The sequence below is a fragment of the Vicia villosa genome, linkage group LG3 (genome assembly GCF_029867415.1).
Source record: "Vicia villosa cultivar HV-30 ecotype Madison, WI linkage group LG3, Vvil1.0, whole genome shotgun sequence".
Taxonomy (NCBI): domain Eukaryota; kingdom Viridiplantae; phylum Streptophyta; class Magnoliopsida; order Fabales; family Fabaceae; genus Vicia; species Vicia villosa.
Genome location: NC_081182.1, coordinates 20946802 through 21018890, shown reverse-complemented (window position 1 = coordinate 21018890; position 72089 = coordinate 20946802). Strand labels below are relative to the sequence as shown.

The 72089-nt window shown below is 33.1% G+C and overlaps 7 protein-coding genes across 8 annotated transcripts; 5 read left to right on the top strand and 2 right to left on the bottom strand.

Moving 5' to 3' along the window:
• Positions 1-9517: 9517 nt before the first annotated feature.
• On the top strand, positions 9518-14068 carry LOC131655090 (cyclin-A2-1-like). Its single transcript, XM_058924992.1, has 12 exons — positions 9518-9646; positions 10003-10343; positions 10868-11120; positions 11519-11652; positions 11912-12004; positions 12277-12410; positions 12768-12843; positions 12918-12994; positions 13091-13124; positions 13261-13410; positions 13491-13625; positions 13714-14068. Exons 2-12 carry the CDS (start codon positions 10068-10070, stop codon positions 13762-13764), a joined length of 1413 nt encoding a protein of 470 aa, XP_058780975.1. The 5' UTR covers positions 9518-9646; positions 10003-10067; the 3' UTR covers positions 13765-14068.
• A 13771-nt stretch (positions 14069-27839) lies between these two features.
• Positions 27840-29948, bottom strand: LOC131655089 (DEAD-box ATP-dependent RNA helicase 10-like). 2 transcript variants are annotated; one of them, XM_058924990.1, is made up of 8 exons: positions 29812-29948; positions 29560-29727; positions 29241-29373; positions 29081-29150; positions 28910-28978; positions 28547-28621; positions 28293-28412; positions 27840-28122 (listed from the first exon to the last, which is right to left on the bottom strand). In XM_058924990.1, the coding sequence occupies exons 2-8, from the start codon at positions 29693-29695 to the stop codon at positions 28069-28071; spliced, it is 657 nt and encodes a 218-aa protein (XP_058780973.1). In that variant the 5' UTR covers positions 29696-29727; positions 29812-29948; the 3' UTR covers positions 27840-28068. The 2 variants fall into 2 exon arrangements, with proteins under 2 accessions (XP_058780973.1, XP_058780974.1); XM_058924991.1 differs by having other exon boundaries at positions 29560-29713; positions 29812-29920.
• A 6700-nt stretch (positions 29949-36648) lies between these two features.
• Positions 36649-39247, top strand: LOC131657689 (uncharacterized). The gene is made up of 4 exons (XM_058927058.1): positions 36649-36851; positions 36976-37152; positions 37495-37904; positions 38658-39247. Exons 1-4 carry the CDS (start codon positions 36649-36651, stop codon positions 39245-39247), a joined length of 1380 nt encoding a protein of 459 aa, XP_058783041.1.
• A 1445-nt stretch (positions 39248-40692) lies between these two features.
• Positions 40693-41886, top strand: LOC131657688 (uncharacterized). Its single transcript, XM_058927057.1, has one exon. It carries the CDS (start codon positions 40693-40695, stop codon positions 41884-41886), a length of 1194 nt encoding a protein of 397 aa, XP_058783040.1.
• A 5032-nt stretch (positions 41887-46918) lies between these two features.
• On the top strand, positions 46919-47575 carry LOC131657687 (uncharacterized). Its single transcript, XM_058927056.1, has 2 exons — positions 46919-47015; positions 47082-47575. The coding sequence occupies exons 1-2, from the start codon at positions 46919-46921 to the stop codon at positions 47573-47575; spliced, it is 591 nt and encodes a 196-aa protein (XP_058783039.1).
• Positions 47576-47706: 131 nt separating this feature from the next.
• LOC131657686 (uncharacterized) lies at positions 47707-48340 on the top strand. The gene is made up of 2 exons (XM_058927055.1): positions 47707-47776; positions 47883-48340. Exons 1-2 carry the CDS (start codon positions 47707-47709, stop codon positions 48338-48340), a joined length of 528 nt encoding a protein of 175 aa, XP_058783038.1.
• Positions 48341-59841: 11501 nt separating this feature from the next.
• LOC131657685 (FBD-associated F-box protein At4g13985-like) lies at positions 59842-65133 on the bottom strand. Its single transcript, XM_058927054.1, has 7 exons — positions 65082-65133; positions 61820-61828; positions 61655-61722; positions 60582-61340; positions 60338-60475; positions 60137-60257; positions 59842-59945 (listed from the first exon to the last, which is right to left on the bottom strand). Exons 1-7 carry the CDS (start codon positions 65131-65133, stop codon positions 59842-59844), a joined length of 1251 nt encoding a protein of 416 aa, XP_058783037.1.
• Between the last annotated feature and the right edge of the window lie 6956 nt (positions 65134-72089).

The window sequence follows — 72089 nt, the reverse complement described above, 5'->3', positions numbered from 1 at the left end:
TTAGTGAGATGCTCTCAAGGATCTATGATTTCTCGCTCTTCAAACGAGTTCTCTTTCAAATCTGTAAGTACATAATTTTTATGTCAAGGGTTACTGGATCAACGGGTTGAAATCCTAACCAAATATGTTATGAGTCGGTCCTCTTGCAGTAGTCCCCCAATATTTGATGTGGTGGAGCGGTCATCTCTACTTTCTCTTCTTTTACTTCTTCGGTAACTTTAAGTGTTTGTCATCTCGCTTTGCAAAGTGTGCTTGTTGTTAATACAATTTTGGGGTCGACGATATCAATGTCTAGTCGGTACCTTGCATAAGCAAACAAGAAATACCTTAGTAGCACCGCACCAAATAAAATAAAGTAAAAGTAGAAACAAGAATAAACTAAAATAAATAACAAAATTAAAAATTAAAAAATAAAATCAAAATTAAAAATGAAAACTAAAAATTAAAATTAAAAATGTCGCACAAAATTGCCTTGTTGAAATAAAAAATTTTCGGCAACAGCGCCAAAATTTGCTGACTTCTCGACAAGTGTACCGATGGTGTAGAAGTAATAATAAAAATATCATCTCCACGAGGATTATAGTTTAACATGAGATTTATGTGGGTAATTGAGTGATTAATTGGGGGATACATGTTGTTGTGGTAAAATGACAATAAAAAAGTTTTAGAAGTATTCCGGGTTTTATCGTATCCACATGGATCAGTGTGAGGGAAAAAATGTCGTTCAATAGTCACTAAGTTTGATTTGAATGGTTTTAAAAATGGAAAATGCAAAAATTAAAACATATGAACAAATGAATAAATACATTTTTTTTGGAGATGAGAGAACTTGTCTGGATTGTATTTTTTCTACCGGTCAATTACTTAAACACATTGACTAGTTGTATGCAACCTAAATCACTCGTTAATATCATCATGTATCCCTTAAATCAGTGTCTATGTCTGGAGCACCAGCGAGATTTCTACCGCATTATCTCATCGATGATGTCTCACGCAACTAAAAAACACGGAGCATTAAGAATTGATACCCATGCAAACATTAGATCTAAATCTATTTCTTGAGTATATAACCTAATAGATAATCATCCAAGAACAAGATTTAAAGAGTATATGTATATAGCAACTCAAATCCCAGCACAAAGTTGAGGTTCATACTCAAATTCACAACAATTTAGCATTCATTAAACTCTCCCCAACTTAGACTTGTTTGTCCTCAAATAAGAATCAATCATCCTAAAGAAACAAAAACAACCGCCAAGAATCATGATCAACAAATATTTAAAAATGAAAATAAATGTATGGCTAAAATATCAAAAGTACTTGAAAAGCAATGCTTACCACTAAATGACAATGATACCTTGACTACGAAACAAAGTATAAGCACAAAACACATGTCAACAAATTCTAAAGCAATACATATGTTCAAGAATGAATCTCACCTAATGCACAACTTCATCAATGGACGAAAAACAAACATGAGGGGTTGAACTCAAACCCAAAAATCTTGCCAACATCAATTCAAATTATGCATTCATCTAGAAAATCATATCAAAAGTACAAAAGTAAAAATCACAAGAGTTTTCAAGAGTTGCAATTTGGCTTGGTTAGCAAAGAATGATTTTTCAAGACAATTGAAACCAAAAAGTTGCCTAAAAATGAGAATGATCACTTCTCAAATTCTCAGGCATTCATAATTTCTTTCACTCTTTATTTCCTCATTCATCATTTGTTACAACCCTTGACACAACTTATTCTCATAGAAAAACTTCAATGTTTTCTTTTCCTTTTTCAAGGATTTTTCTTTTCTTTTTTTCTTTCTTTCTTTTTCAAATTTTCCCTTTCTTTCTCAATCGCATAACAACCAACCTTTTCTCCCCAACTTGAATACAACTAAACTTTGAAATGTGAATGCTCCCAAGCTTATTAAGGTAAGGTTAAAAATTAAAATAATAAATCATGGTTGAGGATTCAAGAAAAAAGTATTTGAAGGTTCTTGGCATCGTTTCTCAACAATTCCAAATATTGTTCAGCATTTCTTTACAATATTTTGAAAGGTTCCTTCCTTTTTTTAAATGTATTTGAAGTATAAGGAAGCATTATAGCTCACCATAATTGACATTTAAAATTCACATTGCATGATGTTAGACAAATACGTACACAAAGATTCATTAGGAGCACTGAATACAATATCATCAACATAAATATGAACAAGAAGAATGACATGCATGGATTTTTTAATGAAAAGAGTTGTATCAACCTTCCCTTTTTCAAAATTATTTTCAATTAAAGATTTGCTCGAGCGATCATACCAAATACAAGGAGCTTGATTTAAACCATATAAAAGTTTTTTTCAATTTGAAGACTTGATTAGGAGAAGCAAAAAATTTAAAACCAAAAGGTTGATACCCATAAACTTCCTCTTGTATGTAACTGTTTAGGAACATGCTTTTAACATCCATTTGAAACAGTTTAGGATTTATGATGTAATAGAAAACAAGAAGAATACAAATGGCTTCTAATATAGATACAAGAGCACAAGTTTGATCAAAATTTATGATCTCCTGTTAATTGTATCATTTCATAACAAATCTCGCCTGTTTATTAAAATATTATTGTTTTCATCGAACTTGTTACAAAAGACCCATTTATTTCTAATTAATATATTAGTCCTAGTTTTAGGTACAAGTTCTCAAACATTAATATTTCTTTTGAATTGATTTAACTCTTCTTGCATAGAAAGTGACCAATGTTCATCAATCATAGCTTCATTGATATCTTTTGACTCAATTTGGAAAAAAAAAACATGTAATGGCATACATGGTTAGAGAATCCTGAGTGATTACCCCTTTTTAAATATGTCCTAGGAAATTTTCAATTGGATGGTCTTTTAAAGCACTTCATTCTTTTGGTAGATCTTAGTGAGATTATAGTGTTTCTTCACTTGTATTTTTGCCTTCTAAGATATTCTTCCCTAGAATACCCACACAATCAAAGACTTGCCTCTACTGATATTTTAGGGTTAGTTTCACTAGAGTTAAAGTGTATGGTTTTTTCAATAGTCATGGTCATTTTGTTACAATATGAAAGTCTTTACTAAAAGTGAACTAATCAAGAAATAAACCTTCACCACCTTTAGCATCAAATTTATCAATGGTGGGGCACCTCTGTCTCGGCCACCATCTTCCTGTCATGTTGACATCTACATCAGCAGCTGTTGTCTGAACATTGTCACCAACCGCAACATCTGACTCATCAGCAACATCTCTTGCCCATCCATCAGCTTTAACTTGTCTACGTTAGATATTACGGGATGCGCAAGCCTGCTCAGCCATCCACCTCCTGTGAGAACCGATCGGGGCTACTCTCCCTGCTTGGATATGCAAGTCGTCGGCGTCATATGCCCCCATACGAGCACTCACTGCAGCTCTGTCACAGTGCCTATAAGCAATTGTCCCATCTTATCCTCTGATTCTCAGTGCAAATAAAAAACAACGAAATATGAACTACTAGATTTTTAAAAAAAAAATTGAAAATCAATATGATTTTCCTTGATTTTTCAAAATATCTAATTAACCATCTCAAAAAGTTCTTCTAATGTTTTTTTTCGAAAAGTTCGATATGCCTGTATGCACTTTTACCAGATTTTTTGAAAATTCTGATAAAAATGCATGCAATTTCACCAGTTTTTTAAAATCTCCGATAAAACACATGTATTTTTATCAGAGTTTTCAAAAAATATGATAAAAATATATACTTTTTCATAAAAATTCGGTATGAATTTGAAATTGTCAATAAAATTGTGTACTTATTAAAAAAAAATCAATAGATGGTTCGAAAAATCTAATAAAATGTTGTGTTTTTCAAAAAACTTGAAATGTCGCATATAGTAAAATGAAATTTATTTAACAAAATTAATATGATAAAATAAAAAATATTTAAAAATATTAGATATAACTATGGGGCTTGTAAAAATCTCTGAGATTTGACACAGAACTGATAGCTTGAAGTAGATTTTCAATGCATGATCTTGTTATTAAGTTTTTTTTTTTTTTTTTTTTTATATTATTTCTGTAAAACCAAATAGCATTGAGAGACTTCACAATGGCAGCCATAACCACAATTTTTCCCAAACAAAATGTGTGTATATAAATATTTTAATTGGTTTATGCTCGTAAATCGTAAATCAATCGACGTCTAAAATACAAAAAGAGAAAGTACTTTATCACATGATAATGACAACGGCAACATCATATTCTCCGAAAAATCTTATAGATTTCGTTTAAATATTAAATCACTATAAAAGGACATCGAATTTAAAAGGTGACAAAATATATTACTAACATAAATTGTCATTGAATTATTATCAATAAAAACAAAATTCCATTCAAATTATACCAATTCAATTGATCATAATTCATCCCATCAATATTATATTATTTATTATTATTAATGAATCTTCTTAAAATTAAGTTCGATGGTAAGTTAATAGTGCTTTCCATTTTAGTAGAAATTATGCAATGCTAATTGTAAAGAAAATAAAAAAAAGTACAAAATAAAATTTATGTTTGGTTTTAGTTTGTAATTAGAATTGATTTTAAAGATATTTACTATACTACAATTTATTGTTAACTTATTTTTGTTTAAATATAAATAATTTTTACCTTCCACTCTTTTTATGTATCGAATGTAAAAGGAGGGTATAGACCCTGCACTAACAATATATTATCATGTGAAAAATATAGAGGAGAAAATAAAAGGGACATGAACTTAACTCATCAAAAAGAAATTGAGAAGGTTCAGAATAATTTCCAGTGGGGCAGCACGGTAAGAGAAAAATTAATTGGGTTAGGTGGGATTCGTTATGTTTATCAAAAGCGAATGACAAATTGGGGTTCAAGAGCTTTAAGGAGTTTAATGCGACTCTTCTATTTAAATGATCTTGGCAGATTTTACAAGGTTCTAATGTATTTTGGGTGAAGGTCTTGACTGCGAGATACGGTAATTTGAGTCACTTAATTTTATATGCTGGTTCTAGGCAGAAGGCCAATTCCAAGTCCAAATGGTGGGTGGAGCTGTTGAACATCGAATCAAAATTTCCTTCTGCTGTCTTGACAGGTAATTGTGAGTTTTGTCTGGGCGACAAAAGGTTAATCCACTTCTGAAGCGCGAAATGGTTGTCGAAGGGGGAAGTTTGATGGTTTTATATCATGATTTATTTGCTGTCAGTATGGAGAAGGGAGGGAATGTAGAGAGCATGGGTGCGTGGAGCAGTTCTGGATCGGGTGGGGTAACTTCGGGATCTTTACTTCCGAGCCGACACTGCTGCAGGATTTACTGTCGTTACGGTATTTGCTTCAGAATGTTGTGCCCTCTCCTTGTGACCCAGATTCCATTATTTGGCTGCAGGATAAACATGTAGGATACATAACTAGGAGCGCCTATTTGGAGCTATTCGTGTTACGTCAATTTTCCACAGTCTCAGTTTCGATCAAGGATAGCTTGTTGGATGTTTGGCAATCAAAATTTCCTTTTAGAACTAAGGCGTTCGGGTGGAGATGTATTATTGATAGATTACCTTCTAAAGTATCGTTGGTTTATAGAGGTGTTAACTTGGATTTAAGTTGTGTGTTGTGTACAGAGGAAGATGAAGATTTGTACCATTTGTTCCTTGGTTGTGGATTCATAAGACTAATATGGCTGGAGGTTTGTAGTTGGTTAGGAATGAATTGTATTTTAGGTACTAATATCTCAGATAGTTTGGCTTGCTGGAAACAGGAATGTAGTAAGGTGGGGGTTTTGAAAGACAAAGCTAGTGGTATTTGGTTAATAGTAGTTTGGTGTATTTGGAGATATAGAAACAATATAGTTTTCAATGGTATTAAACCGTTTTGTTCGGATTTAGGGTGGAATATTAAGTTGAAGGTCTGGAATTCGTTTTGCTTAAGTAATATTTCTTTATCCAAATGTAACTTTTATGATTTTTGTAAAAATCTGGTGGGAAATTTAAGATAAGTTTCAATTGGTGAAAAATTTTCTTTCTGAGCATTGTTCTCGTCTTTTGTAAGTGATTTCGCTTTTATTGAATCTTACTTACAAAAAAAACTCTTAAAAAAGAAATAAAAAAAAACTATAAATTCGTGAGACTTATTCAGTACTTTAGGAATCCATCCTTGGCATAGGGTGGGATAGAATTTCACCACATCTCATTTTGGATATATGAATTTGCATTTGATATACGATCTCATTTGAATGTCATTTTTTCTAACTTAAATTAAATATTATTAGGGTTAAATATATGTTACTCTCTAACATATAACCGAAATTCGGGTTACCTTCTTAATTTTTTTTGAATGATCCATAGTAATTTTTGAGTACCCCTAAACGTATAAAAACTAGGGAGTAAAAAAAATAATCTACATGGGTAATTTGTGCCAATAGAGAACAAAAGACATAAAATTTCCAGATTTCACGGAATAATCCAAAACAATTTTTTTAAAAGGGGTAACCCAAATATCGCCTATATGGAGATATAATTCTTAACTGTACTAGTTTACATTCATTTAGTTTTTTTCTTCTCAAAAGTTGTTGATTTATAAATTATCAACAACTTGTTTACAAATAAATGCTGCTGTCAGGCATTGAACCCTGGAACAACAATTTTCTTAACCCAACTAGCAAGTGCCAATTGAGCTACTCCACCCACCCCTTTAAACTATCTTATTCACATTTTTCACTCTAAAAATATTTTTAAAGAAAAATGTTAACGAGTGCCCCTGAGACATTGATTAATTATTTTAAAAAATAAAGGAAATATTTTAGATTCAATATATTGAATATATACATTATCTTTTAGAAAATTTAATTATTTATGATTTTATTATACTAAATACACATATTTTAGAAAAAAATATTTTTTAATTTATTAAACAATACTCAACTTATTTTTTAATTTCTTAACTAGTGCTCGAGAGCATTATCTAACATTTCCCTTTTAAAAATATTAATAATTTTTATTGTTATTAAAAAAAATAGTTATAAATGAAATGAAATTTCACTTATATCACTTAAGTAGGAATGTTAATGAGTCTGTCGTTATTATAGTAACTGTTCATATATCCGCAATTTAAAAAAATTCTCTTTATTTGAATTTATATCCGTACATGTATTTTATGGGTAGGGGTGGAAATAGGCTGGGCCGAGGTAGATTTTGCCAAGCTTAAGCCTGACCTGTCAAAAAAATTGAAGCCTAAGCCTGACCTGTAGTCTGTCGTAGGCTTATTTTTTAGGCCCGAACCTTGCCTTTTCGAAGGTCTTGTTAGCGTGTTAGCCTACATAAAAGCCTATTTGTTTTAGACATATGTAAATAAGCAATTAAAATAAAGTTTAAATAGATTAACTAACTAAAAGAACTTATGAAAATGATGTTTATCAGGTGTTTTCATCTTATTTTCACAAATTCTTCAAGATAACCAAGTTTTATCAATGTATTTTAATTCAAAGTACAAAACATAACATAATTAAAATAAAAAAGTATTTATATTTATTTAAATAGGCCGTCCTGATAGGCTTAAAAAGATTTTTTTAGGGCCTGACACCTAGCCTTTTAAACTAAACAGACTTATTAAAAAGCCTAGGGCTTTTCTATTTAAAAATAATCTATGACCTGGCCTGAACCTATATAGGCTAGCCTGTAGGCCCCTATTATCGGTCTGACATATTTTCACCCCTACTTATAGGCACCTAAGTACCCTTATCGTACCTATTATATACAGTTTTTATAAAATTAAATTTATCAATTAAAAATATCATGTCATTTTAAATTTTTAATAAAATTCACAAGATTTAAATATTTTATTGTTGAATTATGAAATAACTAAATATTTTTATAAAAATATGCAATACTTTTATTGTGATGTATATTTTAAAGAGATAGACATACATTTTATATGATAATATAAATTAAAATATAATAAATATACATTATACGGTACGGAGATGCATGTATCTGTATATATATTCTTTTATTTTAATGAATAATTATACGTGTTTATTTTTTAATTTTTCGTAAATGCCTATTGAATATAGATACTATTGTCCAGGGGCGGAGCCAAGGCCCAGCTAGCCCGGGCAAGCGCCCGGGCTCAATCCTTATTTTTTTTGTACTTCCCCCAATTTAATAGTCGATTTTTAAACAAAATCATGGGCAAAATTAGGGGCAAATTAGTAAAAATAGGATGTGAAAATTAAAACAGATGAATAATCAATGGTGTAAAGTTTTTGCCCAGGCTGTATAAAATTCCTGGCTCCGCCACTGCTATTGTCTAATTGCTATCCCCACACTTAAGTGTTGCCACATTATCAATATAACTGTGACATAAAAAAGACACTCAAATACGATTATAGACTGAAATCCTCAATATTTAAATGGAGGAACCAAATAACAAATTTTTAAATATAAACCAATTAATTTTTATCAGCACAAAACTACACATACGAGTTGAAAATGAAATGTCAACACACAAAAATTATATAAATATTGATTTATCGAGCCATTTAGGAAAAACAAAATAAAAGAGCAATGAAGCTAATTATCATTTCTGTATTTCTTTTGCTTCTCATGTCACAATCTAAAATGTTTTTCGATCACTCAATTCAAAATCTAAAAATGTTTCTTTGCCACACAATTCAAAATTTAATCATGTTTTTTTTTTCCACTCATGTCAGAATAGAAAATGTTTTCTTTCCCATAAAAAAACATATTTTTTCTGCGTATAAGCGAATATAACTCGTTTTGGTGAAACATTTAATTTAAATATACTATACCATATAATAATATTTGAATGTTACCATTCACATTTCTTGGCATTTTTTAAATAAATAAATTTCAAGAAACATAAATTTCTAAATTATTTTTTCAAATTGACATTAAATTTTTTTAATGCGTCATAATCATTGACGCATGCAGTGTTATCATGCCAATTCTATTAACATATATTATAAATATTTATTTATAAAAAAATAAATATTTTTGTGTGCACCTAATTTTATACAAAGTTTCACAAAAATATTTACTTTATATAATATTAACTCATTTATAATTTTCTAAAATTAAAATTAATTTTGCCTATTGCGCACACAAAAATATTTATTTTATATTCATGATTTGAAATTCAAATAACGCAAATCAAATCGTGGAATAATTCTATACGAATATATTAATTAGTTTTTGAATAACGCGCGAAAACCTTATTTTATAAAAAAATAACAGAAATTTGACAAAAAAACAATTACGATTATTTTTTATTAATTAATGGTATAATTTGATCAAATAAATCAAAAACAATATTTATGAAAAAAAAATTTCTTGAAAAGATTTGGTGTTGAAGTGTTGTATTAATTGAGAGATTAGAAAAAAAAAATTGAAGATTGAAAATAACGTTTTTGTAATGTAGTAGTAGTAATGTTTTTTTTTCAAGTTTTGAACTGTGGCTCCGTCCCGCTCAGTAGCGTGTGACGCTCCTCCTCCTCTTCTTCTTATATCACTATCAACCCTCTCTCTCTCTCTCTCTCTCTCTCTCTCTCTCTCTCTCTCTCTCTCTCCAAACTCTCACATCACACTTTCTTGCTCAATTTACTGCTCTACTGAGTAATTTTCATACTCTATCTAATCTTTTGATTTTCGTTTATAGATCTGAGATTGACCTACATTATGTACAAAATTCATTTTGTTTTTCTGTTTTTTATATGCATGAAATGAATATGTTTCTTGATTCTTATTGAAATTGAAATTTCTGATTTTGTTTTATTATTTTTTATTTTTATTTTTATTTTCATTGATTATGATTGATTTCACAGCAACCTTGTTCTTTATCTAGGTTATTTTATTTTCCGCACAATGTTGAAACTTGAAATTTGAAACACAATGTTACATTAAAGTATTGTTTTGTTGTTGGTCTATTTGTGTGTGACTTATGTTGTTTTTTTTGTTTGTTTGCAAAACAGATGTAGGGTTGTATGATTTACATTTGAAATAGATTTGGGTTGCTCTTCTTTGAGGTGCGCGCAATATGAGTAGAGTGAGTAGCAGTACATTGCGTGCCAAAGGCGAAGAGTGTCCACCCAGAATTACTAGATCGAGGGCGAGAGTTTTGGAATCTTGTTCTAAGAATGAAGGGAAGAATGTTAAGAGAGCAGTGAGTTCCAAAAGAGGTGTTTCTTCTGAGAATAAGACTTGTGTGGTTGTTCCTGATCTTCCTCCGCGGAAGAGAAGGGCAGGGCTTACAGATGTTACTAACATCGGTGCAAAACCACGTGATAAGCGTGTTAAACAGTCCCAATTTGAGGTAAAAATTCTCACTTTGTTGTCAAATGTATGTTTCAGATTATATCAATATCATATGATTGATTCTAGGAGTTGGTGTGAAGTAGTAAGGATTTGTTTGTGAATTGTTCTCATTTGAACATTTTCACTTTAAGGCTTTAAGACCTATGTTGGGTATGAGAATGACTCATATGCACGCACACCTGGTCAAACTCTATGATCAAATCTCGTGTGCGTTTGCATTATTCACATATGTTTTCATTTGAACTAGGACTGCTGTTCTTACAACTTGCAATGTAATATTAGAGACAATGCTTTCGATTTTATGTAAACAGTAAAATCTCGTCTTAGGTGGTAGAAAGATATTCCCAACAACATGCAAACTATATTGAGGCGAGTAGATTAGATGAAAGATAGGCCAATAGTAAGAGGTAGATGGAACTATAGATAATGATTTACAATAGAACATTATCACATCGTTACCTAGTGGAAGATTTTGTTGTTGCTATTGTCATTGTTAATGCCGGTTTACTATCCATTTTGCAGGCCAAAGGAGTTTACCAGAAGAAAAACACAAAGCTAGATTCAGATGTCTCCGTTGAAGTTTCATCAGTACAAGGGGGTGCTAAAGTAATGGTGGAGTCAAACGACACTATTGCTGCAGTAAGTTTGGATGAAGAGCCAACTGGACATTGTATGTCCAACAACATTAGAGAACATGTCATGACAGACACTGCACTGTCGATGCAAGAATCTGTGGACTCTGGCGAACTTCAAACCTCTTCAAGTCCAAACAAAGGTTTTTTTTCTTTCAGTAATCTCATATTTTACTACTAGTATGAAACAGGATTTAGGTATATAATACCATATACCGAATTACTAATTGTACAAATTAAATTTATGCAACTCCCTATTTCCCGATTGAACACCCAAAGCACCAAATACTGGCTTTAACATAGAAGTTTTTAAGCAAAATTATTATTTGACAAACTCGGCTACTTGCTCAAATTTATGTTTCTTAGCTATATATTCATGACAAGTGAACCATGTTTCTAATGATTTGTTCTCTTAGAATGCAATATACTGTTATTGCTAAACAAGCAACTTTTAAGCAACTCATTATTTCACTAGAGATAAAATATCTTTGAAGTTGTGATTCTTTAACTACTGTCATGTTGTCATGATTGGATCGTGCAGATATAAGTATGATTTGTGAGAAGCCAGGAGCCTCAGATTGCCTGACTGTTGTGGACATTGATAAAGAGTTAAAGGATTCTCAAGTTTGGAGTGATTATGCCCCTGATATATACTGCAAAGCTCGAGTAACCGAGGTTTGTGAGTAATGCCTATTAAAATATCTCATGTTGACAATAAGGATCTTTCAGTTTCGGATTATATCTTCCGATTGTAAGCAAGTATTTTATGATAGCCAGGAGCATATTTTATTTAGCAACATTTACATTATTATAATGTCAGTTTTGCTGCGTAAAAAACACTCCAAATCAATAATGCTTCTGTATTAAGAATAAAGCAGAATAATTAGGTTTGCTTCTAAAGGATTGATAATAAGTTTTGGTGAAATCTCTTCAGCTTGAGAAGAGGTCATCTACCAATTACATGGAGAAATTGCAGCAAGACATTTCTCCAACCATGCGCGGAATTCTGATTGATTGGCTTGTGGAGGTTAGTATCGTGGCATTGGCATCATCTACTTTCCTATATTTGAGGACATTTTTACTTGTTGTTCCAATAATCTTGTCAACGAGTGCTCCACGTTTCAATCAAAACAAAATTGAATGATAGGATATATACTATGTGATGGGAATCTACAACTCCTTATCATGATTCTGCTATAGTTTCATTTGAAATAGAGAATCTCTAATTACAGTTTGGTGAAGTTTTCCATCAAGCTTTGGTTGTGGCTTTGTTAAAGGTTTCCTAATCATTTTTTTCAGGTTTCGGAGGAATACAAGTTGGTTCCAGATACTCTATACCTTACTGTTAACCTCATTGATCGGTTTCTCTCGACATGTTTGATTCAGAAACACAAGCTCCAATTGCTTGGCGTTACTTGTATGTTCATTGCATCGTAAGTACCATTCTTTGTAATTGTCCTGGTTAATATAAGTTCCCTTAGCTCAAAGTTAAACTTCTTGATGCTTCTGTTTCTTGTGAATTAGGAATTTTAAGGCTTTCAAAATGATATAAGCAGATACTGTCAACCACCTTTCCATCCTCAGTGATTATATTATTTTCAAAATGCTACTTTGGTCTTCAATTTGATATAATTGTTGATAATTTTAGAGATTTCCTATGATGCGGTTTTTTTCTTAACAATCTAGTAATCATGTCTATTAAATTGATTGTCTACTATCTTAGCTATCATGTCTATTTTATTTCAATATCATTTGGTCTAACTTGTGTTTTTTTTCTCCATGGCTTAAAGAAAGTACGAAGAGATTTGTGCTCCTCGAGTGGAAGAATTTTGCTTCATCACAGATAATACATACACAAAAGCAGAGGTACGTATTTAAAACATCTAAAGGATACATGATGAACGATATATAAAACTCACCTAATAAGTGCCTTTTGACAGGTAGTGAAAATGGAGAAGGAAGTTCTTAACCTTCTGCGTTTTCAATTATCCGTTCCCACAACCAAAACATTTCTCAGGTATGTAATGTATTGTTTACTTATTTATCTATTCACATTTTATTGTCTAAACCTTAAGACTTCATCGAACTATATTGATCTTTTTTTGTCTTTCAGGAGATTCATTCAAGCAGCACAATCTTCTTACAAGGTACTATAGTTGGTATACACTATCTACAATTTAACTTTAGTGTATATAGTTTTTCCTTAGCAATAGCCAAAAGATATTCAAAAAAACAATTTGGTAACAGTAAAATCAATGTGTTAAACTTTAACTTGTTATACAGGATCCTCGTGTTGAACTGGAATTCCTGGCAAATTATTTAGCAGAGCTTACTCTTGTGGAATACAGCTTCTTACAGTTTCTACCATCTCTTGTGGCTGCTTCTGCTGTATTCCTTGCGAGATGGACCCTCAACCACTCAGAACATCCGTGGGTATGAACCGTTGACTACAAATTTACCATTGCTAAAATCTAAATGAAAATTTAAAGAGTCTCATGAATCTATATATGCAGACTCTAACTCTGGAGCATTATACAAACTGTAAAGCTTCAGAGCTAAAAACCGTTGTTCTTGCAATGAAAGATCTGCAGTTAAATACCAAAGGTTGTCCCCTCAATGCTATTCGCGAGAAATATAAACAAGAGAAGGTTAGTATGCATGTCCTATCCTTAGCTATAGTGAGAAAAGAGGTATGGACATGATTACATTACATTTGACTTTTGTTTCATGCGACAGTTCAACTGTGTGGCGAATCTATCTCCCAAACCGGTGCTGTCATTGTTCTAGATTCAACTGTAATTATGCATTTCTGAAGACTCAAGCATGACTTGGAAATTTCCATACAGTGAGGGTGATGTTATCATCAATTTTGATATATTTTACCCTTTACTCTTTTGTTACGTAGTTGTAACATGTAGAATGATATCGATTTTTGGTTTTGTCTAGATCCCTTTGTAACATGTTGAAGTTGAATACTAACATGAATTGAAATACTAAAATACTTCATTTTGAAGTTGCCACTATGTTAGTATGCAACAAAGCCATATGTTTTACTGGAACAAAATTAAATTGTGTTAGATGATATCAATCTTTGGTTCGTCTATATCTCCTTTTAACATGTTGAAGTTGTAATATGAGTTGAAGTACTATGGTGAAGTAAAATACTTCATTTTAAGGTTGCCATCAGTATGCAACAAAGCCATTTTGAATTAATGTCTTGAAAGATGATTTGACATGACTGACCTCATTGTGTATCCAATCCAAATTGTCGTCCAAAACCTTCTCTTGGACCATGTTGAATGGCTCTTCCCCTTTCAACACGACATAGTCTTGGACGCCCAAAGGGATATCAACTTGAGAGTCTGCCACTAACTTGTTTGATCTTGAATCTTGATACAACAATATGTAAGCATGTTAGTAAAGGGATAACTAAGTTGGTCGGAAAATTTAGACAGGTAGTAATATGTCTTGAGGTCATCATCCCAATGATATAGCCCATGTTTGTCATAGTTGTCATATTAAACTCTTGAGTTTGACTAGGTGAAATGCAAATAAGATTTGACACACCAATCATTGAAACACATCATAAAGAAGACCCTCTGTGACACTCTCGAACATCAAACATCCTTGATACAAAATAATTTGGCCAACAAACCCGAATCTTATTTTGAAGAATATGTTAGTAGGTTTAATGTTTAGATTTCTAACCGATATTTGCAAATCAGTATATCAAAATATCTTTGAATTTTGACATGACATCAGAGCATGTCACGATCCAAAATCTAGTCCTAGTTCTTTAGTCTTGTTTTTCTACCTTGTCTGAATTTCTTGGTCTTTTTTTTTTTTTTTCCTTTTGGTTAATCATTTTCCAATCTAGATTTCCATCTCGTATTCTCAAAGTCATTCAATTCAATGTCAAAAGAAAAACACGATGTTTTTCATGGTTCGCCTAAATGGAAAAAACCTATTCAGTTTGGAATTTCAATTTTCTTTATATGTCAAAGGAAAAGATTTGTGGGGTCATGTTGATGACACAACCCCTGCCCCTAACAAAGACAAAGATAAGGTTGAACATGCTAAATGGATAGTCAAAGACGCTCAAATTATGTCTTGGATCATAGGTTCGGTTGATCCCAACATTGTTCTGAACCTTCGCCCTTACAAGACTGCAGCAACAATGTGGACTTATTTGGAGAAAATCTACAGCCAGAAGCAATGCAATCCGGAGAGGTCAAAACGATCTACTATCCCAGTGGCATCTACTATTACGTGAAAGAACAATGCCTTCTTACACAATCTATCATTGAAAAACAAAAGTCATCTACTGTCCCAGTGGCATACATTGCACAAGAGAGGTCAAAAAACCATGATATGAGCAATATTCAATATTTTTGTTGCAAGTGCTCTGGACATTATGCCTCTAATTGTCCAAGAAAATTATGCAATTATTGCAAAAAGGATGGATTCATTATTAAAGAGTGTCCAACTAGGCCACTGAAGCGAAATGCAATAGCCTTCACAACCTCCGTTGATTCGTCTACTGCTGTTCAACAAAATGCACCTACTACTATCCAGCAAAATGTTCCTACTACTGTTTAACAAAATGTGTCTGTTGCTGTCCAATCTTTGACCTCTGAAATGGTCCAGCAAATGATCATTTCAACGTTCTCTGCTTTCGGATTCTTGGGTAAATCATCTCCACCTTGGTATTTTGATTCAGGGGCTTCCAACCACATGAACAACAACTCCTATTTTCTTAATAATATCACCAAATATATTGAAAATCTCGAGCTACATACGGCTGATGGAAATCAATTACCTATTATAGCAATTGGTGATATTTCTTCAAACTCTAACTAATGTTTTTGTTTCTCTCGGTCTCACCAGTAATCTCATTTCCGTTGATCAATTAGTTGACAATGATTGTTAATTAAATTTCTCAAAATCTGGTTGTCTTGTGCAGGATCAACACTCAGGGAAAATAATTGCGAATGGGCCTAAAGTTGGACGTCTCTTTCCACTCAATTTATCTTTGTTTTCAAGTATTTCTGCACCTTCTGTTTTGTGCAATTCTACAACCATTGATTATCAAGTGTGGCATAAGCCTCTTAGACATCCAAATTTCAATGTACTTCATGACATGTTAAAATCTGGTTTTCTTGGAAATAACGACACTCCATCTCTTGATGTTATTCATTTTGACTGCATTCCTTGTAAGCTTGGCAAAAGTAAAATTCTTCCTTTTCCAACACATCAACCGAATATAACACAACCTTTTGATATTATCCATAGTGATGTTTAGGGAGTAGTCCTGATTATATCTCATGCGAATTACAAATATTTTGTAACTTTTATTGATGATTATAGTTGTTTTATACGGGTCCATTTTTTACGCTCCAAAGATGAAGTTTCTTCCACTTTTAATTTTTTTAATGCTTATGTTCAGACCCAATTTTCAGCCAAAATAAAAATACTTCACTCTGACAATGAGGGAGAATACACCTTAAAATATTTTAAAAAATGTTTGCAATCTAATGAGATTATATCTCAGAGGTCGTGTCCTTCAACTACCCAATAAAATGGAGTAGTTGAAAGAAAAAACCGTCATTTGCTTGATGTTGTCCGCACACTTCTTCTTGAATCTCATGTGCCACCACAATTTTGGTGTGAAGCTCTCTCCACAGTAGTTCATATTATAAATAGTTTACCATCTCCATTAATAAATAATGAATCTTCCTTCAGTCGAGTATTTGGTAACCCACCAGATTACTCCACTCTTCGTGTCTTCGGTTGTGTATGCTATGTCCATCTTCCTCCATAAGAACGTACTAAATTCACATTAAAATCTGTTGAATGTGCTTTTCTTGGATATTCATCTCGTCTAAAAGGATTTCTATGCTATGATCCTAATATTTGTTGTATTCGGGTCTCTATAAATGTCATTTTCCTTGAATTTTTTTTTGTAGCACATCATGACCCATCCTTCTACATTTTTTGTTTTCCCATTGCTTTCTAACTCTTCTGCAGGTCTGCCACCTTCTAAGCTTCTATTAACCTATCAAAGACAACGTGTTGTCACCCAAAGTTAGCCAGCTGACTCCAATGGCCCCCTTCAAGATAATTCCCTGACTGTTGATCAAATATAGGAGCCAGAACTAGATCTTGTACGACACAGTACGCGCATTCGTAAGCCCTTTGAAAAGGATAGTTTCTCCACTCCTTTATCATTGGCAGCAACATTATCTTGTGTTCATATTCTCTCTTCTTATAAACAGGCAATAGAACATGGTTGTTGGCAGATCTGCAGAAGAGATGGAACATTATCTGTTGGCAGACCTGCAAACCTGCAGAAGAGATGGAACATTATCTGTTGGCAGACCTGCAGACCTGCCTGTTTATAATGTTCCATTGGCAGGTCTGTAAGTCTTCTTATAAACAAATTTGTGTTTTCTATAAAGTTGCGTTCAGATGGATGAATTTATCGTTATAAGTCTCGTCTAGCAGTGCTTGGAAATAAGCAAGAATATGGGTTAGACTATGACAATACTTTTGCTCCGGTCGCCAAGATGACTACCGTTTGTACTATTCTTTGTCTTGCTACATCGAAATCTTTGCCACCACATCAAATGGATGTGAAAAATGCATTCCTAAATGGTGATCTTAAGGAAGAATTTTACATCAAACTTCCCAATGGTATGCCCACTTCTTCCTTAAATACAATTTGCAAACTAAAACGATTGTTATATGGTCTAAAACAGGAACCAGGAATATGATTTGAAAAGTTCTGATCTACTCTACTTGGTTTTTCATTCATTCAAAGCCAATATGATCCATCACTTTTCCTACATAGGACTCCTAAAGGATTTGTGGTTCTCCTGGTTTATGTGGATGATATTGTGGTAACTTGCTCCGATCAAGATGATATCTCTAAAATCAAGCACATGTTGCATTCATCTTTTCACATGAAGGAATTTGGTTGTCTTACTTACTTCTTGGGTTTAGAGTTTCATTATCAACCTGAGGGGATTTTTTTAAATCAATAAAAGTATATTAAAGATCTAGTCCACCTGGATGAACTCACAAACGTAAACCCGGTTGACACCTCCATGGAAGTTAATGTTAAATATCGACGAGGTGAATGTGACCTTCTTGATGATCCAACTCTTTCTAAAAACCTGGTCGGTAGTCTTATCTATGCAACTATCATTCGTTCAGATGTTTCTTTTGCCATGCATACTGTTAGTATGTCCATGCAAGCACCGCGACACTTCCATCTTTCAGCAGTGCATCGAATAATTAGATTCCTCATTGGAACCTCAAAACTTGGTTTATTTTTCCTATTTATTTTTCCTATTATTTTTCCTATCTTTTTGGGTCAGCCCATCGTGTAACACCCGGTATTTAATTAATTATTTAATTAAATACTTTCAAATTATTTCAAATTTAATTATTGAATTTGTGGAGTGTTTAGAATTGTTGACATGGGTTTTTATGATTAATTAGTTGATTAATTAATTGATTAAGTTGTAGAAATAGTATTAAAGAAATACTAGATTTACTATATGGACTTAATTAAGTGATGGTGGTAGTAAAAGGTGGGGTGTGAATGTTAGGCCCAATAGGTTTAATGAAATTAGGTTAAGATAAGAATTAGGTTAATTAGAAGAGAAAAAGTTTTGGGAAATTGGTCATGCGAAGTTGTAGAGAAGAGAGAAAATAGGAGAGAAATTCATTCCCGTTTTTCTTGCAGCAGTCTCACTAAATCGAAGATCCCTGATTCGTTAACCGTTGGATCGTCGCCAAATTTTGTGGGTAGGTTCGCAACACCTATAGCTAACTTTTGACCGTTGGGATCTTTAAAATAAGGTCTGAGTTGTGAGATATGATCATCGCACTGTAGCTGCATATTTGGGAAATTTTCAGCTTTTGATTCTGATTAAAAGAGGCAATGGTTGGGAGCTAAGGCTAGATGGCTTCGATCGGTAGAATTGTAGAACGGACTCCGAATACAAGGTAAGGGGTGGGGTTCTAACTCTATAACCGGACTCATGATGAATGATATGTGGGGGTTAAATTCGTAGGAAATTATTCCTGATTATTTGTTGTGATTCTGTCGTGTTGATTCGATGAAATTAGTTGTTGTTGTGGTGATAATTGTTGTTGTTTTATGCGAAGTTGAAGGATGTTTCCGTGACGATGTATACCTCTATTTATTAGTATAGCGACGATATAGGCTTATGCCTTGTGACGATGATGTTGTTTGTTGTGTGTGTTTGTTGCATTCATATACATATGCATTTTTGGCGACGGCCTGGATTGGCAAATTAGTGACGAAGGCTTATGCCTTGATGCCTCTGTTTAACTGGCAATTGGCGATGGGGGCTGAAGCCCTGGGTACCACATGCATGTGCAGTTGTAGAGTCTCATTGTATGTGGCATGAGTGTGATTTAATTGTGATGTGATGTGACTTGAGTTGTTGTTAAATTGTGATAATATGGAGTTGTAATTATAAATTGTTATACTAATGACGTGTTGTGACAGGTATTGTCTGGAAGATGAGAAATAGTTGTTATAACTATTAATATGTTGTTGTTATTTATTTTTGTTAATTATAACTGTTCAGGTTAATTGTTATTATAAATGTAGTCTGAAAGCTGTAACGTGATAATTTCGTATGATTAAATTCTAATATATTGTTTATCATGCGTTTGTTTATATTGGTAGATATCTCACCCTTTCTGAATGATGTTTCCCTACCATGGGAAATTGACAGGTACTCAAGATAGCGGTGGAAGTTTGAAGTGATTTTATGAATTCTTTAGTTGCTGTTATTCGAGTTGGTGTCTTGCTCTGATACGTAGCACTCGGGGGGATAAAGAGATTGTTTTATTTATTATTTTGTTTGCTGAATTTTTAAGTGAACTATGTTTTAAATTGTAACTTAAAGTTACCGTGCAATGATGCTACGACTTGAATTGAATATTTATGAAGTTTGTTGATTCCGCTGCAAGTTAATTATTGAATTTAAACAAAGTGATTTTTAGTAATGATTTGATTATCGTTTTAAATTTTTGTGCTATGTATCTATGAGGGAAGGCAAATAAGCCGTAACTGTTTTTGAAATGACGAATATGTGATACCTCAAATGAACTTGTTTGAAATTTATACTCTTATTTTATTATATTTTTCGGGTAGAATTTGGGGTGTTACATTAGTGGTATCAGAGCAGGTCGGTCCGTCCGGCCAGAGTCGTCTAATTATTGTTTATCCTTTTGTATGCGACAAGTGTGTACAACACTGTCGGTACTTGTTGCTTTCTGGTTGTTGCATGAATTAGTTTGAGCGAAGTGGGGGAGAAGCTTTGCTTCTCGGATGTGGTTCATTTGCAAGTTCGGAAAGAAGATTGTTGTCTGGGTGTTTCAAAAACTGAATTTCGGCGAAAGAATGTGTCTCTCGAGTTATAAAAAGTTTGGAAGTGAGGAGATATGTTAAGAGTTGTTTGAAATATGTTTAAGTTGAAGAAAAATGAGTTTTGGAGTGGAAATTCCGTAAGCAAAACGCAGGAAATTGCTGAATGTTTTGTGAAACTTCAAAAATTCATAACTTGAGTTCTGGACATCCGATTTGAGTCCCGTTTGAAGCGTTGGAAAGCTAACGAGATAAAATTTATTTTAAAAATGGTTTCAGAAGCTGTAATAGACTTATTTATAACAGGATGATGTTGGAAAGAGATGGAATTTGCGGTTACGCTTGTCCTTGGAACTGGACTTGTTTGTTGGTGCCGCACACGACGTCAGCGTCAAAGTTGAGTGAATTTAAGGAGTAATTAATAGGTTTGTTGAAAATAAATTTTAAGAATTAGTGTACCATTTGAGAAGTTTTGGAGATACCGTAAAGAGTGTCGCCGCATGGCGTTGATGTTCGCACTTTCGAATGGCGTTGGAATAGTTAACAAGTTAGTAACGGTTATGTTGAAGAAGTACCAGAATGGTCGACATATGTGTAGTCGATTTGAGATGTGTCAATGGGTTGTTATGTTGGATGGTTGGACGTGGAAGTGAAGTTGATGATGGTTGTATCGGATAAATTTTCGAGGACGAAAATATTCTAAGTGGGGGAGAGTTGTAACACCCGGTATTTAATTAATTATTTAATTAAATACTTTCAAATTATTTCAAATTTAATTATTGAATTTGTGGAGTGTTTAGAATTGTTGACATGGGTTTTTATGATTAATTAGTTGATTAATTAATTGATTAAGTTGTAGAAATAGTATTAAAGAAATACTAGATTTACTATATGGACTTAATTAAGTGATGGTGGTAGTAAAAGGTGGGGTGTGAATGTTAGGCCCAATAGGTTTAATGAAATTAGGTTAAGATAAGAATTAGGTTAATTAGAAGAGAAAAAGTTTTGGGAAATTGGTCATGCGAAGTTGTAGAGAAGAGAGAAAATAGGAGAGAAATTCATTCCCGTTTTTCTTGCAGCAGTCTCACTAAATCGAAGATCCCTGATTCGTTAACCGTTGGATCGTCGCCAAATTTTGTGGGTAGGTTCGCAACACCTATAGCTAACTTTTGACCGTTGGGATCTTTAAAATAAGGTCTGAGTTGTGAGATATGATCATCGCACTGTAGCTGCATATTTGGGAAATTTTCAGCTTTTGATTCTGATTAAAAGAGGCAATGGTTGGGAGCTAAGGCTAGATGGCTTCGATCGGTAGAATTGTAGAACGGACTCCGAATACAAGGTAAGGGGTGGGGTTCTAACTCTATAACCGGACTCATGATGAATGATATGTGGGGGTTAAATTCGTAGGAAATTATTCCTGATTATTTGTTGTGATTCTGTCGTGTTGATTCGATGAAATTAGTTGTTGTTGTGGTGATAATTGTTGTTGTTTTATGCGAAGTTGAAGGATGTTTCCGTGACGATGTATACCTCTATTTATTAGTATAGCGACGATATAGGCTTATGCCTTGTGACGATGATGTTGTTTGTTGTGTGTGTTTGTTGCATTCATATACATATGCATTTTTGGCGACGGCCTGGATTGGCAAATTAGTGACGAAGGCTTATGCCTTGATGCCTCTGTTTAACTGGCAATTGGCGATGGGGGCTGAAGCCCTGGGTACCACATGCATGTGCAGTTGTAGAGTCTCATTGTATGTGGCATGAGTGTGATTTAATTGTGATGTGATGTGACTTGAGTTGTTGTTAAATTGTGATAATATGGAGTTGTAATTATAAATTGTTATACTAATGACGTGTTGTGACAGGTATTGTCTGGAAGATGAGAAATAGTTGTTATAACTATTAATATGTTGTTGTTATTTATTTTTGTTAATTATAACTGTTCAGGTTAATTGTTATTATAAATGTAGTCTGAAAGCTGTAACGTGATAATTTCGTATGATTAAATTCTAATATATTGTTTATCATGCGTTTGTTTATATTGGTAGATATCTCACCCTTTCTGAATGATGTTTCCCTACCATGGGAAATTGACAGGTACTCAAGATAGCGGTGGAAGTTTGAAGTGATTTTATGAATTCTTTAGTTGCTGTTATTCGAGTTGGTGTCTTGCTCTGATACGTAGCACTCGGGGGGATAAAGAGATTGTTTTATTTATTATTTTGTTTGCTGAATTTTTAAGTGAACTATGTTTTAAATTGTAACTTAAAGTTACCGTGCAATGATGCTACGACTTGAATTGAATATTTATGAAGTTTGTTGATTCCGCTGCAAGTTAATTATTGAATTTAAACAAAGTGATTTTTAGTAATGATTTGATTATCGTTTTAAATTTTTGTGCTATGTATCTATGAGGGAAGGCAAATAAGCCGTAACTGTTTTTGAAATGACGAATATGTGATACCTCAAATGAACTTGTTTGAAATTTATACTCTTATTTTATTATATTTTTCGGGTAGAATTTGGGGTGTTACATTAGTGGTATCAGAGCAGGTCGGTCCGTCCGGCCAGAGTCGTCTAATTATTGTTTATCCTTTTGTATGCGACAAGTGTGTACAACACTGTCGGTACTTGTTGCTTTCTGGTTGTTGCATGAATTAGTTTGAGCGAAGTGGGGGAGAAGCTTTGCTTCTCGGATGTGGTTCATTTGCAAGTTCGGAAAGAAGATTGTTGTCTGGGTGTTTCAAAAACTGAATTTCGGCGAAAGAATGTGTCTCTCGAGTTATAAAAAGTTTGGAAGTGAGGAGATATGTTAAGAGTTGTTTGAAATATGTTTAAGTTGAAGAAAAATGAGTTTTGGAGTGGAAATTCCGTAAGCAAAACGCAGGAAATTGCTGAATGTTTTGTGAAACTTCAAAAATTCATAACTTGAGTTCTGGACATCCGATTTGAGTCCCGTTTGAAGCGTTGGAAAGCTAACGAGATAAAATTTATTTTAAAAATGGTTTCAGAAGCTGTAATAGACTTATTTATAACAGGATGATGTTGGAAAGAGATGGAATTTGCGGTTACGCTTGTCCTTGGAACTGGACTTGTTTGTTGGTGCCGCACACGACGTCAGCGTCAAAGTTGAGTGAATTTAAGGAGTAATTAATAGGTTTGTTGAAAATAAATTTTAAGAATTAGTGTACCATTTGAGAAGTTTTGGAGATACCGTAAAGAGTGTCGCCGCATGGCGTTGATGTTCGCACTTTCGAATGGCGTTGGAATAGTTAACAAGTTAGTAACGGTTATGTTGAAGAAGTACCAGAATGGTCGACATATGTGTAGTCGATTTGAGATGTGTCAATGGGTTGTTATGTTGGATGGTTGGACGTGGAAGTGAAGTTGATGATGGTTGTATCGGATAAATTTTCGAGGACGAAAATATTCTAAGTGGGGGAGAGTTGTAACACCCGGTATTTAATTAATTATTTAATTAAATACTTTCAAATTATTTCAAATTTAATTATTGAATTTGTGGAGTGTTTAGAATTGTTGACATGGGTTTTTATGATTAATTAGTTGATTAATTAATTGATTAAGTTGTAGAAATAGTATTAAAGAAATACTAGATTTACTATATGGACTTAATTAAGTGATGGTGGTAGTAAAAGGTGGGGTGTGAATGTTAGGCCCAATAGGTTTAATGAAATTAGGTTAAGATAAGAATTAGGTTAATTAGAAGAGAAAAAGTTTTGGGAAATTGGTCATGCGAAGTTGTAGAGAAGAGAGAAAATAGGAGAGAAATTCATTCCCGTTTTTCTTGCAGCAGTCTCACTAAATCGAAGATCCCTGATTCGTTAACCGTTGGATCGTCGCCAAATTTTGTGGGTAGGTTCGCAACACCTATAGCTAACTTTTGACCGTTGGGATCTTTAAAATAAGGTCTGAGTTGTGAGATATGATCATCGCACTGTAGCTGCATATTTGGGAAATTTTCAGCTTTTGATTCTGATTAAAAGAGGCAATGGTTGGGAGCTAAGGCTAGATGGCTTCGATCGGTAGAATTGTAGAACGGACTCCGAATACAAGGTAAGGGGTGGGGTTCTAACTCTATAACCGGACTCATGATGAATGATATGTGGGGGTTAAATTCGTAGGAAATTATTCCTGATTATTTGTTGTGATTCTGTCGTGTTGATTCGATGAAATTAGTTGTTGTTGTGGTGATAATTGTTGTTGTTTTATGCGAAGTTGAAGGATGTTTCCGTGACGATGTATACCTCTATTTATTAGTATAGCGACGATATAGGCTTATGCCTTGTGACGATGATGTTGTTTGTTGTGTGTGTTTGTTGCATTCATATACATATGCATTTTTGGCGACGGCCTGGATTGGCAAATTAGTGACGAAGGCTTATGCCTTGATGCCTCTGTTTAACTGGCAATTGGCGATGGGGGCTGAAGCCCTGGGTACCACATGCATGTGCAGTTGTAGAGTCTCATTGTATGTGGCATGAGTGTGATTTAATTGTGATGTGATGTGACTTGAGTTGTTGTTAAATTGTGATAATATGGAGTTGTAATTATAAATTGTTATACTAATGACGTGTTGTGACAGGTATTGTCTGGAAGATGAGAAATAGTTGTTATAACTATTAATATGTTGTTGTTATTTATTTTTGTTAATTATAACTGTTCAGGTTAATTGTTATTATAAATGTAGTCTGAAAGCTGTAACGTGATAATTTCGTATGATTAAATTCTAATATATTGTTTATCATGCGTTTGTTTATATTGGTAGATATCTCACCCTTTCTGAATGATGTTTCCCTACCATGGGAAATTGACAGGTACTCAAGATAGCGGTGGAAGTTTGAAGTGATTTTATGAATTCTTTAGTTGCTGTTATTCGAGTTGGTGTCTTGCTCTGATACGTAGCACTCGGGGGGATAAAGAGATTGTTTTATTTATTATTTTGTTTGCTGAATTTTTAAGTGAACTATGTTTTAAATTGTAACTTAAAGTTACCGTGCAATGATGCTACGACTTGAATTGAATATTTATGAAGTTTGTTGATTCCGCTGCAAGTTAATTATTGAATTTAAACAAAGTGATTTTTAGTAATGATTTGATTATCGTTTTAAATTTTTGTGCTATGTATCTATGAGGGAAGGCAAATAAGCCGTAACTGTTTTTGAAATGACGAATATGTGATACCTCAAATGAACTTGTTTGAAATTTATACTCTTATTTTATTATATTTTTCGGGTAGAATTTGGGGTGTTACATTAGTGGTATCAGAGCAGGTCGGTCCGTCCGGCCAGAGTCGTCTAATTATTGTTTATCCTTTTGTATGCGACAAGTGTGTACAACACTGTCGGTACTTGTTGCTTTCTGGTTGTTGCATGAATTAGTTTGAGCGAAGTGGGGGAGAAGCTTTGCTTCTCGGATGTGGTTCATTTGCAAGTTCGGAAAGAAGATTGTTGTCTGGGTGTTTCAAAAACTGAATTTCGGCGAAAGAATGTGTCTCTCGAGTTATAAAAAGTTTGGAAGTGAGGAGATATGTTAAGAGTTGTTTGAAATATGTTTAAGTTGAAGAAAAATGAGTTTTGGAGTGGAAATTCCGTAAGCAAAACGCAGGAAATTGCTGAATGTTTTGTGAAACTTCAAAAATTCATAACTTGAGTTCTGGACATCCGATTTGAGTCCCGTTTGAAGCGTTGGAAAGCTAACGAGATAAAATTCTGGACATCACTTATATACGTTTATGATGACTCTCTACTTATGATGTGTTGTATTTAGGGGTGGGAATAGGCTAGGCTTTATAAGGCCTGAGCCTGGCCTACGATAAACTTACAAGGCCTGAGCCTGGCCTATGACCTACTATAGGCTCGTTTTTCAGCCTGGCCTGGCCTTTTTAAAAGCCTGGCCTGACTTGAAAGCCTATTTAAAAGTCTATTTCTTATTAATGTTTTCAATTAATTCATATTACTTAAGAAGCCTTATAGGTCGCATATATATGATCATTTAGACGGACCTATTTAGCATTTTTTTTCTAATATATATGCATATATAGACCAATCTATTTAATACATTTTCTAATATATATGCATATAAAGGTCAACCTATTTAGACTAATTTTAATATATATGAAAATATAGGCCGGCCTACAAGGCTTTATAGGCTTTTTTAATAGCCTAGGCATGACCTATTTTATTAAATAGGCTTTTAAAAAAGCCCAAGCCTGACCTTTTTATCAAATAGGCCTGGCCTCGCCTTAAGTAGGTTAGGCTATAGGCCCCTGTAGGCCGGCCTTGCCTATTCCCACCCCTAACTTGTATTTATCCATTACATTTTTTTTATAAAATTAAAACTATAATATTGAAATACGGACCGGGCTAACCCATTAGGCCGCACGGGCCTTTGAAAAATGGGTCAGACTCATTTTACAGGGCCCATTTAGCAATCGGGCCGGGCCAAACCATTTAAACACATTGGTCCACCATACCGAAACGGGCTGGGTCGGGCCGTCCTATTTGACAGCTCTAACTCTAGCCCAGCATAAAACATTTGTATCAAGTCTTCGTTATAATCAGTATTGACTTATAAAAATTGATTGATTTTTTTATGTTCCATGAGATTAATAATCTTCCGAATGTGTAATGTACCGGCAACAACGGGGCCATATACATGTTGCTTCACAACAATCTTATTCCTAAAATATTTTTCAAAATCTTCGAACACAAGTAGTATGAAGAAGAGAAAGGACACTTACATGACTAGATGAAGATGTGCCAACAACATTGTTGCCTTTGTTAGATTTGAAAGGCATGGTTTTCGAAATAGACATATGCACACAAGGTTTTAGATACTTTTAATTCGTCATTTAAAACCAAATTGAACCCTAAATAAATTTATTTTTGTTCCAAACAGCACCGCAAATCAATTTTAGAGGTGTTTGACTTGTTCTGGGGTCTATGGACGGAGGAGATGACGTCTTTAGGTCAGGTCTCAATTTGGTATTTTGTGGTTTGCGTTGTTTAAAAATTGCAGAATAATGCTAGTTTTAGACCGCTCGACAGTTTATGTGAGAATCTCAAGGATTATTAGTTTAAATATTCTTAGACAGTAAGATCTCGAGGATTATTAGTTTAAACATTCTTAGATTTCACTGTCTGTAGTTTAGTTTTAGTGCACCGCCTGTGTCCTTGGCATAAGCCTAGCCTAGTTCTGGTTGTTTTATTTTTTAATATAAAACATTTATATTGACAGTATACTTAACAATTGTTGAATATGTAACATTTTCTTGCCAATTTTCAATGTCTTAGAGAGCTCCTTTTGAACACTAGTATTGATTTTAAAGTGAAAACTATGAATTTTAGAAACCCTTATTACCAGCTTTGGAGTTTCACCCAAAACTTTCAATTAATTTTCTATCGGTCTATGTCTCCAAAGTCGATAATTGAGGTTCAAAGTGAACTTGCTTTAAATCCAAGGTAAAAATTGTCATTAAGAAGGTAAGAAAACCACTGCAATAACGTTAACCTTTCAAGGAAAGGAGTATAGTTTTCCTTATCCATAAACATATATTTGTAAATATTATGGTTGTGCCTTCACATGATTCCTTAAACAAACCCTTTGAAGCTTCTCGACCTGAAATAGCAAGAGTGCAACTTCTAATAAAACAGATATTATGGTTGTGCCTTCACAGGATTCCTTAAACAAACCCTTTGAAGCCTCTTGACCTGAAATAGCAAGAGTGCAACTTCTATTAAAACAGAAACATTAAAATTGAATAAATTACACAATCAAGCATCTGCAGTGTATAAACATTGCATATAAATTCAATATCATTTGCAACTATATCTAATGATCTCAATAAATGAAATGAAAAAGGCATCATTTGAATATTTACCTGCTTTGTCATTGTGGCAGAAAAAAGGAATATCCTCCGGTCGCGAGGGATCATTTCTAAAATCTCATTAAGTGAGTCCACAAAATCCTCATTCAAAAGCCTGTCTGCGTCATCTAAGACCTGCTCAAAAAGGAAGAGAAATCAAACAAATTCAAATACACATAGGAATAAATATACTTGAAGTATAGTAATTCCAACCTTTGGATGTAAGAAATAAAAGTAATGCTTAAAACAAAATAATGAATAAATCATACCAAGTATTTTAATTTACAAAGAGAAAAATCTTTGGCGCGATTTAGGTGATTCAAGACACGGTTAGGAGTCCCAACCTTCAAGAGCAAGAAATCAATATAAATAAATGATAAACAAAATATAGGAGTCTGATAAGATATAGGTGTTAAGATGTTCCCAAATTTCATAGTTAATCTTCCATAAGATGAACGAGATAGAATGAAATAAAACCATGCCTACAACATTAGCAATCACCCTAACGTTGTTGGGGTACAAGAAACAAATGAAATCAAACCATGGCTACAACATTAGCAATCACCCTAACGTTGTTGGCGTACAAGAAACAAATGAAATCAAAGCATGCCTACAACATTAGTAACACTTACAATAATATGAGGCATCTTTGCTAGCTTGATGATTTGGGGTAGCAAGTCAGAGTCAGCGCCTCCAACAAGCTATGGAAAAAAGACAAGATAACAAATTAGCAATCAAACCAATTGTCTAGTATGCATGCATGTGATAAGAGAATCATGTGAGAAAAAGATATTAGAAATCACCGCAACACATTTGACACCAATTCCAGAACCTAAAGCTTCAAACTGTTGAGAAATTTGTATAGCAAGGTCCCTATATTTGAAGAGAAGAATTATACTAGTTAAATATGAATAGGAATCAAAATTATATGAATATGAATTATGAGTTATCAAAGTATGTAACCTTGTGGGAGACAATACACAAGCAAAAAAATGGTTTGGCTGTGGTGCTTGTAAGAGTGCATGCAATATAGGGAGAGCAAAAGCCCCAGTCTTACCAGAACCCGGTTCAGCAACTCCAATCACATCTTTTCCTCCTGAGAAAATGTAATAATTTTGAAACCATAATATTGATAATAATAATAATAATAATAATAATAATAATAATAATAATAATAATAATAATAATAATAATAATAATAATAATAATAATAATAATAATAATAATATTATAAGTAAAGTTTGAGGTTCAAAATTAGATTATGATTAAGATGGCATCGAACCTTGTAGTGCAAGGGGAATTGCTTGAATTTGAAATTTTAGCGGTGCCTTCCAACCCAATTTGTGACAAGCTTCCACCAATTGCTCAGGTAAGCCCAAATCTGTGAACGATTTGATTTCGTTGTTCTCTTCCTCCATTCTCAGTCAGTTTCTAACCTATGAATAAATTTCTACATCAAAAAATGTTGTTAAACTCAAACCTGAAAAAATACTTACGGGCACGGTAAAACACAGAAAAAGCAACGAGAACTGACTTGAAGAGCGTCGAAGGAGAAAGTGTATCAGGAGAAGCGACTGGTGAAACTTAGAGAGGAATAATGAAAACCTATTGCTTTCTCATATATATACCAAAAAGGTTAAATGGGCCTGCTATATGTACTTAATATAAATCCATAGTTAATATAAATTTAAGTATGTCATGTTGAGACAACTTGGTAGCAACCTAATAAACCTAATGACAACGTGTCAGTCGAATATAACACTAATGCTGACTTGTCAACTTTTAAAATTTTTAATTTTTAATATTAATTAAAATTATTATTATTTATAACTTTTTTTTAAAATTATATTTGATATTATATTTAATTAATTAATTAATTAATTCTGACCGTCACAATATTGAACTATTGCATATAATATTTTGAAATTGTTAAATTATTTTTTTTATAATACTGAAGTATTGTATATAATATTTTGAAATTGTTAAATTATTTTTTTATTTTATAGTATTAGAACTCAATAATTAAATACACGACTCCTTGAAACTTAATATGTAACACTTTTATATTCTATTTATTTTAAAATTAAAAAATGTATTTCAAAATTATTAAATAATTTTAATCTTTTCAAATTTAACATGGGATATTTGATTTGGTCAATTATCTACTTAATAAAATTATAAAAATCTAAGATTGTAATGATGTCGACAAAACCCTGACTTTTATATCTTCATTTTTATAACTTTAGTTTCTTATCTTCATTTTTATGTTACTCTTCAAATTTGTATGCTCGTTTTTATTTTCTATTTCTTACTTTATTCATGTGTATTGATTGTTAATTTTATTTTCGTCGCAGGGTAAAAGATTATTCATTTGTTAATGACACCTCATTTAAGTATTTTGATGTTTGTAACTCTAATATTTACATTCATTCAAAAATGTAACATATCAATATTTTGAGGTTTCAAGATTATATTTTGATGTTATACTTAAATATCTATCTTTCAACATTCATCCACAAATTTAAACATATTTAAACATATCATTATTTTTTATATCGATTTATGAATACAATTTCATATGCACATTCAAGAACAGTGCTTCCAACAAAAGTATGATTTTCTCTTGCTATTATATCTCTATTCTCTATAATTATATTTTATAATAGTTTTTTTTAGAGGTTTCATGCCTCATAGCTATCTTAATGAATTAATATTGTTATAAAGATAATTTCAACTCGGTTATATATGTAAGCAAACCTCATAGTTATCTTAATAAATTACTATTGTTATAAAGATAATTACAGGTCGCTCATATATAAAAGCTGAATATATCAATAATATGATTTAATTTTTAATATTGGTGTAATATTATCCATATAAAATATATTACCTTACACTCCACAATCATTAATTTTTCTATAAGATTGTATTATGTTATCAATAGTATTTAACTTTCAATATATTTTAGCATATTATAATTATGTTTCACGTAGAAATTTATATCATTTACTAATGATATCTCAATTATATTAGTTTTAATTTCACATTTAAATATATTTTACTTTTTAATTATAATTTCATACAAATTTATCATTTCTATAGTTTTTAATTCTATGTGTAAAATTTTACATATAATATAAATATAATTACAAATACTACATAAATTATTCAAATAATATTTTTTTATAAAATTATGAAATATTAAAATTACAAAATATAACACAAATTAAAATATAACTTTTATTAATAAGACCTTTGATTTGCTTTTGAAATTCTATTTCCTTTACAACATATATAATTTAAAATAATAAATTTTAACATAGTAATTTATTATTGAAAAGAAATAAAAAATATAACCTATAAAAAAACCCCTACAATGTTAAAAAAATTTTTTTTTTAAATAATTTTATGTTTAATTGATGCAAATAATAACATAGGGATACCAAAGAACCAAGGCATTGAAATAAAAAAATTATATTTGATTTGAATAATCTTCGTACAAGAGAGTAACCGACAATTAATTATATATGATTTTAAATTTTACTTAAAGATTAAAAAATATAAAAATAAATTTTAAATATAATTAAGGTCATCTATTTTTATAATTAAAAAATAATATTAAGTAAAAAAATTTCCCCTTCTGCATAACATATTTAAATTTTATAAAGATATGTGATTTTAGAAAAATATATTTTATACAAATTAAATTTTTCATAGAATTTTAATTTAATATATTTATTTTTATTTAATAACAAGTAATTAGGACTATTAACAACAATTAAATTGTATGTTACATTTTACCATTATAATAATAAAATTTTAATTATAATTGCTGCATTCATTGCTTAATTTAGAAATATAAATTTATATTAAAACTTATTTATTTGATTATTATAAAATATTGATATTACTTACTAATAATATATCACTTTTAATTTTAAAAATTTTATTTTTAGATTTGATATTATATTTTAATCACAAATTAATTAATTTTTATCAATATATCAATTTAATATATTTAATAAAGACAATTTATTAAAATCTAAAATACTTAACTCTAGAAAATACTAATATTTATATATTTTAACTTTCTTTTTTTAAAACATAGTGACATTTATTTAATTAGAATCATAAACACTAAATAAAATAGTTAAATAATATATTTTATATAAATAATTTACATATCCTTATTAGAAACTCAACATATTAAAATTAAAAAAAATACATAACTCTGGAAAAATATTAACATTCCTATATTTTAATTTATTTTTAATTTTAATATTAGTGTATTTCTAATAATAATAATAATATCTTCTGATGTAAATTAATCTAAATATATAACAATTTATTTTTTATTCCATCTCTTTAACTCCATTAAAGGTCTCATAAACTTGAATGTACTTCATCTTTTGAGGGCCCACGCGTGGTTTTCCGTCAGGAAACGCGGATAACAAGTCGCTGCCGAGCACGAGGCTTTAGTATGTTTGATTATGTCTTGCGTTTGGACTAGAATGCATTGGGCAAAGAGTGGATTGGGCCAATTGGGGCAGTCCGGAACAGTGATATTTAATGTTTCAACACATTGAATGCATGTCTTCCAAGAAAATATTTCTATATATAATTTATAAATTTAAGCCCTTGGATACATCTTAGTCTTTCCCTTTTTTTAAAATACGAAAAATCAATTTTTTTCAAGAAATACAAAAAATCGAGTTTTTTAGAAAACAGTAAAATTAGATTTTAATTATTTTTTTTGGAAATACAAAAAATTCAATTTTTTTTAGAAATATGAAAAAAAAAACCATTTTTCATAAATACGAAAAAATAATGAGTTTTTTGGGAATACAAAAAATTGAGTGTTTTAAAAAATTAGAAAATATATTTTATCGGAAAAATAACATTTTTTTTTGAAAATACAAAAATCGAGTGTTTTAAAAAATCGAAAAATGAATTTTAATGGATATTTTTGAAAGTTAATTAGTTATTAAATTCCTAATAATATGACTCAAAATAAGCAATATTATAACAAACTTCAATTTAAAAGTATTTTTTAACATTTTATATATTGTGATATACGTCAATTCAATGATATCCACTATTACTCATAAACATTGATTTATGAAACACACTGAAGAACCAAATACTCCAAAAAATAATGTCTTACTAAAGGGACGTGGTAGGTTTATTGTTTAAAATTTCTAAAATTACTTATTTTATTTTTTGGCAAGGGTTACTAATTCATATATTCATTTTTCTTTTTTTACAGGGAATAACAATATTAAAAAGTTATCACCTGGGAAGTTCCTTTTAAAAAACGGTAGAGTAACACGCAGTGGATTAAATAGTAATACACTTCTTGAAAATACTCTTACATCTACACATGCATCTAGGGGTGACAAACGGGCATGCCCGCCCCGTTTAGACACGTCCCGCAAAAGTCTGCGAAAAAATGGTGCGGGCGGGACGGGCATATTGGAGAGTGCGGATCTAAAATCTTGCCCCGCCCCGCAAAAAAGTAAAGGCGGGGCGGAGAAAGCCCGCGGGCATTGAACCTTTTAGGTCTAAAAATAGTAAAATAGTATGAAAAAACTTATGCCCACAAAAGCCCGCAAAAAACGGGGCGGGGCGGACACATTAAAGGGAGCGGGCCTAAAACTTCCTCCCGTCCCGCGAAAAAGTGCGGGTAATACGAGCTTTCCCCGCGGGCCGGGTCCGTTTTGCCACCCCTACATACATCAGTCACGCAATTATCAGGTGATTAAGTTAGTTATTTATATATATATATAGTTAGTTATTTTATATATATATATATATATATATATATATATATATATATATATATATATATATATATATATATATATATATATATATATATATATATATATATATATATATATATATATATATATAGAGGGGTGATCCAGAGCACGGGCTCGCATGGCGGGAGCCCAGGACCCATAATTTTAGGGGCACCAAAATTTTTTTATCCCTATATATTTTAATAGAGAATTTTCAATTATAAAAATATTTGTTAAAATTTATTTTTTTGAAAAATACTAGTTAACAAATATATAGCAGCACTACAGAGTCAAAATTAATAAAAGAATGTAGAGAATCTGGATTTGTAAATGCTTATGCTAGTGCTGAAAAGATTGAGAATGAATGGAGATTGAATGTGTGTTAACAACACTATGATGAAAATTCATCTCAACCCACACAACTGAATCTTGAGTCTGCTGAAGAGTCTTTTTGAAATCACTATTTTTTATATATTATAGATCGAACAATTAGCTCACTTGATAGAAGATTTGAGCAGTATAGCACATATGAAAATATTTTTGGATTTTTGTTTAGTATAGAAAGGCTTAGATCATTATCTGATAGGGACTTGAAAGCATGTTGTAAATATCTTGAAACTTATTTAAAATATGACGATTCTCTTGATCTTAATGGTGAAATTTTGTTTGAAGAAATGAAAGTTATTAGAGAAGTTTTAACAGTTGAATCAAAATCAAGCTATATGATATTGAGTTTTTTAAAGACTTAATGCATACATAACTTATAAAATAATATTGACTATTCCTATCACTGTTACATCTGTTGAGAGAAGTTTTTCTAAATTAAAATTATTAAAATCTTATATAAGATCTACTATGTCACAAGATAGATTAAATCGTCTTGCGTTGATTTCAATTGAATTTTTTTTTAAAGAACCTTGATTATGAATAAACTATTAATGATTTCGCAACAAAAAATGCTAAAAGAATGATATTTAAATAAGAAGAAGAAGAAGTCTCTTTATAGTGGTTTATGTTTTAATGTAGTATAAACATTGATTTGAAGATCCATACTTGTATTCTTTTTGCTCAATGTCAAATGAAAATGTGTTTTTAATTCAATTATTTCTTTTATCCTTATGTATTTATTGTTAAAAAAATTATAGGGGCACAACTCATTTGATTCGTCCAAAGCACCCAAAAATTCAAAGGATCGACTATATATATATATATATATATATATATATATATATATATATATATATATATATATATTTCAATTTTTGTTCTTATTAATTTATTAATTTATATTATATCAAGTATTTTTTATACAAAATTTTAAATGAACTTCATTAAACGTCCAGTAACAGTGTAAATATTTAAAGATACACTTTTTTCACAAAAAAAAATACACTTTTAAACACATAATTTTTTCTTTAACGTTTTTAAATTTATTAGAAATTTACAAACTAATATACCTAAAATTACAAATTTTTATTCTATTATTTTATAAATAATATTTCATTTCTCATTTTCTCTATTACATTATAGAGCAATTCTTGCATGGACACGGACCTAAATCCATATATTTAGGAACAACCAATAAGAAGAGAGAGAATTTAAATTTATTTAAAATTTAATTTCGTTTTTAATTGTCAACATGGAGGGTGGTTGTGATAATGGAGGAGAGAGATAATTTTAATTTTATTATTTAATTAATAAAAATATGTGATTGGTTGTGTGTAAATCCAGGTGGTGTAGCTGTGTCCATCTAAGTATTTTCCAATATGCGTTATTTTTTATTTTATTTAATTTTATATAATTTTTTATATTTCAGATTCAACTCATCAACATAAAAATCAGGTCTCGGACACTCAATTATTGAACATCTATAATGGTATTATTGTAAAATTTAAACGGTCATATATTCTATTCATTTTATGATTGACATTATTCTGTAAGAAAAATTACATTGAAATAGTTCATTTTATTCAAATTGTAGATTTTGAGGAACCAATGCACGAGTATCAATCCTTAAATCCGGATGATCTGAATTTTGTGAATGATGATGGTATTTTATTTCAAAATTTAATTGCATGTCTATTAAATAAACTATTTGCATTTTTCTGTATTTTATTTATTGTTTTTAATTGACATTTAAATTAATTTCTAATGAGTTCCATCAATTGAATTTGAACAAGAGGTTGATCATGACGTGCAACAAACAGAACCTACCTTACAAAACAACACTTCAATGATTGATTCAAATCAAGGTATACTTTTTATATATTCATAGAAACTTTTTTTTGTTTAATCTATTAACCTTTTCTCATGTTCAAATTATTCCTTGTATTAGACTATTGGATATTGGTGATCTTTCTTCAACATGTCATAATTGTGGAGCAATGATGTGGTATGATGAACGAGTTCAAAAACACTACAATCCAACAACCCCAAACTTTTCTTTATAGTGTAGTTAAGGAAAAATTGAACTTCCAAAATTAAAGCGTCCACTTGATCTTTTAATGGATTTATTTCATAAGAAAGATAAAAGAAGCAGATATTTTTTTGATCACATTAGATCTTTTAACATGATGTTTTCATTTACTTCATTGGGTGGAAAAATTAACACTTCTGTCAACAATGGCACTTCCCCACCGATGTTTATCATGATTGGCGAGAATTATCATCAAATGGGAAGTTTGCTACCACAACATGGTTCTCAACCTAAGTTTTCTCAGTTATCTATATATGACACAAACAATGAAGTACAAAATCATATGTCCGTTGTCAGGTCAGGTACATTTCTTTTTATTTTTTATACCTTATTAATAGTTAATAATAAATATACTATTTTTTGAATTTTTTTTACAGTAAATATATTTGTATTTTTTTCCTTTTTTTTTTTCTTCATATAGAATGGATAAAGATAATTCAGAATTGAACTCATCAATCGTTGAAGACATAAAAGAAATGCTTGATGAATACAACTCACACGCAAAAGTTTATAGGATGGCTCGTGACAAAGTTCAGACGAATGACATGTCAAATATGAAATTGAGAATTTTAGGCAAAAGAGGATATGACGGAAGACGGTATAATATTCCTACAACATATGAAGTTGCGGCTCTTATTGTCAGATTTTGATGCTGCTGATTTCAACAGGGACATATTATAGAGTAAAAAACAGGCATCTTAAAACGGGTTTCTATTTTAAATACTGCATATCTTCCCTTGCAATATCCATTATTGTTTCCAAGGGGAGAAGATGGATACCGAGATGTCATTCAGTTAAATGACCGTTTGTATAAAGCCTCAAACAAAAGACAAAAAGTATCGATTTGGGAGTTCTTTGTTTATAGAATTCAGCAAAGAGAAGTTGAATGTTCAACTTTATTGTTCTCTAAAAGGTTATTTCAACAATTTTCGGTCGACAGATATAGCACGATAGAGTCTTCACGTGTATATTGGGTTAAGACACATCAGAAAGAGTTACGAGCAGATATGTATAGTTGTCTTACAGACGCAGTGCTGAATGGAGAAACCAATCCTTCAACATCAGGAAGAAGGATTGTATTGCCCTCATCATTTACTGGTGGTGCACGTTATATGCTTCATAATTATCAAGATGCCATGGCAATTTGTAGGTGGGCTGGATATCCATATTTGTTTATCACATTTACTTGCAATAAAAATTGGCTAGAGATGCAAAGGGTTGTAACAAATATGGGACTTAAATCAGAGGATAGGCCAGATTTAGTATGCCGCATTTTCAAGATTAAACTTGATCATATTGATATGATAAAGGATATAAACAAGGGAAACATCTTTGGAAAGGTTAAGTCAGGTATTTATAAATTAATGATTATATAATTTATCCTCTATGAAATTTATGTATTATTATCTATTTTATTTATTGTCGTTCGTTTTGTATTATTCTATATCAAATATTAATCGTGTTTTTAATGTCCGGTGATTTACACAATTGAGTTTCAAACGCGTGGATTACCTCATGCACACATCTTGATCTTCCTTTATCCGCAATTTCGACATCCACATCCTCATGATATTGACAAGATAATATATGCAGAACTACCTGATGAAAAATCTCAACCTGATCTATTTAGAATTGTGTCCACTCTTATGATTCATGGTCCATGCGGAGTGCAAAATATAAAATCTCCGTGTATGCAAAATGGAAAGTGTACTAAGTTTTTCCCTATAAAAATATAAAATCTTCGTGTATGCAAAATGGAAAGTGTACTAAGTTTTTCCCTATAAAAATATAAAATCTCCGTGTATATAAAAATTTCAAAAGGATATTCAGTGTACAGACGTATGGATAATGGTATATTTATTTTAAAAGGTGACTCTTTCATTGATAACAGATTTGTTGTACCGTATAACAAGTATATTTTGTTGAAATATAATGCACACATAAATGTTGAGTGATGTAATCAATCGCGTTCCATTAAATACCTCTTCAAGTATGTCAACAAAGGTCACGATCGTATTACAACAACTTTTTATAATGGTGATCAAGAACAAACAGGTACATTTGATGAAATTAAATTGTATTATGATTGCAGATATTTATCAGCCTGTGAGGCTGCATGGATAATTTTTGCTTTTGACATTAATTATAGAGAACCATCAGATGAACGATTGTCTTTTCATTTGGAAAATGAACAAATTGTTACCTTCTCTGATAATGACAGAATTGATCATGTGGTAAATAAAGAAAAATCTCAGCATTCTAAATTTTTGACATGGATGGATGCCAATAGAAAGTATCCCGAAGCAAAAGAGCTTACATATAGGGAGTTTCCTTCTAAATTTGTTTGGAATCAACGAGAACATCAATGGTATCCAAGAAAAAGAGGATTTCAAATCGGAAGATTATATTTTGTTCATCCATGGAGTGGTCAATTGTATTACTTGCAAAATTTGTTGAATTATTGTAAAGGTCCGACATCTTTTGAAGATCTAAAGACTGTCAACAATGTGGTACTCGATAGTTTTAAAGATGCTTGCTATGCAAGATGTCTTATACATGATGACAGAGAATATATTGATGCTATTATTGAAGCATCACATTGGGGAACAAATATCTTTTTAAGAAAGATGTTCACAACTTTATTATTGTCAAATCAAATGACAAGTCCCGTATTTACTTGGAATAATACTTAACAATATTTAAGTGATGACATTTTGCATAGACAACGACGTGTTTTACAATTTCCTAGTAATTAACTTATATTTTTTTCACTATTTTAAATTACATTATATGATTTTTATTTACATAAATTATATTTACTTATTATTATCTACATCTTAGGATATCATTACTTTTTACAGATTTACTTTTGTTTGAAGATGAATTAAAGAATTTAACTTTGATGGAGATAGAATTATTAACCATTTTTGGTCTTTTTGCACCTGGACGCACCTGGATACAAGTACGTTCAGGTTCTTAATCTTGGGGACCAAGAAAGTCCATGAGCCTTTGGGTTGGATCATTTCCTTATTTAGGATGTTTCTTAACCTAATTCCAGTCTATAAATAGGGCATTTTCCATCCTCTTTTTCATAAACAGTCACCAACAAATTTTCTAAACTTCCTCGAATTCTCACAATTCACACTTCTATTCAAAAACCTATTTGCTCGTTCCCATACTTGTTTCAAAATTTTTTTTAAAACTATTCTTTTTCAAAAATATTTTGGCCGATGATTTTCATATGAGGCCCTCAATTTTACTTTTAATTCGTTATTTCTTTTGTTTTATCTCTAATTTATTTTTTACCATATGATGAAATTGCCTCATGGTTGTTGGTTTAATTTTATTTTCTTATTAACAATTTTTTTTATAGGGACTAATTTCCATTCGCTGTTAATTTCATTCCACATATTTTCCATTTCCTACGCATACAAAAATCTGAAAAATCCATAGGCATGAGACATGCTTTCTAACATACAAACATCTAGAATTTTGCCTCAAATCCATCTATTTTTGATACACTGTTTTTCTCTCATGTGAATGTCATTCATCACTACAACTTTTATTTAAACTAATTATTATGAATATTATTCATCACTAACATTCCCCATAACACAAACTCAACTCACCACTTTAACATAATGATAAATCTGTGTAAATGTTTTGTTGCAGAAGTGTTAGAATTAAATCAAGATTTTAAAAGAGTGTTCTAGATTTTTGGTTGGAAAGAGAGACTAGAAAACTCTAGGTAGATATTAAGATTTTCTTCTTAGTCACTAAGTTATATGTAGCATGAGGTGTAGTAATTCTTAGTCATTAAGAAAGAATGATGTAGGACAACTTGATTAACCGCCATACTTTTTCTTAATGACTAGGAAAGCTTGCTTATAGGTTAAGTATGAAAGGCCTATAAAAAGGCATGTAATCTAGCTTTGTAAAAAATATCAGTTTTAGAAATAAATGAGAATTAAACTATCTCTTCCTCTCTATTATTTGTGTATATGTTTCATTAGATAACAAATTGGTATCAGAGCAGGTTAGGTCCTGCTAGTGTGAGTGTCAAAAATATTTTTGAGTGTGTGAGGAACAAAAGAGTTCTCATTGTGTCAAAAATTATTGTGAGTATTTTTTGAGCGATATGGCAAATTACAATTTTGTCTGGTCTGGTCCAAAATTAACCGCGGAGCTAGATTTTAGTTACTGGGAACTGTTGATGACAACACATTTAAAAGCTCACAATGTTTGGAGCTTTGTAGATCCTGATTTACAAGAAGGAGCTGATGAAGTTGCTCGTAGAAGGGGCCAGTTGGCACTTTCACAAATTCATCAAGGAATTGATTACTCAATATTTGGCAAAATAGCAAATGCCAAAACTGCTAAAGAAGCGTGGGACATATTGAAGTTGTCACATAAAGGAGTAGAGAAAGCTCAGAAGTCCAAATTACAATTGCTGCGTAGAGAATATGAAAGATACGAAATGTCAAATTCAGAAACAGTAGAACAATATTTTTCTCGTGTTATAAATCTCGTCAACAAAATGCGAGTATATGGAGAAGATATTCCAGATAGCAAAGTGGTAGAAAAAATTCTACGTACGATGCCGATGAAGTTTGACCATGTGGTGACTACAATAATTGAGTCCCACGATACAGATACTCTGTCTGTAGCAGAATTACAGGGAAGCATTGAAAGTCATGTCAACAGAATATTAGAAAAGACCGAAAAAGTGGTAAAAGAAGAAGCTCTAAAGAGTCAGGTGAATTTCAACAACACTTCTGAGTCAAGCTATATTGTAGAAGAAAGAGGTCAAAATACATTCAACAGAGGAAGAGGAAATTATAGAGGCAGAGGCCGGGAAAATTATGGAGGAAGAGGACGTGGCAACTTTAACCAATGGAGAGACAATAATTTCACTCCATCTAATCAAGGAACAGGTGGAAATAATTTTGGATACAACAATCGTGGTCGAGGAAACAATTTCGGATTCAACAATCGTGGTAGAGGAAGAGGTAACTACAACCAAGAAATGACGAATTATAGTTGTTATCATTGTGGAAAGTTTGGACACAAAGCAGCTGATTGCAGATACAAACATCAGGCAAATGTAGCAGAAAGTTCGTATCAAAATTCAGGTGAGTACTTTGAAAATCCACAAAACTTATTTTTGGCCAGTAATATATTTTCTGAGGAAGAGGATATTTGGTATCTGGATACTGGATGTAGTAATCATATGTGTGGGAAAAAGGAATTATTTTCTTCTCTAAACGAAACGGTAAAATCTACCGTGAAGTTTGGAAACAATTCAAATATTCTGATTTTGGGAAAAGGCTGAATTGCTATCAGGTTGAAAGATGGAACTCAAAACTTTATTGGTGATGTTTTCTATGCTCCTGGTCTTCATCACAATCTCCTGAGTATGGGACAACTGTCGGAGAAAGGTTATAACATGCAGATTCACAATGGTTTTTGCACGTTGATCGATAGGAATGGCAGATTCATCACAAAGGTAAGAATGACACCAAACCGCTTATTTCCTTTGAAAATTCAACATGAAAAATTTCCTTGCTTGAGTTCTATCATTCCAAATGATGATTGGTTATGGCACATGAGATTTGGTCACTTTCATTTCTCTGGCTTGAATTACTTGTCGAGAAAAGAATATGTTTCTGGATTGCCTGTTGTGAATATTCCAAATGGAGTATGTGAGACTTGTCAAATTGGAAAGAAGCATAGAGATTCGTTTCCAACTGAAATGTCTTGGCGAGCAAAGAAGCTGCTAGAGATAATTCATTCAGATTTGTGTTCAGTGGAAATACCAACACCTGGTGGCTGTAAGTACTTTATTACTTTTATTGATGATTTTAGTAGAAAGACTTGGGTGTATTTCTTGAAACAAAAATCAGAAGCATGTGAAGCCTTCAAGACATTCAAGGCATTTGTAGAAAAACAAAGTGGTTGTAGAATCAAAGCATTGAGAACAGACAGAGGCCAAGAATACCTCGCTGGTACAAGTTTCTTTGAGCAACATGGAATTGAGCATCAATTAACAACAAGGTATACACCTCAACAGAACGGAGTTGCTGAAAGAAAGAATAGAACGATCATGGATATGGTGAGATGCATGTTGAAGGCTAAACAAATGCCTAAGGAATTTTGGGCAGAAGTTGTTGCTACTGCAGTTTATATTTTAAACAGGTGTCCAACAAAAAGTGTTCAACAAAAGACTCCCGAAGAAGCTTGGAGTGGAAGAAGACCTTCAATCCGACACCTTAGAGTTATTGGATGTATTGCATATGCTCATGTACCAGATCAATTAAGAAAGAAGTTAGATGACAAAGGAGAAAGATGTATCTTTGTTGGTTATAGTTCAAACTCAAAGGCCTATAAGCTTTACAATCCAGAGACAAAGAAGGTGATTATTAGTCGAGATGTGACTTTTGATGAAGGAGGAATGTGGGATTGGTCCTCAAAGTCACAAAAAGATCCAATATTAACTTCAAATGATTACGAAGAGGTGGATGAATATAATCTAACACCTGATGAGCCAGAGACATCCAACAGACAACAAACAACACCTGATGAGCCAGAAACATCCAACAGACAACAAAGGCCGCATAGATTACCAGCCAGACTACAAGATTGTGTTTTGGGCAATGATAATGATCCATATGATGAGGAGATTATCAACTTTGCTTTATTTGCAGATTGTGAGCCATTTACTTTTGAAGAAGCAGCTGACGATGAAAATTGGAGAAAAGCCATGAATGAAGAAATCACTGCAATAGAGAAGAATCAAACATGGGAGCTGACAGAGTTACCAGCAGACAAGAAAGCTATAGGAGTGAAGTGGGTGTACAAGACAAAGTACAAACCCAATGGTGATATTGATCGCTATAAAGCAAGGTTGGTGGCAAAAGGATACAAACAAAAACCAGGTATTGATTACTTTGAAGTATTTGCTCCTGTTGCAAGGTTAGATACAATTAGAATGCTTATTTCAATATCAGCTCAAAATAGTTGGAAAATACATCAAATGGATGTTAAGTCTGCATTTCTTAATGGAAATTTGGAAGAAGAAGTGTATGTTGAGCAGCCTGCAGGATATTTGGTCAAAGGAAAGGAGGATAAAGTCTATAGATTGAAGAAAGCATTATATGGTTTGAAGCAGGCGCCAAGAGCTTGGTATAACAAGATTGATTCTTATTTTGTGAAGAATGGTTTTCAGAGATGTCCTCACGAGCACACGCTATATATCAAATACATTGATCCTGACGATGTCCTTATGGTGTGCCTATATGTTGATAACTTGATTTTCACTGGAAATAATTCAAAGATGATTACAAAATTTAGGGAGGCTATGATTCAACATTTTGAAATGACAGATTTGGGCCTAATGTCCTATTTCCTTGGCATTGAGGTCGTCCAAAAAGATGATGGAATTTTCATTTCTCAAAAGAAGTATGCAAGTGATATTCTGAAGAAGTTCAAGATGGAGCATTCAAAGCCAGTTTATACACCTGTTGAAGAAAAGTTGAAGTTGACAAGAGAAAATGATGGAAAGAGGGTAGACTCAACCCAATATAAAAGTTTGATTGGAAGCTTAAGATATCTGACTGCGACAAGACCAGATATAGTATATGGAGTTGGATTGCTCAGCAGATTCATGGAAGAACCGTGTGTTAGCCATTTATAAGGAGCAAAGAGGATTCTTCGTTATATCAAAGGTACTCTGACCGAAGGTATTTTTTATGCTAGTAATAATGATGTGGAACTTATTGGATACACGGATAGTGATTGGGCTGGAGATATAGAAACAAGAAAAAGCACATCAGGGTATGCATTTCATTTGGGCACAGGTGCAATTTCGTGGTCTTCAAAGAAACAACCAGTTGTTGCACTTTCTACTGCTGAAGCTGAATATATTGCAGCAACCAGTTGTGCTACTCAAACAGTATGGATGAGAAGAATTTTAGAAGTGATACATCAGAAACAGAATAGTCCTACAAAGATATATTGCGACAACAAGTCAGCAATTGCACTGAGTAAGAATCCGGTTTTTCATGGACGGTCCAAGCATATTGATATTCGGTTTCATAAGATAAGAGAGTTGATAGCTGAGAAAGAAGTGGTGATCGAGTACTGTCCCATTGAAGAACAAATTGCAGACATATTTACGAAACCTCTGAAGATTGAGCTATTTTACAAATTGAAGAAAATGCTTGGGATGATAAAATTGAAAGCTTGATTTAAGGAAGACAATGTTAGAATTAAATCAAGATTTTAAAAGAGTGTTCTAGATTTTTGGTTGGAAAGAGAGACTAGAAAACTCTAGGTAGATATTAAGATTTTCTTCTTAGTCACTAAGTTATATGTAGCATGAGGTGTAGTAATTCTTAGTCACTAAGAAAGAATGATGTAGGACAACTTGATTAACCGCCATACTTTTTCTTAATGACTAGGAAAGCTTGCTTATAGGTTAAGTATGAAAGGCCTATAAAAAGGCATGTAATCTAGCTTAGTAAAAAATATCAGTTTTAGAAATAAATGAGAATTAAACTATCTCTTCCTCTCTATTATTTGTGTATATGTTTCATTAGATAACAAGAAGGAAAAAGGGAACGTTGGTGTTCTTTACTTCATATCACATCGCCGGAGCTCCGATTGAGGTGGTATGCGATTGCAAGTGTTTGTTTTGTTTTCTTTATTTTTTTACCCAATCCAATGCCAAGTGTCGTATCCAGAATGATGGAATAAAAAGGTCAAGAAATGTTTTTTTTACTGATGCAAAAGTCAAAGTAACCATTAGTTGAACCATGATGTGTACCGCCCCATGTTTCTACATCATTCTATTTTTTTTTTTGTGTTTTATCATTCATTTAGTTAGGACTTCTAAATTTGGGTTAATGTAAATTTGGGTCAATTGGGCCTTACGCCTCTTTACATTTTCTTTCTCTGGTACTTATTTTAATTGTTTACTAATTATTTAAATTATGCAGTAAATAAGTTTTTAATTAAATTTAGTCTTTATTTAAATTTTCTTTTGTTAGTTTACTTTTATCAAGAATTCTACATAATGTTTCTATTTTCTTGTATTTCATTACTAACATTTTGTTTTGATTGCGAGATACTATCTTGAGCAATTGTACGATTTTGTGTACAATTTGCAAGTCGATAATTCTTGAATATTTAATGGTTTAATTTCTGCTTTTTATTTTTATTTGATTTTTTTGTAATATTAATTTTTCATCCCCATTCGGCAAATTGTAACCACCACCCAGAAGCCTTGTAATAGCGTAAGATTTAATTTTCGCACTTTAATTTTCTGTACAAATATTAACTGCTAGATGTATGCCTTAGGATTGCATGGCGATATTAAAATCAATCGTTAGCTAACCATAATCAAGATAAAATATCTGAATATAACATACTCTTGTTAACACACTCACCTTTAGGGCAACCCTCTCTTGTTGTCTTTCGATTATAATTGTCAAGTCCCTCGAGCGTAGGGGTACCTTTAGAAAATGTTGCCTACAATTCAAATCATCATAGTCCCTCCGATATAAGGATCATAGTCCCTTCGAGTTGCCTACGATAAATTGATCTTGTCCCTTGATGACACTACGATAAAATGATGATAGTCCCTTCGAATTGCTAAGGTATCCTTACATGTTGCCTTCTATGACCAATCAATGACCCTTCGATGTCCCTTCACATCCAATATATAGGATTACCTACCCACTCATGGTATGGATAGTACTCTTACTCAAGGAAAGCCTTAAGAATAGTGAAGACCTTACAAATTAGGGTAAGTAACTCTTAAATGCTTGCTCACAACAAATCAAATCTTCAAATACTTTTCACACCTTGTTTTTCAAAACATCTTTCAAGATAACACTTTGTATACATCCATACAAGGATCATTACAAAGTTAAACTCTTTTGTAAACTGTTTTTTTAAACACACACTACATTTTCAAACAAGTCAAACAAAAACAAGTGAGCTAACAATTAAAACCCCATGGATAACCATGGATACAAAGGGTGCTAACACCTTCCCTTTATATAACCTACCCCCGAACTCAAAATCTTTAAAAAGGTCTTTCCTGTTCTTTTTGCTTCGATAAAATAAAAGTCGGTGGCGACTCTTGCTTACCGCAACATTGTTTTGCGAAATAACAAAACAAAAGTCAATTCTCCCATCATATTACATTGTTACAGGGAAACAACAAAAGCTTGAAAGATTTCCCAAATATGCCTCTAGCAAACATGTTTTTGATTTCTATGACTCATAATCGCCTTATTTATGACGAGCTTAATCATGATCGCCAAAGTCTGTATTTAAAGCACCAAAAATTAACTTCCACAATGACCGAAGAACAGAAGAACATATACGACACAATCATAAGTAGCGTCAATGATAATCGGGGTGGTCTTTTCTTCCTATACGGATATGGTGGAATTGGTAAAACATTCATTTGGAGGACAATTTCTGCAGCAATTAGATCAAAATGAGATATTGTTTTCACAGTGGCCTCAATTGGAATATCACCATTACTTAATCTTGGTGGAAGGATAACCCTTTCAAGATTCGGCATGCCAATACAGATCATTGAGAATTTTACGTGTCGTATTAAACTAGGTGATCCTTTAGTTGAATTAATTGTTAGGTCAAAGCTAATTATTTGGGATGAAGCGCCTATGATTCATAAACATTCCTTTGAAGTTGTTGATAAAATGTTTAGGGATATACTCAGAGTCTCTAATCTAAGAAGTATGAAGGTTCCCTTTAGAGGTAAAGTTGTTGTTTTGGACGGTGATTTTAGACAAATTCTTCCTGTCATTCCAAAAGGGACGAGACAAGATATTGTACATGCTAGCATTAACTTTTCATACCTTTGGCAATTTTGTCGAGTCTTAACATTAACAAAGAATACGAGGCTCAAATCTACATCTTCGTGTTCCAATCTCAATAACGTCAAAGAGTTCTCAAGTTGGATTTTAAATGTTGGAGATGGAAACTGAAATGGAGAAACTGAAATTACAATACCAGATGTCTTGCTAACTAAGAATACAAGCAACCCTATTGCTTCAATTGTTAATACCACATATCCATCACTCTTGGATAATATGAAAGATCCAATTTTTTCCAAAATATGGCAATCTTAGAACCTACAAATGATATTGTGGATACATTGAACAACTACATTATGACTTTGATTCTAGGTGATGAAAAAACATACTTAAGTGCTGATAGTCCATGTTCATTTGGTGAAAACAATAATAGTCCATATTCATACTTCTGAATTTCTTAACACCATTAATTCTTCAGGTCTACCAACACATGAGTTAAAACTAAAAATTGGTGTTCCGGTAATGTTGTTCAGGAATATTGATCAACAAACAAGTTTATGTAACGATACTCGACTTATAATTACACATATGGGTACTTATGTACTAGAGGCGAAAGTCATATCACAGAGTAGTATTGCACAAAAGGTTTATATCCCGAGATTGTCTTTGACTCCATCTGACCCAAGAATTCCCTTCAATTTTCAACGTAAACAGTTTCCTATTGTTGTCTCATTTGCAGTGACTATCAATATAAGTGAAGGTCAATCTCTTCAAAATGTTGGTATATATCTTCCAAAACCTGTATTTTCACATGGCCAATTATATGTTGCTGTTTCACGTGCTGGGTTAAAGTTGCTTATATGTGATGATGACGATCATGTCTCCAACAAGACTTACAACGTCATTTACAAAGAAATTTTCCAAAATTTGAGATAGACCATATTTACAATAAATAGTATTTTTTGTTATGCAATAGTATTTTTTTATTTTATTCTTTCTTCATTCAATGCAATATAATCATGACTCATAAAAAATCTTAATTTAATCAATTAATTACTTATTGTATCATATATTTTTATTTTACATTAACTCTTCATTAAAATAACTTATTTTCCGCGCATCGCACGGGTACAACCACTAATTTTATAAATATGGTTTTAGTCAAATCCATATTTTGGACATCCAAATCCAAAATAAAAATATTATCTAAAAATCGATATTTTTTTGAAATACGAAAAAAAACAATTTTTTTTGGAAATACCAAAAAATCAATTTAATAAAAAAACTATAGAGTTGATTTTTTTTCCGAAAAATTGAATTTTTTTAAGGGTCGGGCTAACATGTGCCCTAATGGCACATGTTAAGTATACTATAATTAGAAAAACTTAAATATAATTAAATGTGATAAAGTCATATTTAATGTTTCAACACATTGAATGCGCGTGTTCTAAGAAAATATTTCTATAATTAATTTATTAATTTAAGCCCTTGGGGCACATATTAGCTTTTCCTTTTTTTTTAAAATACCAAAAATCGTTTTTTTTTTTCGAGAAATACGAAAAATTGAATTTTTTAGAAAATAATAAAAATAGATTTTAATCAATTTTTTTTTTCAAAAATACAAAAAATCGAGGTTTTTTATAAATATGAAAAAAAAAAAACCATTTTTCATAAATACAAAAATAATGAGTTTTTTGGGAATACGAAAAATTGAGTTTTTTAATAAATACGAAAATTTATTTTATCGCAAAAAAATAACATTTTTTTTTTAAAATACAAAAAATCGAGTGTTTTAAAAAATCGGAAAATGGATTTTTTTTCCGAAAATATACAAATTTAAAACAAACTGTAAGAAAAAGAATATTCAAATATAAAAAAAATTATTTTGATATTCAAAACTGGATTTAAATTAAATTTTGGTTATAAGTTTTAGAACCGATTATGAAATATATAACCGGTTTCAAAATATGGTTATGGATAAACCGATTATGTAAAAATATAACCATTTATATGGACTATTTATGATAAACGGTTATAGTAAATGATTATAAATTAAATATGGATTAGTTATGTGAATAATCCATCCATGAGCACCCTTAACAAAAACCCATATGGAAGTGTTGGATCACAAATTTAACAAGTTTGTCACCGAAGAAATTATCGGGCCGAGTCGCGGAATAATGCGCTTTCTTTAAGGCATTTTGTAGTACTGTCAAAATTATGCAAAGCAGCTCTTAATAACCACGACGCCTCCAGGATAAAACAACCCAGTTCTATATTGTTCGATTACTAATTGCACGGTAGATAGTCGATCTAGAAATGCATCCTCAAATGGTACTAAGGCCATTCAAATATGGTATAAATACCACCTTAGTATCTGTTATAACGACCAGTCGTAATAATTTCTCAATTCAAGATAAATTTCAATAATTCTCTAAAGAGAATCCAAGAAAAATTATACTTGATAATTTCTCAACTCAAACGAGGATAAATTAACATTATTCTCTAAACAATGTGGTACCTAAGGAATTTTTTCAACTAACACACAATGTGAGACTAAGGAGTTTTTTCAACTAACACACAATGTGGGACTTAGGAAATTTTTCAATTCATCTCCATATTTTGGAATATTGATATAATGTTCCAACAATCCCCCACTTGAATTTAAAAAGTGTTTCAGAAATAACATCAAACGTTTCTAAGATTGTGCATAAACAAAGGTGTCTACGACTTGAACCTTTGTATAGCAAGTAGGATTCCAATTCAACAAGAGTGACACTATTGTCTTAAACTCTATCTCAGACATCAGACTCACACACAACCATTTCTTAAGGTGTATTCTAACAGCCCGTGCTTTAATGGCTCTAGGAAATTTGATTCTAAATTCCATAGGAACCAGCCTAAGTTCCAGAATCACATAGGTGAGTCTATCAAGAGTGCTCCTGTAGCCTAGGTACTCCCTCATACCGAGTATAGATCTCATTAAGAGTTACTATTATCCCATCCTCTTATTACTTCAAGATTCATGCTTCACTTGCATGATCATTTCATATTGCTCACAACTTGTTATTACCCATTGAACCTATTTCTTGGGATCTCCAATCATCTAAGTCGGGTTACCATAATGAGAAACTCATTTCTTTAAAGGCATTAGTCCCATCTTCTTAGATGTATTATGGACTTTCTCTCTAGTTATTCCTTTTGTCAAAGGATCTGCTAAGTTTTCATCAGTGTGTACATGATCCACTCTTAAAGCTCCTTTAAAGATACAATCTTTGAAGGTGTTAAGCTTCCTTCTTATTTGACGTCTTTTACCATTATAATAATGGTTCTTAATTTTTGCAATTGCCGCGGTACTATTGCAGTGGATCAACATAGCTGACATAGGTTTTTCCCATAAAGGGATCTCAATTAGCAAACATCTTAACCAGTTTGCTTTTTCACTAGTTATGGCTAGTGCTATCATCTCATACTCCATTATGGACTAAGCCAGGATAGTTTGTTTCTTTGGTTTACAAGATACAACTCCTCTAGCTATACAAAATATATACCCACTAGTAGCTTTGGACTCATCCGATAAGATGTTCCAATTTGCATCATTGTACCCTTCTAGCATAACGTGAAATTTCCGATAGTGTAAGTCGAGATCTATGGTCCTTTTAAGATACCTCATGACTCGCTCAATATCTTGCCAGTGCTCGCTACTCGGTCTACTCGTAAATCTGCATAGAAATTCTACGACATATGCAATGTCGCGTCTAGTACAATTAGTGGCATACCTAATACTGCCAATGATGCTCGCATACTCTGTTTGTATTACAATTTCACCAGTGTTCTTAAACAATTTCACACTTGGATCATATGGTGCGCACGCAGGTTTACAATCAAAGTATTTATATTTCTTTAAGATCTTCTCCACATAGTGTGATTGATCAAAAGAAATTCCTTGCTCGAATCTCGTGATCTTGAACCAAGAACCACACTTGCTTCTCCGAGATCTTTCATATCAAATTTATTGCACAACAATGACTTCACATCATTAATGGTCTGAATGTTTGATCCAAGTATGAGTAAATCGTCTACATATAGACATATGATAATGCAGATGCGAATCTTAGATTTGTAATAAACGCATTTGTCACTTTCATTCACTTTATACCCATTTGATATCATTAAGTTATCAAAATTTTCATGCCATTGTTTAGGAGATTGTTTTAATCCATACATTGACTTGTCTAACTTACAGACCTTTTTTTCTTATTCGTGTATCATAAACCTTTTCGGTTGTTTCATATATATTTCTTCTTCTAAATCACTATTTAAAAAAATTGTTTTAACATCCATTTGGTATACTATTAAGTTATAAATAGCAGCTGTTGAAATAAGTACCCTAATGGATGTAATCTTGGTGATTAGAGAGAAGGTGTCGAAGAAATCTATATTTTCTCTTTGTCCAAACCCTTGACTATAAGGCGAGCCTTGTATTTATCAATAGTTCCATCAGGTTTTAGTTTCCTTTTCTTAACCCATTTACAACCGATTGGTTCGCAACTAAGATACAAGTCTACTAAGTGCTAGGTCTTGTTATATTCTAGAGATTTTATCCCATCGTTTATAGCTTTTTTCCATAAATCTGCATCCATAAATGACTAGGTTTCTTGAATATTTATTGGATCTTCTTCTACATTATAAGCCGCATAATCGGGCCCATAGTCTTTAGAAATTTTGACTCTTTTACTTCGTCGAAGTTCTGTTTCACATTGTTGGTGCTTTCCGTGCTTCTTATCTCAGGAATGTGGCTCAATTGAGCGCCCCTACTATTTCTCGATTTGAAGGGAAATTTATCTTCATAGAAATTAGCATCATTTGATTCTATGATCACTTTTGCATTTAAGTCATAAAACCTATATGCCTTACTATTTGTTGCATACACAATGAATACACATTCATATGCTCTACTAGCGAGTCTAACTCGTTTTGGATCCAGAATTCTGACATAAGCCAGACATCCCCAAGTTCTCAAATAAGACAAGTTTGGTTGTCTTTTCTTTAATATCTCATAAGGATAGATATTAATCTCTGACTTGGGAACTCTATTCAAGACATAACAAACAGGCAATAAAATTTTCCTCCACCAGTAAGGTGCAGCACCAGAATTCATTATAATTGCAACAACAGGTTCAGTAAGAATTCTATTCTTTCTTCCTGCTTTACCATTCTTTTCAAGAGAATATGGAGCAGTTGTTTCATGTACAATTCTATGTTCTTTATAAAAATAATTAAATAAACTAGAATCGTACAATTTACCTATCACTACAAATTCTTACTAAATCATTTTCAAATTCTTTACAAAGTTTTTAAACTTATCAATTTCATTCACAAAAATATCATCCTTTGTGATGATGGTGTACAAACCTACCCCAATAAACTGACTAAATCTTTCCTTATTTATAAAAAGAAGAAAAAACATAAACATGATTCTTTATAATCTATGGAGTATACATAACATCCTTCAAGGTTAAAGTCTTTTCATAGGCGGCCATGTTCCACTTCTCTAATATCGACAACATTAGTGGTGTGGACATCTCCCAACAACACTTTCTTGTCTTTAGTATTCGTGTTTGTTTTAAATGTAACACGATTATAACAAACACGGCAAGAGACACGTGTTTATCCACCAACAATTAGATCCATCAACCATGTTGATTTCAATGATCATAGAAATAAATTGTCCATTAGCCAGGTTAACGTTGTGGATTACGGGCTACACCAGGTTCAAGCCTGCTTCTACATCTCTTAGCCATATGACTTAGTTTTTCACAGTTAAAACAAAGGGAAAATAACTTCATTTCTTTGAGATGGTGGTTGTTGTCTAGGTTGAACAATTGGGGCCATATAAGGGTTCTAATTCTTAATTCAGTTCACAATATTGTGGTTCTAATTCTTTAATGATTTGCCATATGGCTTCAGAACCACACTGAATTTCTTTTTGTTGTTTAAAACTACAAAGACTTTTCTATTTAATCATTCTGTGAGATTCTTCTTCAATTTAAATGAGAATAATCAGTCTCTCAATTAAAATTATTTTATTTTGTAACAAAGCATAATTCTTAAAAACTTTCAAACTAGGGGACAATTTGTCAATAATAAAAGAAATTCGAATTGTTCATATAAATACATACCTTCAGTGACTATCTTATGAGCAATCTTTTGAAGTTCGTGACTTTGGGTTTCTACGGACCTTTCATCTACCATTTGATACTTCACGTAGCTGCTAAAATCATTCTTATTTTCTCCAGCTTCTTCAATGTCATACTTGTTTTTCAGAGCCTCTTAAACAAATTTTGAAGCGTCGTATTTACTGTAATAGTCACACAGATCAGGGCCGGCCCAATCAACACAGAGGCCCCGTTCTAATTTTGAAAATGGGCCCAAATTTAAAATATAAATACAATTATATTAATTAAAAAAGAGACATAAAAATTATATTTATGTATTAATCAATAATATATTTAATTAAAATTATTTTGAATTTTGATCTATCTCAATTTTTATATGTATTGAATTTTTATTATAACATTTTTTTAGTTTATTGAATTTTTATCATAATATTTTATTTATTTCTATTAATATTTATAGAAAAAAAAATTGGATCTTTTAAAAATTTTGGGCCCCTAAAATTTGGGGGCCCTGTGCTGTAGCACTCCCTGCACATGCATAGGGCCGGCCCTGACACAGATCATTTGCGATTCCATTCAGAATGTTATAATCATTCTTTCTATAAGGTGATTTCTTTCCTAAGCTATAAATTATTCGCTTTAATCTGTGCAGCAGATTCAACTTCAACACTATTATGTGTTCCTTTTGAATCCTTAAATTTCTTACCGTTAGTTTGGTCGATTGATCCAGAAGGAGCAACAAAATGTCATCAGTCAGAATGTTAGCTACCTTTTTCAACATTAAGAAGAAAAACATCTTTTTTGTTGCCAGCATTTGAAGTGACATCTCTCAAACATGAATGGTTTGTCAAAGACAGTATCCGCAAAAGTACCAATAATTTCTTCGGTAGCCATGACAGTTTGAAACGTCTTAATATTGTTGGATCAAGATTTTAACAAGTTTTCCACCGAAGAAATTACATGGTCGAGTCGCGGAACAATGCACTTTCTTTAAGACGTTTCGCGGTACTGCCAAAATTATGCAAAACAACTCTTAATAACCACGACGTCTCCATGATAAAATAACTCACTTCTATATTGTACTATTACTACTAATACCATTTAAATATGGTATAAATACCATCTTGGGATCTGTTATAACGACCAGTCGTAATAATTTTTCAAACCAAGAGAAATTTCATTAATTCTCTAAAGAGAATCTAAGAAAAATTATACTTGATAATTTCTCAACTCAAATGAGGCGAAATTAACATTATTCTCTAAGGACAATTCAAGAAAGTACTCGTAAAATTTAACGAGTAGAAAGAAAGAGGGAGAAGTCAGCGCTTCGACAATTCGAAAGACGCAAAGTTATGAGAGTGAGGAAGGAAAAACTCAATAAGTTTTTGGTGTGTTTTGGAATGAAACAAATGACTTCCTTATATAATAAAGTAAACTAGTCAATATTTCTAATCTAAACAATGTAAGACAAAGGAAAAATTGAGTGTTTTAAAAAAAATGAAAAATGGGTTTTTTCCCGAAAATATACAAATTAATTAACAAAATAAAAAATTTCAAATTGATACCATAAAAAGTACTTTTACTAATATCCCTTTTAAAATAAAATGTTAAGATTTTGGTTAGAAATACAAATTTCATATAATTTAACAAAGTTTTGATCATTTTTATCCTTAAAATTTTTATAACATTTGTGAATTAAATTTAGGTACATCCAGTAGCAACCAGACACATAATTCTTAAGTACTAGTAAGTTAATCAAATTTGATGTTTGACTAACATAAAAAAATGTTGAAAATAAAATTGCAAATTATTTTTCTTTCAATCATTGAAATTTACAAGATAATATTTTTCAATTAGAATATAAATATAAAAAGAACCATATTTATCCATAGGAGATAATGCAAAAAAGAGAGCTAACAAATGTGTTAGTTTGCTCAGTAATCTAATATTTAACTCTTGTAATTTTAATTCTAAAGCTCATTCATAATAGGTTAATTAACACATAGAGGAACCCGAGACGGTTGATCTAGTAGTGGAGTTTGGGCCTTAAGGGCGTGCTTTCCTTGAAGTCCTGAGTAGTGTGTTACTTATTAACCTATTATGAATGAACTTTAGTGTTAAATTGTAAATATATTTTTGCATTTTAATTATAAAATTGAAATTTTAAAAAACTATTATAATTTGAGGATAAAATCTATTATAATTTCCATTCAAAGATGTCGGAGAATGAGAACAAGAATGGACAAATGTAAGGTGGATAACATGGAGACACGTGGACCTAAGTTCACTTGGAGGGGCCCTATCTTTCATGGTGGTCAAAGGATTTATGAGAAGCTTGACAAAGCTTTAAGTAATTATGAGTGGAGAGTTCAATTTCCGGATGTTGTTGTTAAAGTGTTAATGCGTGTGGACTTTTCAGACCAACTCCCTATCCTTATTAGTGTGTATGAAGATAATCAGAGTTATCGTAAGCAACCTTTCCGGTTTGAGAATGCATGGCTCATGCATGAGACTTACCAAAGTATCCTTCAAGAGGTTTGGAGAGAGGATCAGAAAATCACTCTAAACCTTAAGAATGTTATAACAGGAATTCAATCTTGGAAATTTGAGACTTTTGATCAAATAAAGAGATTGAAGCAGTGGACTATTAGAAGATTAGAAGGAGTCCAGTATAATCTTCAACTGAGAGACAATATGGGTGGTATGAGAAATTTGGAAAAGCGTCTTCAAGAGGAGCTTAATGATATTCTTAATACAGAAGAGATGATGTGGTTCCAACGGTCTAGAACGATGTGGTTATCTGATGGCGATAGAAATACTAAATATTACCACATGAAAACCTTAGCCAGAAGAAAAAGAAACAAAATTGTGATGCTCAAGGATGCTAATGGAGTCTGGATAAGTGATCAAGAAGCTTTGAAACGGGTTGTCACTGAATTCTATCAAGAACTTTTTAAAGGCCATCATAGTTGGTGTAACTAGAGTGTGTCGCAAGTGAGTTATCCTAGGCTCGATGCTGAGAGTCTGGAGATTCTTAGGAAGAATATTAGTGGAACAGAAGTCAAAAATGCCCTCTTTTCCATGAAACTGTGGACTGCCCCAGGTCCGGATGCGTTTCCCCCGGGATTTTATCAAAGATCTTGGCATATTGTGGGAGCTGGTCTGATTCAGTTTGTTCAAGAAGTGTGGAAGAATCCTAGTTTATTGATTGATATCAATAAGACGCATATATTTCTTATTCCTAAAGTGGATCAACCTACCAGTGTGGTGCAATTCCGCCCCATTTCTTTATGCAACACCTTATACAAAGTCATCAGCAAAGTGGTCGTGGGGAGGTTAAATCCTTTCATGCCACTTCTTGTTTCTCCTCTTCAAACTGGCTTTGTTCCAGGGAGATCTATACACGAAAACATCATCATTGCTAAGGAAATAATGCACTCTATGCAGAAGAAAAAAGGCAAAAAAGGTTTTTTTTTTTTGCTATTAAGATAGATCTTACGGAAGCTTACGACAAGCTGAACTGGGAATTCATTTGGCGTATTCTGGAGGAGATTGGGCTTCCTAAGGAGATGGTTAATGTCATTATCCATGGTAGCACAAGTGTGGAGACGAATATCAACTGGAAAGGGAGTAAGAATGAATTCTTTAGACCGCAAAGAGGAATCAGACAGGGTGATCCTATGTCCCCATATATCTTTGTTCTTTGCATGAATAAGTTAATTCATTTAATCGAGGAAGCTATTAATAACAAGAAGTGGAAATCTTTCAAGGTTGGTAGAGGTGGTGTTGGCATTTCCCATCTTATGTTTACGGATGACTTGCTGATTTTTGGAGAAGCAAATGAAGTTCAATTGCGTTGTGTTAAGGAGACCCTTGAGAACTTCTGTAGAATGTCTGGCTAGGAGATAAGTAATGACAAGTCCAGCATTTTGTTCTCTGACAATGTTTCTAGGAATGAGAGGAACCGTTTGGTGCATTTGTCTGGTTTTCGAGAGACGCATTATTTTGGCAAGTATTTGGGCATCCCTCTTAAAGGCAAAGCTATGAGGAAACAGGACTTCCAATATGTTATTGAGCAAGTAGCGAACAAGATTTCCAGTTGGAAAGCTAGACATTTATCCTCGCGTGAAGGATCACTCTAGCCAAAAGTGTCATCGAAGTCGTTCCAATTTACCCTATGATGACAAATCCTATCCCAAAAAGTGTGATCCATGATATTCACAAGTTGCAGAGAGACTTCATTTGGGGTGACACGGAGTTGAAAAAAATTTCATGTTGTTGGGTGGAATAAGATTACTAGATCTAAGTGTGAGGGTGGACTTGGCTTAAGAGATCTTAATATTATGAATCAGGCCTGTATTATGAAACTTGGATGCAAGATCCTTAATAATGAGGAGGACATGTGGTGCAACATTATGAGAAGTAAGTATCGAGTGGATAGTAATAATGAAGTTCTGCATGCTAAGAATTCTGACTCAAATCTCTGGAAGTTTATTGTTAAAACCTCGACTAAGCTCCTCGATCATGATCGGTTGCTTACTCATCATCGAGTTAGTTTATCTGGATTCGGTGGAGATGGATGCCCTTTGTGTGGTGTTGTTAGTGAGACCTCTATGCATGCCCTTAGAGATTGCAAATTTGCCAGAAGCTTGTGGGAGAGTATTGTGCCGCACGAGGTCATGTATGTTTTCTTTCATACAGGTTGGCAAGATTGGCTGGATTTAAACATTCAGAATAAGCTTAGTGCAAACTCGGAATGGTGCTCCGTTTGGGCTATAAGCTTCCATTCTTTATGGATGTGGAGGAATAAGGAGACTCGTGATAGCAACTATGTGAGACCCAGCAATGTGAAGGATATAATTGAAGAAAAAGTTCTCCAATACAAGAAGGCTATGCATGTTAAATATAAGATTATGGATAGGAGTAAAGTGACGAAACTTGTGAAGTGGAGTCTTCCTAAACTCCCCTTTGTGAAACTTAATGTGGATGGTGCACATGATCAGAATGGTATGGCAGGGTGTGGAGGTATTGTGAGAAGTGACAAGGGAGATTGGCTTGGAGGTTTCTCTAAGAGTATTGGTGTTTGCAGCCCTTTCATGGCAGAGATTTGGAGTATTTTCACGGGGCTTAGTGTGGTTGAGGAGCTTGGCTATAGACGAGTAGAAGTCGAGACGAATTCCAGTAAAGCTGTGGAGTGTATTCTTAATGGAGATACGAAGCATATGAGTGTGGGGAGTTTGATTTGCAGGATCAGAATCTTGATGACAAAGTTTGAAATGGTGGATTTACACCATGCTTTTAGGGAGACCAATCGGTGTGCTCACGTTCTTGCTCGCGAGGGGAAGAAGCTTAAGGGAACCTCTATCTTTTATAGTGATGTTCCTCCTTGGTTGAAGAATCCGGTAGAAATGGATAGAAGAGTTACTATTTATCCTAGATCTGTTCTTTTGTAGTTTGTCTTTTGGGCTTAGGTCCTCCATATTACCAAAAAAAAAAAAAAAAACTATTATAATTTGAGGATAAAATCTATTATAATTAAATTTCCTTTTTCTTAAACAAGATTTATTAGAATTTTTTTTACCATTTCTAATTTTATAATCAGTGTGACATTGTCCATGAAATGACTAAAAACTATACACTTCCTTGTTTTGTCCTACACATTGCGATTCCATTTATATGGCAAATTTAAACCACATCGGCTGTATTATAATATTGAACCATAAAATATTTTCTAATGTGGAATAGATATTATTTATTTAGGTAATGTGGATGTAATAAACTAAGTAAATGATAGAAAATAGATGATAAAAAATAAAGTTGGAAAGTTAACAATAAGAATGCTTGGCTTATAATATCAAGCACATCTATAAGTCAGTAATATACTCTTCACATTCTTATATCTTTTCAATCTCCATGTTGTGAGACACACCACACCATGCTTCCTGATAAAGTTCATGTTGAACTTGAAATAAGAAATATACTTATAAGAATATGTTCACATCATTCCATTATAAAACTGAGTTACTAACTCTGAAAGATGATTATTTAATGAGTGACATGCACTGCTAGTATCTCATAGTAAAGCCTATACATGGCTCTTGCAACCTTACATCGAAGGAAAGTGTCATTCTATTTTGACTTTGACTTGTATAAGAAATTGTTTTGTTGCTAATCACCTTTTTCTTTCTTTATATTGCCAACAACAGATTTTGATATAAGATCATTAATCATTGATTGATAGACAGGAGCTCAAACATGTCATCTCATTGGGAGGAATCGCCGTTGTCGGTTGGATGTGAAGAATTTGCCTAAACTCGTGCACCTAGACAAAAGATCAGGACCACAAGGTTCATAATTCAAACCTAATAGTTGAAGAGTAAAAGTTAATAGATGAAATTATACTTACGTCGTCGTTTAACAATGACTTTGCATCCTGGAGACGCCTTTGAGAATGAGTAAAATCTTCTTTCGTTGACATTAGGTCTCAACCACAACGTCATACTTTGCAAAACTTTTGCCTCCTTCAAAATATATTTTGCCATCAGAAACTCACCTTCTTTGCCTGAAAAGAACTTGAACTCGCATGTTTTAAGATGCGAAGAAACACATTTCGGAACAAATACAGGATCCTCCCAATTCCCCTCGACATCTTCTATTATCTCATTGGAGGTGCCCTATATGAATATAGATAAAATAAATCAAAAAGCCATGCTAAGAAATGATAAATCACATATGATCCCAAACTTTAACAAACCTGAGAAAGGTGAAAATGTTGAAGGTAACGACACTTTTTGAGCATTTGAACCAACAACTTCCAATTATAGTTTATAGAGGAAAGTTTCAATTTGGTCAAATTATGGAAGGTGGGAATCTCACCATTAACCCGATACACCTAAGCAAATAAAAAGCATAGAAAGGTATATAGTTAGAATTAAGGTAGAAATTCTGAAAACGAAAGGAAAGGTATAAATCAAGTATGTTCATGGTAGATTTCAAACCTTATTTAAATCTATGATCAAACTCTTCACATTACGAAAGGCGTTCAAGGGAAAGTGACAAAAAGTGTTCATCAAAGTTGCTTTGCTCAACTTGCTTAAGGTTAAGCTTTTACACATCTCTTGATAGGCAAGGTTCTCTTCATAGGTAAGAACCTCTTGTGAGAGAAACGTTACCTCATTTACCTGTATATTCTCAAGATTGGGACATCCCGCCAGAAGCAATAAGAAACCTTGAACATTCCAAAACGACATATAGTCCAAACAAAGGGTTTTGAGGGAGGGGAGACTAATGGAAAAAATATCCTTGATAATAAAGAAATGCAACTCGAGATCAACAAGGGTCTTGCAGCTTAGAATGCTTCTGGGCAATTTGGCACGAGTAGCATCTGCTATGGCAAATGCTAAATCAATGAACTCGACTTTGCGTTGTAATACAAAGTTGATCCATTTTACGAACCTAGGAAAAGCAAGACGGCCGACTTGAAGATCACTATACCAGAGGTAAAGTTTGCAACACTTAATAGGATGAAGAGAGAGCAAAACCGAGGAGACAAGCTCGGTTATACGGAAATCGGTTTCTCTATCTCCTATTTCTCCTTCCACGACTCTGAGGGCAGGAACCGACCGCCATACATCAATCCACCTCTTCGAAAGGACACTAGTACGAAAGACATCCTTGGTAAAGAGAAAAGTGAGGATGTGGCATATGAGATCATCAGGTAAATCACTGATCCTATCCATTTGTAAGTTGAGAAAATTCTGCATAACATTCAGAAAAAATACATTAACACCACAATCAAGCATAATAAAAATCATCTAAACATGAAAATGATCTAATCACACTAAAATAGCATAGGTATTTTTTGTGAAAATTTTCTATGTTGAGAAAAGCCATAATGACAAAGAATAAAATTGAACACAAGGGGTGCGAAGCGAATTCAGTCCAAATGAAAAGTAGAAATGCTATTGGGCCAGAATGGAGAATGTACTAGCTACGCAGGGCCCAAGTGCCGCATCCATTTCCAATTAATTAAAAAAAGTCTAAAAATAAAAAGAGATAGAAAACTAGGTACTCGTGCATCGGTCACGCGCAGCACCTTCTTCTCCGGCGAGCCAACCAATTTCACGGTGGCGCCGGAGACTGAACAATCAGTATCAAAAAAAAAAAAGGCAAACTTCTACCCTATGGAAAATCCTATTCCGATTCCGAATCTTCCCACGAAAACATCATTAGAGACCTCTAACACCTAAAAAGAAAGCATGCAAGAATCACTTAACAAACATACAGTTCACGCACCTACGCTATATGCTACTAATTTGAGCGTATGAAAAGAGATACAAGTTGAATAGATTACCGTAGTATGATCAAACAGAGCCGAAAACTCTACCAAGAACTCCCCTGAGCTTTGATGAAAATGTTGAGAAAATCCACGTGCCTATGCTTAGAGGTGACGATGACGAAGTTAACGTTTTGTTTAGAGGTGATGATATGTGTGAAAAGAAAGAGTGAGAGGTTGAAAGGGATTGTGATGTGATGATGTTGTTATGGGTTAGAGGAGAGAAAAGTGAGTATGAAAATGAGAATGAGGAATGAGTTGAAGGGCCTCTGTTTGTTACGAGAGAGGGAGAGAGGGGTTATGTTGTTATGTTTGGGGAGAGAGAGGTGAGAGCATGAAGAAGGAGTGTGAGTGTATGAGAGGAATGTTAACCGTGGAGAGAATGAAAAAGAATTACTTATTTTGTTTTACTAAAAATATTCTTGATTTAAAATAGAATAAAAGAATGAAAGTATGGTTAAAAGAGGACAAAAGATTAGAAAAGAAAAATATGAATAGTTAAATGTTCAAAAATTAAATTGTAAAATTGAGTGAATAAAGAACATGCTATTACTCAATTTAATGGGGATAAGAAACAACTATATACTAGTATTATTAAAGAATATTTTTATGATAATTGTCAAAGTGTTTGGGTTTTTGACAACATTGAACCATGAACTTCCCATCTTCATAACTATTGATCCAAATCTCCAATTAGAAAAATTCCTTCTACAAAGTTGTACTAGAAAGCAGGATCTTTAATTATATGCCTTGTTTGCACCATTTGAACAAAAAAAACGAGAAAGATACACTCTTGCAAAGTGATGCACATGAACATGATTTTTTTAGGGACTTAATATTTCTTCAAAATCATAATTTTCTTGGAATTCTTAACTTTCTTGATTTCTTGTGACAAATCTGGGTCAAATCTCATATAATAATGAAAATATTCATGACAAGCCCATGTTTGACCTGATTTCCTAAAAAGTCAACTCTTGACTTTGATTACCAGATGAATATTTGATCAGTTGAATCAAATCTTGACTACAGTTAATTTGCAACCCTTGAGACTTTGGGATAGCTCATGATGGACATGATGACACCTCATGGTCTATGTTTACTTTGAAATCATGTTTTGGTTAAAAAGTCAACTCAAATTTGACTTTGACCAAAACCCTAATTTGGGAGCCAGATGAGTTAGGCATAGTTTGTAGCTTGAATCAATGATCTTAGATGCATTAATTATGAAACCTTGTCTTCTTAAGGATCATGAGGAGAGTGTAATGAGATATTGAAGCCTCACCTCACACTTTTGCCTTATACAAATCTTCAATTGAGGCTCCAATGAAACTTCTTTCTTGAGGCTTATTGGAGAATAAAACCTATGAGACTTTGTGACTCGATAGAGAGAACTTCATGTGGAAGTGAAGATAAATCCCTTGACTTAACTGAGTATAAGGCTATCATTTTTTAGTGATGTATGCCACAAGCTCTTAATTTTTTGCTAATAGGAGGTCCAGTGATGTATGCATGCATTTATCATGACCTATTGAGATATGTAATATGATTATGATTCAAACCTCTCTAACGTTAAAATGAGAGGGAAAATTTTAGAGTGCAACACTGTGGTTAATTGTGAGGGTTTTTTCGTATAGAAAAGAAACTCCTACTTCAAGGCTCAAATGGGTTAACAAAGATTTCACTCCTTTATAACTCCGGTGTTTGGGGATTTGAAATAATGCATGTACATCATTAGCATGGTTTTATTCAAAAGTATACAACTAGAGATTTTTTGCGTTTTTTGTTGTCATCATTCTTCCTCCGATCTTTGCCTAAGCAAGAGATTAGTATAGTTGGTATTGTAATGCTAGAAAAACATTTATTGAGGTAGAACGAATAGATTGCTTCAAGACAAACATATTATTTTATTATGATTTTCATTCAAAATTAACAAATTTGTTACATGCAAACAATGTTTAAACAAATAATGAAAGATTACAAATGAAAATGCAGTAAAGACTAAATGGTTTCCATTGTTGAGGATACTTGACCCTGTCTGGACTTATTGCTTTTGAATGCTTTCTACAGTTTAATGCTCACTCGGGAAAGGGATTCCCATTCCTATATGGCGTGAACATGATAGCTTTTAAATTGATCAAGTCTTGAAATTTGTCTTTGAATGCACTACAGCTCTTAATGGAATGGCCAAGCGTCCCTCAGTGGTATTCGCATCTAGCGTAGAAGTCGTGTCCTTGAGGGGGAAGCGATGTATGAGGGTCAGGTTCCCTTAATTGAACCAAAGAGCTCTTGATCAGATGAGGCAGTAGTTGGCTGTAAGGCATAGGAATCTAGTCAAATTTCCTTAGTGTCCTATTTGGTTCCTGTTGACCAAACTGAGCATAGGAGTGATACCGGCTCTAATTGAGCTCTTGGCTTTTGTGACTTGGAACAAGTAATGGTTGTTGGATAGAAGACCTTGAGAGAACAAGATTTGGATGGATTCCCTGAGGTAAACCACGAGAAGGGGTAATCATCCCTTCAGCTGCAGTTAGGATGGGAATGACTTTATATCCGAGCCATTTGGAGTCCTCGAATCAAGCAAGTCCCAAAATTTGTACTTCAACGCTTTGCAATTCTTAATGGAATGACTGGATGCCCCTTTATGGAATCCACAACGAGCGTTGGTATCATAATCCAGTGGAAGCTTTGCAAGAAGAGTAAACATACAAAACTCACTCAACTAAAGTTCCAACAAGCGAGGAAATAATTGAGCATACAACATTGGAATTGGATCAAATTGAATTTCATGCCTTCTCTTTGTTGTAACCTTGAGCTAATAACCGTGCCTTGTTTCTAGTTATTACTCCATTTTTGTCAAGTTTGTTACGAAATACCCACCTAGTACCAATTAATTTTTGTTATCTTGGATGAGGGACAAGGTTCTAAACATCCTTTCTCTTAAATTGATTTAATTCTTCTTGCATGACCATTAGTCAATACTCATAAAGTAATGCTTCCTTATCGCTTTTCGATTCAACTTGCGAAACAAAAGCAAAATGATGATAAAAGCTACTTTTCTTGGAGCGTGTTGTAACGCCATTTGTGATATCACTGAGAATATTATTGATTGGATGATCCTTTGATGTTCTTCAAGCTAAAGGAAGATCATCCACATTCTATAGACTTTGTTCTTTATCTTTGTCAGGAGCATTATCTTCCTCTTCCTCAATATCCATCGTATTGGGTTCGCCAACTCCCTCTTCGGGTTCTTGGAGTATATCTTCAAAAGATAAACCTGCATAATAAAGAGAAATACCTTTCCCGATATTTTTTGGGTAAGATTCACCAAAGGTAACATGTACAGACATCTCAATGGTAAGTAATATTTTATATAAATTCTATATGCTTTACTTGATTTGGAGTATCCAAAGAAGATACCCTCATTTGCTTTAGCGTCAAATTTGTCAAGGTTATCTTTTCCAAAAATGTTTAAGTGGACCACTCTAATTGAGCATTGTTCTTGCCAACTCCTCTAAAACACAATTTTTGTGCTCCACAACACCGTTTTGTTGTGAAGTTCTAGGAACTGAAAAGTTATGCTCAATATCGTGTTTGTCACAATAACTTTCAAAAAGATGATTTTCAAACTCACTGTGATCGCTTCGAATAGCAACAATTTTTAAATTCACTTTATTTTTAAATAACCTAGCAAATTGAGTAAAAGCGGAAAAGGTCCATAGAAAATGTCCACCTAGGCTTTTTGTCCTTAATGGACTGAAAAGGTCCGTGTGAAGAAGTCCAAGGGGTCTAAAGGTTAAAACAAAATTTTTCGAAGAAAGGAATAAACCAGAGCTCTTGATGCCACTTGTTAGACGCTACGCTACGATCTAGAGGGATAAGATCCCACTAAAAAAATTGTTAGTTTTTAAAAATCGTTTTTCAAATATGCCTTGCGGAAGCACTCCGGGATCGACTTATGTCTATTATGAACCGCTATTGGTAGAATCGTACATGCGACTAAATATTTAATAAATGTGTGATATGTTTAAGATGAGAACTACCTTGAATCAATTTATTTTGAAATATATATCGTTTGAACAATTTAAACACTCAAGCACCTACTTTCAATTAATATAATTGACAAAATTGACTTAGTCAATTGGTCAATCACTTGTTGTGCAAATATAATTATGCACAATCAATTTCACAAACAGTTGGTATGCAATTTATTGCACGCCAATATTGTCTAAGTATTGTTGATTGTGAAATCCGATTGCAATTAACAATTGTAATTTTCTATACAAAAACTATTTTGTATCAGAATTTAAACACTTGGGATTATTAGCGAATTAGCAATTGTATACTAATATTTGTAGTAAGTAATAAAGAAATAAGGAGAGAGAACACACAAAGATATGTTTAGGCAGTTCACTGATCGTCCTCACTACAACTACGTCTATGTCTTCCCCCAATTCCAATCGAGAATTGAGATAGTTTCTATTTCTTTGCAAGTGTTTTTACAAGAGAAGTTAAAGCAATAAACAAACAAACTCAGTTTTGATGTTAATTCTTTATCTTCCCTCCCCTTGATCTTAAGCAGGATCAAGTCGCCTAACAATGTCGAATCAATCCTCCGGTTACCGTTACTCCCTTGACCAGATCCGTGTCCTTCAAGGTTTTCACTCGGCTGAATTGCAATCGAAAATTATTGTCACCCAAGAACCTCTCAAGAACCTCTTCGGGTAGTCTTCTTTAAGACATATTTCAACCTTTTCAGGTAGTCGTCTTTAAATACATTCTTCATTCCTTGCTAAGAACTTTTTCAAGTGATCTTCTTTAAGACAAATTTCTATCTACTCTAAGAGCCTTTACAGGTGGTCTTCTCTAAGACAAATTGCTACCATTTCGAAAAATCATTTCAGATAGTCTTCTTTAAGACAAACATTCACATCCATTCAAAAGACCTTCTCAGGTAACCTTACAGAAGACATTACTTCGCTCCACTCATTACGTCGACCAAACATACGCATATGCATAAGCATACATAAACATTACAAAGCCAACATAAGCATAGTCATGGGACAGGTGCAAGCATGGAGTAAACAAGTTCAATGGGTTTAAAGAGATAAAATCTCGGGTTTGCATCAACATTAGCATACATACATACGCATTAGCATATACATATCATCTAGCGCAGTTACATACTACAAAAGCCCAGTTTCCAACCCTCGTGTTGTGATAGGAGTGTTTTCCGACCCTCGAGTCGTGGGTTTCTAAACATATCGTTTCCTTTACGACCCTCGAGTCATGAATATTTGACATGTTATTTTCTCCGACCCTCGAGTCGTGAGTCTCCAAACAGGTGAATCTTTTTTTCATGCAGGTAAGTTTGCTAGAACTATAGCAAATGATTACTCTTATGCAGGTACGCTTGTCAGAACCATGGCAGGTAAACCCTATTGGTGCAGGTGAATTCGCGATAACCCTCGCGAAGGATCCTAAAGGTGCAGGTAAAATTTGCGATAACCCTCGCAAATAACCCTAATGGTGCAGGTAAATTTTGCTATAACCCTAGCAAATAATCCTAATGGTGCAGGCGAAGTTGCGATAACCCTCGTAAATGACCCTAATGGTGCAGGCGAATTCGCGATAACCCTCGCAAAGGATCCTAATGGTGCAGGTGAGTTTGCGATAACCCTCGCAAATGATCCTATCGGTGCAGGTGAGCTTGTTAGAACCATAACAAGTGATCCCTCTTACAAATCCTCGCTATGTAAGACTCAGGCTTTAGCAGGACGGTTCTCTTCTCTCACACTTGAGCACAAGGTTCTACAAAGGGTTTCTTCAATTGGGTTTATCATGTTAGTCCCTCGGCAGTGATATTCTTCAAAGACTACAAAGGGGTTCACAAAAGGTTTTACAATATCGTTTTTCAAAGGGGTGCCTTAATTGGGTTTATCACGTTAGTCCCTCGGCAGTGATATTCTCCAAAACATCATCAATAACACACACAGGTTTTTTTTCTTTTTCAAAGTTACTAACATGCTTCAACTAACAATCATGCATCATTCAACTAACATATCTCATTTCATACATAACGCATATACATAAATTGCTCTCATTTATTTTGAGAAGCTCATTGCATCATACATCGCATGCATCATAACATTGCATAAAATCCAGGTTGCCTTTTTAGGCCGTGCTACAATCGAAACACAGTGATTCCTTTCGAAAGCATCTGCTTCGCATTCGAAAGAGAGGGGTATTTACCTTGGGTGGCATCTGTAAGCCCATCCCTCACGGAATTTATTCCCAATGCATGCAAATTTCAGGGCATTTCAGTGTCCAATCATCTTCTACCTTTAGATCACGATAGGCAGACGTGCCTATCTGATTCTTCAGGTTTAAGAAGATTGAACAGGGGTAGTTGTCATACCCCAAAATTTGCCCTCCGCATTTCATCCTCAATAATTCAAGGTTCAAGGGACTATTCAAAGCAGCATTCTCCTATAAATTGGAATAGAGGTGTGGATAACAGGTATTTTGGGACCCAAGCGCTTGGGCACAATTAACACAAGGGTTTTATCATTTTTGGGAGTATTTCAGGGTTTTTACTAACATTTTGATTATTATTTATTTTAACATGACTAACTATTTGTATTTAACATTGTTAATTGTTGTTAATATTAGGATTTTTTTTAATTAGCTTTTATTAATATTATTATTATTTTTATTAGGTTTTTATTTTTAGGTTTTATTAATTTTATTAGTAGTATTATTATTATTATGATTATTCATTAACTTAGTTGGGCAATAGGCCCATTAGGTATAGAAATACCCTAAATTGACCAATATAAAAGAAAATATTTTCCTAACAAACGGGGGGACCGAAAAAAAAACAGCTTGGACTACCAATCCTACTTTCATAAAAAGGATACGGTGCAGAGCCGAACAAAAACGCAAAATTTTAAGAAAAAAACTCCACTTCGATTTCCAGATTTCACGACAATTCAAAGGGTTTGAAGAATTCTAATATATTCCTGAGACCATTCCGAAGCTAGAGACATCATCACCCTCAATTGCCGCGTCCAGAATTGCTCTTTATTGCTCTCGATACAGGTATAGAGACACACCATTGTCAGGTTTCTTGAGCTGTGTTTTAGGATTTAGATTTGCAGATGAAATTGGACAAAACCGACGATACCAATGGACTCGGAAGGCGATTTTAAGTCGGGCCATGTCCTTGTAATTTATCTATTCATTATGTTTGCTTGGGTTCGAAATTGCAGGGACGGCCATGGCGGTTCGCGTACAGCCGCAGCGGAGAAGAAGACGCAACAGCGCGTCTGTTTTGTTTTTTTGAATTGTGGCTCGTTTTTTCATATATTACGGTCTGGTGTCTTAGTTTTAACAACACATGAACGCAGAGCAGTTGGCTTTATAGCGAGACCTGTATCCAAGAGGTTGCGAGATCGATTCTCAGCAACCTCACTTATTTTTCTTCAATTTTCTAGCAAGAACAGGCAGGCGAATCGAATGCTTCTCAAGCATGAGTGCGCACCGTACACTATCATGGTCAGCCATTGGATCTTCAGCAAGCAAGATCCAACACATCAAAACTGAAGGAGCACACTATGAACTCTCAGCTTGCCCACACTTAATAAAAGCCAGGTTCTTCTTAATTGTTTTATTCATTTAATTAATTAATAGTATAATTAAGTCAATATATGTTTATTTATATATGATTTAATTGTTAAATCAAATTAATAATGTAATTAAATTAAGGTTGGTAACTAAGGTTGAGTATTCTTCCCGATCATTCGATTAATTCGACTATTCGATTTAATTCAATTTAATCTTCTAATTAATATTATAAATCAATAAAAGATTATAAATCAAGAAAAGACCCTAGAAGATTGGGACCAAGACATTAGGGTTTGACCGATCCCATTGGCCCTTGGCCAAATATTAGGATTCAATTTATTATTCGTTCCGACTAAATCTATTGGTCGCAATGGTTAATAATCGATTAATTTAATTAATCAAATCCTATAAATTAAAATACAATTATTTTGCTAAATGGTTTTAACCATCTTATTGGTTATGATGATTAGCATATTTCTCCTTATCAATTCGTTATTATTTGTAATCGAATCTATCAGTTATGAGGGGTAACGATAAATTAATAAATTAATAATTAAAATACATCAATTTGCTAAAAGTGATAATCGAACCAATCGATTAGAATTGCCAGCAATCCTTTACTAATCTGTTAACTATGGCGATCGAATCTATTGATCGTTGCGGTTAATAGTGCCATATTAAATCAGGGTTGTACGCCCAAAACACTTAAAATACATCAAATCACAAACCACGGATTTTCATCTCTTCAATTCTGCGATGTTCAAACTACGATAAGGTAATTCAAAATACCTTCGGACTTCGCATTTCAAAAACAATTTCAAATCAACTTCAAACCATTCAAATCAAATTCTAAGGCGTACAATCCTGTCCCCGAACTACGTTGACTCTGATTCTCCCTAAGGAGATACGTAGGCACTTGGCAACAAGGCGAGTCCCCCTCCCTAAAATCTCAATTTTTCCCCTATTCAATTCCTTAGCCATAAACCTTTATCTTTGAAATATTAGCCTTTAGGAAAGGGTTGAGGGTGCCTAACACCTTCCCTCGACCTGAATATAGTATCTTACCCTGATCTCTAAACTGCGCAGGGTTTCCTATTCGCCCTTCAGAATAGGTGGCGACTAATCTTTAATTTTTAGGCAGGTTGCTACAGGCTTCAAGGGAATCGGAAACTTTAATACCAGCCTGTTGGGGAAACAATTATGGAGACTGCAGAAAGGAGACAATTCATTGTTTGCTAGAGTCTTTAAATGTCGCTACTATCCAAACTGTTCCATTGAAGAAGCAGCTATTGGTTATAATCCGAGCTACGCATGGAGAAGCATTTTAAGTGCCAAAGATTGTGTGCTTAAAGGGACCATATGGAGAATTGGAACTGGCTCAAAGGTGAGAGTATGGAAGGACAACTGGATCCCGGGCTTATATGGAAAACTGCAGCCTTCTCCTGGCTGTAAGGTGGATACTGATGCCACGGTGAGTGTGCTCATTGATCACAATACAGCAAGCTGGGACAGAAATCTGATTTTGGAGTGTTTCAACCCGACGGCTGCTCACAAAATTCTTAGCATCCCGCTGTCTTGGCGCAATCCTGAAGATGAATTACAATGGATAAGGGAGAAAAACGGGCAATACTCTGTGAAATCAGCTTATCACGCGCTTCAGAATGAAACTCTTAGCAAATTCCCAAGTACGTCGGGCACGAACTTCAGTCAAGTTTGGAAGAAAGTCTGGCATTCTCAACTACCTCCACGCGTAAAGAATTTCATTTGGAGATTAGGTAAGAACATTCTGCCCACCAAAACCAATCTCCAACGAAAAGGCATTAGCTTAGATTGTTTATGTTCTTTCCGTGGTCTTGAATATGAGTCCTCCAACCACTTGTTCTTGCAATGTGAATTCACTAGAGCTGTACATTTCTCCTCCCCTTTAGGTGTTAGAATTCCGTCTTCGTTAGACATTCTTGAATGGCTGGATTTTTGTCTTGATAATACAGATTTGCTGCGAACCCAAATGTTATGCTCTATGCTCTGGAAGGTTTGGAATGCTAGGAATCAGTTGTTGTTCAAACAGGTTGCCAAAACCCCTGTGTGTGTGTGGCTATGGAGGCTTGGGACAGCGTGAGCGAATTTAATGTTGCGAATCCAACACCCAAGAAGGCGAAGCTGGCTCCTATTGCCTGGAGAGCTGACAATCAGGATAAAGAGATGGCTATAATTCAAGTGGATGCAGGGTGTTTTGAGGATGGGATGGTGGCTTTTGGCTGCATCTTTAAGTCCTGGGATTCTAGAGTTCTTTATGGCGCGTGCAGGCGGGAATCTATGACAGTTGAACCTGCTATGGCTGAACTTTTAGCTATCAGGTGGTGTTTGCAAATTGCCAAAGAGCTCCGGTTGGACAAGGTCCTGGTGCAATCCGACGCCCTAACAGTGGTGGATTGTATCAACTCCATCAACACCATTGCAGAGCTCAACTTGATAGCTGGAGATGGTAGGGGTTTATGTAATAGTTTTGTTTTCTGTTCTGTGATGTATCTTAATAGATGTTTCATTT

Excerpts from the sequence above, each read along its gene's own strand:
- LOC131655090 (XM_058924992.1), top strand. The coding sequence starts at position 10,068 with ATGAGTAGAGTGAGTAGCAGTACATTGCGTGCCAAAGGCGAAGAGTGT. Across the intron at positions 11,653-11,911 it reads GCAAAGCTCGAGTAACCGAG|CTTGAGAAGAGGTCATCTAC; the intron begins GTTTGTGAGTAA and ends AAATCTCTTCAG. Across the intron at positions 13,125-13,260 it reads CAGCACAATCTTCTTACAAG|GATCCTCGTGTTGAACTGGA; the intron begins GTACTATAGTTG and ends CTTGTTATACAG.
- LOC131655089 (XM_058924990.1), bottom strand. The coding sequence starts at position 29,695 with ATGGAGGAAGAGAACAACGAAATCAAATCGTTCACAGATTTGGGCTTA. Across the intron at positions 28,413-28,546 it reads TTTGTAAATTAAAATACTTG|GTCTTAGATGACGCAGACAG; the intron begins GTATGATTTATT and ends CTTTTTGAGCAG. Across the intron at positions 28,123-28,292 it reads CTGCCACAATGACAAAGCAG|GTCAAGAGGCTTCAAAGGGT; the intron begins GTAAATATTCAA and ends TTGCTATTTCAG.
- LOC131657689 (XM_058927058.1), top strand. The coding sequence starts at position 36,649 with ATGATGTTTTCATTTACTTCATTGGGTGGAAAAATTAACACTTCTGTC. Across the intron at positions 36,852-36,975 it reads AATCATATGTCCGTTGTCAG|AATGGATAAAGATAATTCAG; the intron begins GTCAGGTACATT and ends TTCTTCATATAG. Across the intron at positions 37,905-38,657 it reads CTTTGGAAAGGTTAAGTCAG|CCTGTGAGGCTGCATGGATA; the intron begins GTATTTATAAAT and ends GATATTTATCAG.
- LOC131657688 (XM_058927057.1), top strand. The coding sequence starts at position 40,693 with ATGGCAAATTACAATTTTGTCTGGTCTGGTCCAAAATTAACCGCGGAG.
- LOC131657687 (XM_058927056.1), top strand. The coding sequence starts at position 46,919 with ATGACCGAAGAACAGAAGAACATATACGACACAATCATAAGTAGCGTC. Across the intron at positions 47,016-47,081 it reads ATACGGATATGGTGGAATTG|TGGCCTCAATTGGAATATCA; the intron begins GTAAAACATTCA and ends TTGTTTTCACAG.
- LOC131657686 (XM_058927055.1), top strand. The coding sequence starts at position 47,707 with ATGGCAATCTTAGAACCTACAAATGATATTGTGGATACATTGAACAAC. Across the intron at positions 47,777-47,882 it reads CATTATGACTTTGATTCTAG|GTCTACCAACACATGAGTTA; the intron begins GTGATGAAAAAA and ends TTAATTCTTCAG.
- LOC131657685 (XM_058927054.1), bottom strand. The coding sequence starts at position 65,133 with ATGGATATTGAGGAAGAGGAAGATAATGCTCCTGACAAAGATAAAGAA. Across the intron at positions 61,341-61,654 it reads TGCGCGTGACCGATGCACGA|AATTTTCTCAACTTACAAAT; the intron begins GTACCTAGTTTT and ends AATGTTATGCAG. Across the intron at positions 59,946-60,136 it reads GTTCTTTTCAGGCAAAGAAG|GTTTGAATTATGAACCTTGT; the intron begins GTGAGTTTCTGA and ends TTCAACTATTAG.